Genomic DNA, 72089 nt, shown 5'->3' on the forward strand with positions numbered 1-72089 from the left:
TGCCGCATTCTGGATCATCTGTAGCGGTCTCACAGCACAGGCCGGAAGACCTGTCAGGAGGGCGTTGCAATAGTCTAGACGGGAGATTACTAACGTCTGAACGAGGAGCTGTGTTGTATGTTGAGTTAGGTATGGCCTAATCTTCCTTATGTTGAATAGGGAGAAGCGGCACGATCGAGCTACAGCGGTAACATGATCTGCGAAGGTCAGCTGGTCGTCAACCATGACACCTAGGTCACTCCAGGTGAATGTCTGTGAGGAGTGTGGTGTGTCCTCCCTGTATCTGCGTGGGTTTCCTCCGGGTGACTGTCTGTGAGGAGTGTGGTGTGTTCTCCCTGTGTCTGCGTGGGTTTCCTCCGGGTGACTGTCTGTGAGGAGTGTGGTGTGTTCTCCCTGTGTCTGCGTGGGTTTCCTCCGGGTGACTGTCTGTGAGGAGTGTGGTGTGTTCTCCTTGTGTCTGCGTGGGTTTCCTCTGGGTGACTGTCTGTGAGGAGTGTGGTGTGTTCTCCCTGTGTCTGCGTGGGTTTCCTCTGGGTGACTGTCTGTGAGGAGTGTGGTGTGTTCTCTCTGTGTCTGTGTGGGTTTCCTCCGAGTGACTGTCTGTGAGGAGTGTGGTGTGTTCTCTCTGTGTCTGCGTGGGTTTCCTCCGAGTGACTGTCTTTGAGGAGTGTGGTGTGTTCTCTCTGTGTCTGCGTGGGTTTCCTCCGAGTGACTGTCTTTGAGGAGTGTGGTGTGTTCTCTCTGTGTCTGCGTGGGTTTCCTCCGAGTGACTGTCTTTGAGGAGTGTGGTGTGTTCTCTCTGTGTCTGCGTGGGTTTCCTCCGAGTGACTGTCTTTGAGGAGTGTGGTGTGTTCTCTCTGTGTCTGCGTGGGTTTCCTCCGAGTGACTGTCTGTGAGGAGTGTGGTGTGTTCTCTCTGTGTCTGCGTGGGTTTCCTCCGAGTGACTGTCTTTGAGGAGTGTGGTGTGTTCTCCCTGTGCCTGCTTTATAACGCTCTGTGCTTCTTCTGGAGTTTTAGCTCGACACGCCCATGGGTGCTGTCATCGTTCCCACTAAAGAACCTACTATTCTTTGGTTCAAACTGGGAACTAACTTTTCTGTTTGAGGAACCAATTTATGTTGGTGGAAATGCATTGAATTGTTATAATTATGGATCACAACCTGGAACTGAATTGGTGTTCCACGCTGGTAGAAAAGGGCACGTAACAGCAGCGACCATAGCTGCTGCCCACACAGACCAGGTTCATCTCGGCTTACGGGCTTTGATACCTTAAAGTAGACACATCATGTGAAGGGTGCATATGTAAAAAAGGTTGAAAACCCCTGGGCTAGAGTATGAATGATGTAGTTTCAGAAAAACACACGCGCTACAATCAGTAACTTTTGGACTAAACACTCCAAATGTAGATTCAAGTGTTTCTAATAACTCAGTGTAAATTAAGGTTTTGTTATAACTAAGGATTCCAGTTCAACTTCTCACTAGGAACAAAACAAACCCCATCGTCAGCACTGAATATTCATATTGCCCTAGCATTTGACATCACTTAGAAATAAGCACATAGTACACTTTTTCTTCAGCTGTCTGATAGTGTATGACCTTCATGGAAATGTATTAGAAGAACAAATGTGTGACATGCACCCCTTCTGGATTTTCCTCTGGGCTGCAATTGTGTTGAGTAAAGTTGACACAGTCTGGCAGTAGATACAGTATGAGCTCAGTTCGTGTGTTTGTGTATGTGAGAGAGAGCGAGAGAGAATGTGACAGTTTGGCATATGGCTCTCTGCTTCAAAAGAAATGAGGATGGCACAACCGCCTCACTGACACCAGCCTCCGCAACACACACACACACACACACACACCTGTCCCAATGGCTGTCATCACTCGCACTCAGAGCTCTTGACACGACTATCATCAGACGGAAGTTGGTGTGTTATATAAGTCCTTCAGTGTGTGTGTGTGTCTTGTGTAAACAAGACTCTGATCCAAAATCTAAATTAGACAGTGAGGCCCAGGGATAATTTCATGATACAGAGTGCACACAAATACAGAAACAAACTGGAAGAAATTGGGAGAAGGGAACAGGAAGTGGAGAAAGTGGAGTGTAGGTGTTGGAGGACAGCAGAAGCAGGAGGATGAATCAGCTGCCTGTGTGTTGGGATTCCACACTCACACAACTTTAATTGGAATTTCATGTTATATGCCATTTGTCTTTATCAGGGCTGAGAGAGAGAGAGAGAATATGCTGTGGTCACTGGAGAGGAGTGAATTTACAGACTTTCTGGCTGACTGTCAGTCACATTTTGTATTACACCGGCACAATCAAATGTTCCCATCTGTAGTTAGAAGACCTGTGATTCTGAAATGATAAACAGTAAAAAAAAATTTAAAAATTATATAATATAATACACAAATTACTGCTGGGCGGCACGGTGGCGCAGCAGGTAGGTGTCGCAGTCACACAGCTACAGTGACCTGGAGGTTGTGGGTTCGATTCCCGCTCCAGGTGACTGTCTGTGAGGAGTGTGGTGTGTTCTCCCTGTGTCTGTGTGGGTTTCCTCCGGGTGACTGTCTGTGAGAAGTGTGGTGTGTTCTCTCTGTGTCTGTGTGGGTTTCCTCCGGGTGACTGTCTGTGAGAAGTGTGGTGTGTTCTCCCTGTGTCTGCGTGGGTTTCCTCCAGATGCTCCGGTTTCCTCCCACAGTCCAAAAACACACGTTGGTAGGTGGATTGGCGCCTCAAAAGTGTCCGTAGGTGTGAGTGTGTAAGTGAATGTGTGAGTGTGTGTTGCCCTGTGAAGGACTGGTGCCCCCTCCAGTGTGTATTCCCGCCTTGAGCCCAATGATTCCAGGTAGGCTCTGGACCCACCGCGACCCTGAACTGGATAAGGGTTACAGATAATGAATGAATGAATGAACAAATTAGTGCTGCACAATAAAACAATATTGATTTGTTTTGTGCAAAATTTTTGCCTAATATCAATGATAAGGTTTGGGTAGAGCTCAATTAACTTTCACTTTTATTCCCGGGGAGCACAGCCAGCTGCACACTCTCTGGAGCGTATACTCATGCTATTACGGTAAAAGCACAGGCAACTGTATGAACGTGAGAACATAAACAAGACTATTATAGGTTTAATTCAAGTGCTTGTGTGTATGTTTTAAATATACAGGGGTTGGACAATGAAAGTGAAACACCTGGTTTTAGACCACAGTAATGTATTAGTACGGTGTAGGGCCTCCTTTTGCGGCCGATACAGCGTCAGTTGGTCTTGGGAATGACATACACAAGTCCTGCACAGTGGTCAGAGGGATTTGAAGCCATTCTTCTTGCAGGATAGTGGCCAGGTCTCTACGTGATGCTGGTGGAGGAAAACGTCTCCTGACTCGCTCCTCCAAAACACCCCAAAGTGGCTCAATAATATTTAGATCTGGTGACTGTGCAGGCCATGGGAGATGTTCAACTTCACTTTCATGTTCATCAAACCAGTCTTTCACCAGTCTCGCTGTGTGTATTGGTGCGTTGTCGTCCTGATACACGGCACCGCCTTCAGGACACAATGTTTGAACCATTGGATGCACATGGTCTTACTGGTGCAGTGTGGAGTTAATGAAGATTGTCCACCAGGCTGCTCCAATTTAGCCCTGAAACCTCCCACACTACAATGACAGGTGTTTCACTTTCATTGTCCAACCCCTGTATATTACATATGTTCTAGTCTCCTCTTCGCCCTTTGTTTTGAGGTGTACTGTAAATTTCCCCTCACGCGAAGGGAGCACCTTCTGGGGTTGTCTTCACTCAATGTGTATTTTCCTCGCAGAAAATGTTTTCCAATTTGCAAGAGCACTGTTCATTGCCTGATGTGGTTTTCCTCACACTAAATAGTTTTCTCAGCTCAAGAATTTTTAATCGGATGCGATGCCATAGATCAGGCTGCTTCTCTTAAATACACACTCCCAAGACACAAAAAAAGTGACACACCGAAGTGCACCATCTGTCCACGGTTCAGATTTGTGTGTGGATGAAAACCAGAGAAAACGATCCCTTCTGGTAAACAAGCCCCTGAATCTGTACTGAGTGTGGACTCAATGCTTTCAGGGCAAATGTAAATGCCCTAAATCTCCAACAATGACTGAGACTTGATTCTTTTTTCAATGAAAAGATTGTGGAATCTGGCTTCTACCACAGTGAATAGAGAACGCTACATTTATTTTAAACAAAGCCCATTTCTAAACAATACAGGTGTTATCAGAGGTCATTACTGCTTATCTGACTATTGTTGTTGGAGTAAAAAGCAGCTATTTCCACTCTTTTTTTGCTCACTGTCTACTGACTACTCATAAAACTTTTTATTTTTATCAAAAACCCATCTACTACTGTATAAATCCAGCTCGCGTTTATGCATAATTTACCATTGGTTACGTAGACTTGTGTAGGATCTTTGTATCACTGCATCATATGCGGGGCTTCCGCTTGTGTTGATTGCTCTGTCATGCTTGAAAAGCCAATAGCAACCTTCCAGTGTGTGCTCAGCCATTTCAGAAGTCAATTGCAGCCACTTGGGTTGTGAAGGTCCTATTGATTATTTGATTGCTGAACTGCTTTGCTTGATTGACTGCCAATACTAGCAGGTTCATCCACTCCATAGGGTGAATAGTGTGTGTTCCCCAGAGTGTACGGGGTGGGTGCAGACTGGATTATGACCTTGGGAAACAACTCTTGGATCTTCTCTCTGCAGTGTGTAAGGTGTAATTGGATTTATAATTCTTCATTGTCTGAGGAGGGTATATGTGTATGCGATATATATATATATATACACACACACACACACACACACAGGTTGATATGGCCTTGTGTGCATGGGGAGATGCATGTACATGAGAATAAGGAGTGACAGGCAGAACTCATACTCTGTAGCTCCTACTGCGACACATGCATCCACTTTTTGCCAGAGGGGAAAACTCTAAGAACTAACAGACATCCACTTTGGTTTGGACACAAACACTAAGTTTAAACAAGATCACACATATTTCCTATATTTGTTTACACACACACACACACTAAAGGAAGGGTCTGGTACATTTTTAGTTTTGTATGTGAGCATCAGATTTTTAATCTGATGCTAGTAGCTTTGGAAAGCAGTGAACGGAACACAGCAGTAGAGTAAACGTAAACAGAAGATTACCAGGCCGCTAAATTCTGAAGCAGCTTGAGGTACCGGATCAGCGCAGATTGAGCCACTGTATTCGGTTTTGTGATGGCAAGGGACTGAAAAAGCACCTGACTAGCCTCCCAAGTGCAATTTCTCACAAGTTCTAGTGGAAAAATTGCCTGGCAGAGTTATGCTCAAATAAACAAGTAGCCAGAGAAGCTGTGAGCTGCTTCAGAATGGTCACCTTTTGAAGCCAGAGTGGCAGGAAATCCCAAAACTAGCTCTGGATGAGAAAGACAGCTGATTATACAGGGGATTATAACATTTATATGGATACACCTTAATAAAATGGGAATGGTTGGTGATATTAACTTCCTGTTTGTGGTACATTAGTATATGGGAGGGGGGAAACTTTTCAAGATGGGTGGTGACCATGGCGGCCATTTTGAAGTCGGTTATTTGGATCCAACTTTTGTTTTTTTAATGGGAAGAGGGTCATGTGACACATCAAACTTATTGGGAATTTCACAAGAAAAACAATGGTGTGCTTGCTTTTAACTTTATTCGTTCATGAGTTATTTACAAGTTTCTGACCACTTATAAAATGTGTTCAAAGTGCTGCCCATTGTGTTGGATTGTCAATGCAACTCTCTACTCCCACTCTTCACACACTGATAGCAACACCACAGGAGAAATGCTAGCACAGGCTTCCAGTATCCGTAGTTTCAGGTGCTGCACATCTCGTATCTTCACAGCATAGACAATTGCCTTCAGATGACCCCAAAGATAAAAGTCTAAGGGGGTCAGATCGGGAGCCCTTGGGGGCCATTCAACTGGCCCACGACGACCAATCCACTTTCCAGGAAACTGTTCTATCTAGGAATGCTCGGACCTGACACCCATAATGTGGTGGTGCACCGTCTTGCTGGAAAAACTCAGGGAACGTGCCAGCTTCAGTGCATACAGAGGAAAACACATCATCATGTAGCAATTTCACATCCAGTGGCCTTGAGGTTTCCATTGATGAAGAATGGCCACACTATCTTTGTACCCCATATACCTCACCATACCATCAAGACGTGCAGCAAGAATAACGTTACGTTAAAACCAATTGTTTTTCTTGTGAAATTCCAAATAAGTTTGATGTGTCACATGACCCTCTTCCCATTGAAAAAACAAAAGTTAGATCCAAAATGGCCGACTTCAAAATGGCCGCCATGGTCACCACCCATCTTGAAAAGTTTCCCCCCTCCCATTTACTAATGTGCCACAAACAGGAAGTTAATATCACCAACCATTCCCATTTTATTAAGGTGTATCCATATAAATGGCCCACCCTGTGCACTCCCCATTCAAGAATTGAAGCAAAAAAAAAGACAAACAATGTTGGTTTGTAACTGCTCATTTCAGAACTGTCGACTGGATTTATTTTTCCTGGGTACCACCCAAGTAGTCTTTAAGATGTCTACAGTATGGGATAATTAGCTTTGGAATTGTTCGGTTTTGCCTGATTCATCTTGGCAAATAAGAAAGGGCAGATCTGCTACATAAATTTATAACAGGTCTGTAGAGAGTTAGTGCTTTCTGTAGCCCTCTTAAGATAAACATTCAAATCTTCAACCAAACAATGCAGTGTATTATGGGTATCCACTAGGTAACATCAGCTGTACACTACGTATTGCAGTGCATTGTTGGGTTATTGGAGTGAGCTGAAAATTGCACAGCTTTTGGAGAGTAAAACAAAACGGCAAAACACTACAATCCTGCACTATGTAGATAATTGGGAACTGTTTCGGACAAAGAGAAATCCATGATAATTGACTGTTTTAATCTGGGTTTCCTACAAAGTCAAGGCATTTTTCCTGCACAGCCACTGATCTCTGAAGATGGATCTTTTCTCACGCTCCCTCAGCCATTCATTCATAGTGCAGCAGTGAGTGAGATGAGTCATCCTATAGAGTAAAAGAGGAAAAACAGCACTTTCGCCTACCCCTCCCACCCCCAAACACACACACACACACACACTGCAAGATGTAATTCAGTGAAGTGAATTTATGTATGTTCATGCCATGCATCTGAGACTTTCTAATTAAAAATCCGAACATGTGCCGCGTTAAATACGGCACATTAACAGTGGTTTTATTTTAAAAGCAACACAACTATCGTGCTCAGCCCATGACCAATGAACACAATTTCTTTTTCTCTCACTGTTCTGTCTCTACTTCTCTTTCCTGTGTCTGTTTCCCTCTATCCTTCTGTTCTTCCTCCTGTATTTATCTCTTTGTTGAAAGCATTTAAGAAAAACATTATGAAACAATGATACTTTTCTTTTAATCGTTAAATCAGTTGTCAATATTATTTATCATGATGACTACTGATTAAACGATTATCGTGTGGCTATGAGTGCATGCTGTGTGCTGTTTACACTAGTCTATATATATATATATATTTCTTATTTTTTCCCAATTCACCCCCTCCCCCCGCGGTCCTTGTCCTCTCTCTGTGGTTCAATGTCAGTGGAAGCAGGGACATCGGCTCTTGCTCTATGCTTTAAGGCTGTGCATGCACTGGCCACTCCATTACAAAATCTATTTTCCATTGATGCGTGCCTCATTTCAATTCCCATGTGCGAGCCCATGCCTGTGTGTTTTGAAAATGAATGTGCAGGTATAATAGTGGTGTGCCCGCGCATGCTCACAATGAGCACATTTTCATTTCTTCTCAATGACTTTCCTTTCCTTAGAATCAATTTTTCTCCAGAATGAGGGGGAGAAGGAAGCAAAGGAAAGAAAGAAAGAGAGAGAGGGATAAGCAACATCTCATCATCTCCCTGCTTTGGGAGTCTGGCATACAGAGCAACACACTGGCTCTTAAACACACTCCCATTAAACTAAGTGCCATAATAAATACAGCAGCAGCTCTGTGGAATTATTCATCTTCTTCCAGATTAGAGAGACAGCAAGAAAAGTGAGAGAAAAGTGAGAGAAGGAGAGGGGCAGGGGAGAGAATGGTAGAAAGTGAGAAAAAAGGCAGACAGACGGGAGCAAAGCATAAAGAAGAGAATGGAATATTTGGGGGAACATAGCAATTTCATGTTTCCATCAAATGATTTGCATTAGTAGAATAAATAAACGAATAAACACAAATTAATTAGTTTCTAAAAAGCAATGGTTTTGGAAGAAGCATGTTCAACTACACCCTGTCGAAGCTGGTGGCAGAGAAATAGTGGAACTGGATGTGACGAACATTCAGCAAACATACACCAACAATTATAAATTTGAATAAATAAATAAAATAAAATAAATAATATGGCGGCACGGTGCAGCAGCAGGTAGGTGTCGCAGTCACACAGCTCCAGGGACCTGGAGGTTGTGAGTTTGATTCCCGCTCCGGGTGACTGTCTGTGAGGAGTGTGGTGTGTTCTCCCTGTGTCTGCGTGGGTTTCCTCCGGGTGACTGTCTGTGAGGAGTGTGGTGTGTTCTCCCTGTGTCTGTGTGGGTTTCCTCCGGGTGACTGTCTGTGAGGAGTGTGGTGTGTTCTTCCTGTGTCTGCGTGGGTTTCCTCCGGGTGACTGTCTGTGAGGAGTGTGGTGTGTTCTCCCTGTGTCTGTGTGGGTTTCCTCCAGGTGACTGTCTGTGAGGAGTGTGGTGTGTTCTCCCTGTGTCTGTGTGGGTTTCCTCCAGGTGACTGTCTGTGAGGAGTGTGGTGTGTTCTCCCTGTGTCTGCGTGGGTTTCCTCCGGGTGACTGTCTGTGAGGAGTGTGGTGTGTTCTCCCTGTGTCTGCGTGGGTTTCCTCCGGGTGACTGTCTGTGAGGAGTGTGGTGTGTTCTTCCTGTGTCTGCGTGGGTTTCCTCCGGGTGACTGTCTGTGAGGAGTGTGGTGTGTTCTCCCTGTGTCTGTGTGGGTTTCCTCCAGGTGACTGTCTGTGAGGAGTGTGGTGTGTTCTCCCTGTGTCTGTGTGAGTTTCCTCCGGGTGACTGTCTGTGAGGAGTGTGGTGTGTTCTCCCTGTGTCTGTGTGGGTTTCCTCCGGGTGACTGTCTGTGAGGAGTGTGGTGTGTTCTCCCTGTGTCTGTGTGGGTTTCCTCCGGGTGACTGTCTGTGAGGAGTGTGGTGTGTTCTCCCTGTGTCTGCGTGGGTTTCCTCCGGGTGACTGTCTGTGAGGAGTGTGGTGTGTTCTCCCTGTGTCTGCGTGGGTTTCCTCCGGGTGACTGTCTGTGAGGAGTGTGGTGTGTTCTCCCTGTGTCTGCATGGGTTTCCTCCGGGTGCTCCGGTTTCCTCCCACAGTCCAAAAGCATACGTTGGTAGGTGGATTGGCGACTTGAAAGTGTTCATAGGTGTGAGTGTGTGAGTGATTGTGTGTGTGTCTGTGTTGCCCTGTGAAGGACTGGCACCCCCTCCAGGGTGTATTCCTGCCTTGCACCCAATGATTCCAGGTAGGCTCTGGACCCACTGCAACCCTGAACTGGATAAAGGTTACAGATAATGAATAAATGAATGAAATACAATTAGACTAAAGCAGTCGTGTCTCCCCAGTGTTGATAAATATAGCACATGGGACAAGACAAAGACTTCTGGGACAGTTTCGGGTGGACGTTTATGTGTGCGGTAAATGAGCGTCTGTTAAAGGATGTTACTTGAGTTGAAGTATTGCAATGTTAGTAGGTGGACTACATGCTTTATGCTACTCACTAATACTGCTAATATAGGTACGCTGGGAAACTGCAGCACTCACATGCTAACTACAACACTGTTTTACAGCCACATAAACAACTGAGATTAAAGCTGTAATTATTTCAATATTCAAGTCGTTATATTTCAAGAAATTGTTACGACACTTCATTCCACTTGTGCGTCTACATTGTGTTTTATGTTAGAGCATGTGTGAAGTGCAGGAAAACCTGCCTCTTACCAAAAGGCACAGATACTGAATCTGAAAAACTGGATTCTACAACTTTATTATAAATTATTTACGGAGGAATAGTCACAAAACATATCCAAGCAGTCGAAAGAAAATGTTACAAACATTTTAAAAGAACAGAAAAGTCAATAATATACAGGAAATCCAGATCTCCTGTTAATTATTAAAACCAAATTGCTATCAGAAAACCCCACTGCAGCCCAAAAAATAAACTTTCTGTTCCAAATTTTAAATCTGTTCCCTCAAAATTATTATTCTTAAATAAAATTATTTATTTTAACCACAGTTTAATTTATATAGTGCCTTTCTCACACTCAAGGCCACTTTACCACAATATAAACATAATAAACATCAATACTGGGGGTGGGGGGTGGGCGCATTCAGTTATTTACAACAGGGAGCTGATGAAAATGTAGAGAAGAGGGGTGTGTTTTCAGTTGAGATTTAGAGGAAGAGAAGGAAGAACAGAGAGAGAAGGCATGGCACTGAAACCAGGCTAAATTTGGGGATGGAAAGAAGACCTGGATCAGAGGACCCAAGTGTTTGGAAAGGGCAGTACGGGTGCAGGAGTTCTGCTAAATAAGGAGGTGCTAGACCATGCAGCGATTTGTATGTAAGCAGATAGAGTTTAAACTGATTGCATTGAGAGATACGTAGCCAGTGTAACTGCCGATTTTTTAGAACGTAAAAGAATTCTGGCAGCAGAGTTTTGGTCACACTGTAGTGAGTGGATGGTTTTATTATGTAAGCCACAGAAAAGGCAGAAGCAATAATGAAGACAGGAAGTGACAAAAGCAGGAAGTGACTAGTGACCTAGGTCTAGCATTATTCATAGCTATATTTAGCAATATAAGAGGTAACAGAAGGCATTTTTAATCAGTGGGTAATGAGGGTTTGACCATAGCACCATCATGACTGAGTCTAAAGTCAGAAAGTTTGGGAGCAACCAATAAAACTTCAGATTTGTCTAGGGTGACCAGACATCCTCTTTTACTCGGACATGTCCTCTTTTTTTAGACTTAAAAAATGTCTGGGCGGAATTTCACAAACGTCTGGGATTTTGTTTTTCTAGCGTTTACATAGAACTTCGAGAAGTTTCGTTCACAAACTAGTCCCGCCCTCCCCTACTCCGTTTGGTTCGCTTGAGTGAGAAGGAGGCGTGGTGAAGTAGCCTAAAATCTTCTGATTGGACGGTCTGACTGTAGAGCTACCGTTATTGGTCGATAACCTTCTCTGTAAACATTTAATTGGTCAGTCTGCACGTCAGTAGTCCTTGTTTACGTCAGGCAAAGCTCATGTACCCACCCTCATCTCGAGCAGCTATGCTCAGGGGCATAAAGGATCGCACAGTGTAGCATAATGAGGAGGAAAAGTCAGTTAAAATCTGTTCCCCACATTAGCATTTTTGTCATAGGATCTAATTGAAAATTTAGCATGTCAGACTCTAATGCTCTGTGCTCTTCTGTCTGAATTTGAGTGAGTTGCTCATACACAGATCATGTGCTAAGCTTCAATAACGATGTCATTATTTATGTTGTATTTAGCTTGGAGACTACAGACACAAGCCACATATTCCTTTGTCTCATAAAGATAATGTTTTTTTTTGTTTGTTTGTTTGGTTTGCGACTCTCTACCTAAATTTTGGCTTAAAGTTTAATCTTGTCTGAAATTGGGAATGATCAGCCAACGATGTTTCCAAGCTGCAGTAAAGACAAGGCCAAATGTGAAATATCTGCCAACACCCTCTGTAGGTTATAAAATAACGCTTTCTGCACTCACATGGTGCATTTTATGTAAAAAAAAAATATTTGTGAGTAATAAGGTTCATGTTTCTTTGTCTGGTGAATTATTATTAGTTTATTTTATGTGATATGCACTATGTAGAGAGAAAATACTCTACAGTGTAGAGTTGCACCCCATGGACAGCAACAAATGCCTCACCATCACATGTTGTAAACATGCATAAATATATCATATAGCAGTGTTTAAGTTTATGTTTCAGATGTAGAACTTCGTGTCAAAGCTTGCTACGTTTCTGTATTGTGGAGAGATACTGCTTCATTCCTGCATTCTTTCAGGACAGGCATTTATGACAGATCAATACTTCAGTTGAACAAATTTCTAGTAGTAATTTTAGTTCATTTTTTGGAAGCAGGAAGTGAACTGCATGGATTCATTCATCATCTGTAACCTTTATCCAGTTCAGGGTCACGGTGGGTCCAGAGTCTACCTGGAATCATTGGGCGAAAGGTGGGAATACACCCTGGAGGGGGCGCCAGTCCTTCACAGGGCAACACACACACACATTCACTCACACACTCACACCTACGGACACTTTTTGAGTCACCAATCCACCTACCAACGTGTGTTTTGGACTGTGGGAGGAAACCGGAGCACCCGGAGGAAACCCACGCAGACACTGGGAGAACACACCACACTCCTCACAGACAGTCACCCGGAGGAAACCAACGCAGACACAGGGAGAACACACCACGCTCCTCACAGACAGTCACCCGGAGGAAACCAACACAGACACAGAGAGAACACACCACACTCCTCACAGACAGTCACCCGGAGCGGGAATCGAACACACAACCTCCAGGTCCCTGGAGCTGTGTGACTGCGACACCTACCTGCTGCTCCATTGTGCTGCCGGGAGAGGTTTAAAAAAGTAAATAACAAGAAAAAAAGAAACAAACAACAAAACCTGACTGCATTTGGACAAGAACATTTAGATCTGGATCTCTTATCAACACACATACCCAAAATAAAATAAATAAATAAGCCACCCAGTCAGTCTTGTAATACATCTGGCAGGCTTTTCAGAATTGGTATGCATCCCTATCTGAGATTCTCCAATCACGGTGCTAGAACCACACTCATATGAGAATGGTTAATGGGTGTAATATATTCCCTTCACCTGTAAATTGCTATGAACAGCATCTGCTGCATTTAGGCCAAACAATTCTGTTACCCTGCCCTTTGATATGGTCTACAGCAAAGCTGACTCTATAGCAAAGTAATCAATATCAGTCTCAGACTCAGTGACTAATCTGCAATACACAAAAAATAAACAAGGCCATAGTATGGTCAATAAAAGAGCATGGGTTAATTACACAAACAGCTGGAGGCTAATGTGCCTCTTCAACAATAAGAATGATGTTAAACCTAATGTAAATTTAAACATTGCATAAACTGATGTTTAAAACGTGAGACACCACACACACTGACGTTTTTTCAGATTTTTCTGTGCTTGTTCATTATTAGTCCTCACAGTCCGCAATCCACTAGAGGTGGGCGATACCGGGAAGTTTGGTATCGATCTGATATCAAGTAAATGCAGGGCCAGTATTGCTACCGATACTTTTTAATATTTAAGCTTCATAGATCCAAAGAATCCAAAAGACCTACAATAGAATTTCACCAAACATTGTACGTGGCAACAATATACTTTATTATTATAATTAACATTTTTGTTTAGAAACAATGGAACTGTAACAAATGGTGTGTTCTCCCTGTGTCTGTGTGGGTTTCCTCCGGGTGACTGTCTGTGAGGAGTGTGGTGTGTTCTCTCTGTGTCTGCGTGGGTTTCCTCTGTGTCTGCATGGGTTTCCTCCGGGTGCTCCGGTTTCCTCCCACAGTCCAAAAACACACGTTGGTAGGTGGATTGGAGACTCAAAAGTGTCCGTAGGTGTGAGTGTGTGAGTGAATGTGTGTGTGTGTCTGTGTTGCCCTGTGAAGGACTGGAGCCCCCTCCAGGGTATATTCCTGCCTTGCGCCCAATGATTCCAGGTAGGCTCTGGACCGACCGTGACCCTGAACTGGATAAGCCCTTACAGATAATGAATGAATAAATTAATTAAATCATTTTTAAAATGATGACGATATTATTGCAATTGATATGATATGGCACAGCCCTAGTTAAAACCAAAGCAAGGAGACTTCACTTTCATGTGGATGCATTCAGACTAAAATCACAAGGAAACCGCTAATGAGTCTATTTTTCCATTTTCTTGGAAAAGAGCTTTTGAAAAACCTGATATGTGGCAGAAAGTCTTTTTTTTTAAAAAAACATGTTTAAATGGGAGCTTAATGTAACTTATGTAGGATGAATTGTTAAGACATCTGTTCCAAAGTGGTGGTCAGCATCTGCCAAAACACTTGATTCATATTCAAGACACAGCTAGGCCTTGCTGGAGTTTAGTGTGGTTTAAGTCGAGGAAATTGAATGCCTGGGAAAAATGCAGTTTGCCGGCTAATGCAGCGTGAACTCACTGTTTGTAAACACAGATTGTGTATTGTCCCCAGGGTCAGTAGTAGCATTAGCATTAGGCATGATATTGACTGGACCATGCAAGGGAGCCACTATTGAGGGCCTCCATGCCACAGATCAACTCATTGGGTCAAACAGAATTCCTGGGAGTACAATGCTTACTGAGGCAATCATGCACATACACATCCATATGTAAGTGAATTAGAGAGACGCATCCAAAAATTTTTCATATTCTCTACTATTTTATATGGACTATTACCAAAAGTTTAATTCTACAGGTTTTTATTATTTATAAATACCTTTAAGTACAAAATCAAGGTGCTTCACCTACACAAAAAAGTGCCCAGAGGCTTCTGTCAGGCTCGTGATCGACAGTTTTGCAAAGAATCTTGATTCCAGCATTAAACTGTAGACGAGAACACGTATCCCAGGTGGTTAAAATAATAGAGCTACTTTAAGACTTTATCTGCATGAGTGAGTGAGGGCACATCCTTTGAGTTTTGTGCCTGTGTTGCATGAGTCCTGGGTACAAGCTCAATGCAAAACTCAGGGATCATATGCAAAGAACCTGTGCAGATCCCAATTCAAGAACTGGAGCAGTGATTACATCGTAGACTTTAGGGCCTCTCCACTAGAATGAATGAAAGAAAGGTGCATAAAAACATGACCAAGACAGAGGCTAGCTGCCTGACCTTGTGAATTTTGCCAAGTTAAATATATATTCCTTATACATGAATGGGAAAAACAGAATAGAAAGATTTTTGTAGCAGGAGAACAGAAGAATAATTCCAAAAACTATACAAGGAGGAGTTGTGATTCCAAGACTACACAAACATTTACTCAACGTTTTATCTGTTACTTAAACAACGTTATACAGGGTGGGCCATTTATATGGATACACCTTAATAAAATGGGAATGGCTGGTGATATTAACTTCCTGTTTGTGGCACATTAGTATATAGGAGGGGGGAAACTTTTCAAGGTGGGTGGTGACCATGGCAGCCATTTTGAAATCTGCCATTTTGGATCCAACTTTGGTGAAGATGAACAGTTTCCTGGAAAGTGGATTGGTCGTCGTGGGCCAGTTGAATGGCCCCCAAGGTCTCCCGATCTGACCCCCTTAGACTTTTATCTTTGGGGTCATCTGAAGGCAACTGTCTATGCTGTGAAGATACGAGATGTGCAGCACCTGAAACTACGGATCCTGGAAGCCTGTGCATTTCTCCTGTGGTGTTGCTATCAGTGTGTGAAGAGTGGAAGAAGAGGGTTGCATTGACACTCCAACACAATAGGCAGCACTTTGAACACATTTTATAAGTGGTCAGAAACTTGTAAATAACTCATGAAATAATAAAGTTACACTAAAACAAGCACGCCATTGTTTTTCTTGTGAAATTCCCAATGAGTTTGATGTGTCACATGACCCTCTTCCCATTGAAAAAACAAAAGTTGGATCCAAAATGGCAGACTTCAAAATGGCCGCCATGGTCACCACCCATCTGGAACAGGAAGTTAATATCACCAACCATTCCCATTTTATTAAGGTGTATCCATATAAATGGCCCACCCTGTATTAAAGGCTGTCCTATCAACAACCACCACAGTTATCGCCACTCATTCAAAAATATCGTCAATTTCTTTGATCAAGTCAGAAACCATTCTTCATTTAATTAATAATCAATTAAAATTGGCAATTTTTTTTTTTTACATTTTGAATAAATTATATTCCATAAAAATATACAGAATACATGCAGTGTGTTTTTGTCTTAATTACAAGGAGCTAGTTACAATGTGACTTGACTTTCACATTCTGTACAAACCACAAAACTGAGAAACTAAAGTGCTTTCTTTACACAGAGAAACACTTCAAAACTCTGTGGTGTGTCTCCACAAGATACAGATTAGATTACAAAGTACTGGAGCACTCCTTTAAGCCAAGTCTATATTCAGTTATTTCCTGCGTTGTTGTCCTTGTCCTTATTCCCTTATCTTTCTCTCTCTGTTCTTAACCTCGCTGAAGCTTTCCACATCAAAGATTTATAGCATGACCAATTTCCACCAAAGTATCAAGCTCCCTTCTGACACAGAGCGTAATTAAAAATTTAACTCAATTAATACCAACCAAAGTAGGAAGGGAAGACGAGAGAACGGATATCTTTGAACTGTTGATCAGACAGAATTGGTTGGATTTGTACGATGCTTAAGTAAAAAATAAATAAGTAAATACATTTTAAAAAGTCTTTTCATGCTGAGGGTGCGTGTGAGGATGCTGTTCTTAGGCTCTTCCTAAATAATGTGGAGCGGAGTTTTTGTGAATGCGAGCGAGTCTCAGCAGAAGCTCTGCGGAAGTAACAGAAGGTGCAGGATGACTCTTACTTGCTGTCTCAGCAATGCAAGCTTCCTCTGGAGAATAATAAAGTTTAAAATCACTAACACAGCTGGGACCAGCAAGCTCCACATACAGCCCTCATTAATAGAGAGCAGACAGAAGCCAGCAAATCAAGCTCAGGTCCACATCTGTCTAGACATGTGTCCGTTACAGGTCTAGACCATTGATCGTGACATGATCTGCACTTATTTTTAAGGTTAGCTGAGTACCAAAATAATATATAATTGCATGCTTTACACTAGGGCTGTGCCAATATCAAATTTCACGATAATATCGTCGTAGTTTTTAAAACGTTATAAAAAAAAAATCAATATTTTGGTAATCGTGATATTCGGACTTGTTTAAGTAATGACTCTGTGTTTGTTTTGTTATTTACTGTGAAGTTTTAAGGTTACTTTTTGTATAATTATTTATGTTTGCTGTTTATATGCACACACAACACATTTTGCGCATTGGTTGTGTGGTAGATCTATATGCTACATTATTATTGTTTTATACAAAATCAGATTCTTGGTAAGTTAAAATTTACAAAATAAGCAAATGTTTACAGTTGTTTTAAATGTTTGTTAATAAATATAACCATGTAATACTATTGATATATATTAAATATATTTAATTTACTATAATTAATATTAGTATAACATTGATTTGGTTTCAATAGTGTGTTCTTGAAATTAATAAAAGTATTTTTCAGTGTTATTTTATTATTGCCAAGAATATCATTATTGTGAAAATAACCTGAAATATCATGATATTATTTTAGGGCCTTATCGCCCACCCTTACTTTACACTATATAATTTAAATTATTAATTACTTCATTATCTGTAACCCTTATTCAGCTCAGGGTCACGGTGGGTCCAGAGCCTACCTGGAATAATTGGGCGCAAGGCAGGAATACACCCTGGAGACACACATATTCACTCACACACTCACACCTACGGACACTTTTGAGTCGCCGATCCACCTACCAACGTGTGTTTTTGGACTGTGGGAGAAAACCGGAGCACCCGGAGGAAACCCATGCAGACACAGAGAGAACACACCACACTCCTCACAGACAGTCACCCGGAGGAAACCCACGCAGACACAGGGAGAACACACCACACTCCTCACAGACAGTCACCCGGAGGAAACCCACGCAGACACAGGGAGAACACACCACACTCCTCACAGACAGTCACACGGAGCGGGAATCAAACCCACAACCTCTAGGCCCCTGGAGCTGTGTGACTGCGACACCTACCTGCTGTGCCACCGTGCCGCCCTTCTCTTGAAATTTTGCATAATTTAAATATTAAAGATTATGCTATTCTCTGGTAATGATAATATATTAATACATTACACAACTGCACACTATTTCTGGACAAATCTTATATAAATTAGCTTTTAGCAACGACCAATCTGACTAAAGATGATGCTGTAACTAAGTTAATCTCAAAATCCCATCTTCATTCTGTGATTCAAAGTTTAAATGCCCACCTGTCCATGAGGATGTTATACCTCAAACAAACTTGTTTCTTGGTTCTTTCATGTCGACTTAAACCATGCTCATTGTTCAGAGGGTGGGGAGGTGGAGTATCTAATCACCTCTAAATGTGCCCTGTGTAAACAACCGACTCATGTTCAAGTGGAAATTGTAGATGATCCAGTGGCATAACATAACAAATCAATAAATGACTACATTTTAATGGGACCATCAATCAATCAAACTATCAATCAATAACTTCTGCTCGCTCACCACTAAAGGCATTTATACTTAACAGAACAGTGGCTCATTCTCATTTAAAAGAAGTAGGCATTAAATCCGTTCAACTTCTCAACCTCCCACTTTAGACAGGGGACAATGGCATTGTGTTTGATCCTTGTGGTATTCTGACCAAAGCATGTGACAGAGGTTTAACCAAGACCCCGGCGACAACATGATGAAAACTGTCTGCACAGAGTCGATGTCCTGAAAACTACTATCAAATTCTGAAGAGAGTAAACATAGGGAAGGAGATTGTGTAGAGGGTGAGATGAAAGGAGAGAAAGCAGTGCTAACCCTAGTGCTGCAGTGCATCCCAGGCCAGGAAAATAACTTCTTTAATCAATAAGCTTTAATTGCATTCAGCGCTGAAAATGATCCACATCATCACAATCACCACTTGTGTCTTATACATTACTCTTATCTTATCTGACATCACATGACCCCTGGCCTCACAATCAGGACCCTGTTGCTAAGGCATTCTTGGTAGGTTTAATTGGATAATATAAGTGCGTGCGCGCACACACACACACACACACACACACACACACATCTTAAAAGAAACAGAAAAAAAAACAAAAAAACAAATTGAGGACGGTGATTAATATCACCAGCAAACTTCTTGTAATACAAAAGTGTGTGTGTGGGGTGGGGGGGTGGGGGGGGGGTTTGTGTGTGTGTGTGTGGGGGGGGGGGGGTGAAAACAGTCGAAAGCTCCAGTCTCACAAAACATGATGACAGTTCTGAAATAATGATAGCAAAACAATGCAAGAGCAGCTGGCCCGAGACAAAAGCAAAAAGGGAAAGAGCAAGAGCGAGAGTGAGGGAGATTAACGAACCCATTTAAAGAACAATAAAACAACTACAGTGCGCTATGAGGGTGGAAAAGCTTTTCTCTGTTTGATGGTAAACAATGTAAGGAACGCACCGGTGGCTATAGCCATTCTGCCTCGGAAAATATTATAATACACATGCATCTTTAATGGGGAGAGGAAGAGAAAGGGAGAGAGCAAGGGAAGAAAGGGAGGACGGAAGGACAAGGAAACTGAATTTGATTTTCCTAGTCTTTAAGCCAGCAACTCTCTCTTTACACAATGGCATCAATAAAGAATGAGGGTACAACAGATTTTTCTTGAGACTAGAGATCAGACTAGAGTGTGGTGTGTTCTCCCTGTGTCTGCATGGGTTTCCTCCGGGTGACTGTCTGTGAGGAGTGTGGTGTGTCCTCCCTGTCTCTGTGTGGGTTTCCTCCGGGTGACTGTCTGTGAGGAGTGTGGTGTGTTCTCTCTGTCTCTGTGTGGGTTTCCTCTGGGTGACTGTCTGTGAGGAGTGTGGTGTGTTCTCTGTGTCTGTGTGGGTTTCCTCTGGGTGACTGTCTGTGAGGAGTGTGGTGTGTTCTCTGTGTCTGTGTGGGTTTCCTCTGGGTGACTGTCTGTGAGGAGTGTGGTGTGTTCTCTCTGTGTCTGCGTTGGTTTCCTCCGGGTGACTGTCTGTGAGGAGTGTGGTGTGTTCTCTCTGTGTCTGCGTGGGTTTCCTCCGAGTGACTGTCTGTGAGGAGTGTGGTGTGTTCTCTCTGTCTCTGTGTGGGTTTCCTCTGGGTGACTGTCTGTGAGGTGTGGGGTGTGTTCTCTCTGTCTCTGTGTGGGTTTCCTCTGGGTGACTGTCTGTGAAGAGTGTGGTGTGTTCTCTGTGTCTGTGTGGGTTTCCTCCGGGTGACTGTCTGTGAGGAGTGTGGTGTGTTCTCTCTGTGTCTGCGTAGGTTTCCTCCGGGTGACTGTCTGTGAGGAGTGTGGTGTGTTCTCTCTGTGTCTGCGTGGGTTTCCTCCAGGTGACTGTCTGTGAGGAGTGTGGTATGTTCTCCCTGTGTCTGCGTGGGTTTCCTCCGGGCGCTCCGGTTTCCTCCCACAGTCCAAAAACACACGTTGATAGGTGGATTGCAACTCAAAATGTGTCCATAGGTGTGAGTGAATATGTGAGTGTGTGTGTGTTGCCCTGTGAAGGACAAAACACACTGCCTTGTGCCCAATGATTCCAGGTAGGCTCTGGACCCACCGTGACCCTGAACTGGATAAGGGTTACAGATAATGAATGAATCCTGTATCTAACATATATTTTCACACAGCCATACTGCAACAAAACAACCTTAAACGGGAAAAAGGGCATTTTTGCTGGGTACATGACAAGATTAGTGGAGACTTCACCCCAGGGTGAGCTTCAATGCCCATCACATACCAATCCCAATCACACATAGCACCAAATCAGGCTGTGTGTGAGAGACTGTGGATTTCAAGACATTAGTCATCCACGCTACAGCCCAGACTTAGTCCAGTGTGAGTTTTACCACTGCTTTGAAATTTGAAGAAAACATTTGAAATTAAATAATATTTTTATAATACCCATACATTTTTATCTTTTTCAAGTAAAGATTAAAACTATTTTAAAACTTTAAACAATGTTATGTAAATTAATGTTATGTTTTAAAGCCTAAAATAAAATTGTGAAGCTAAAATATTGGTTTAAAAAGCACCTTTAACCATTGTGTTTCAGCAAAAACAAATAACTTGCTGGACTCATCTTAACCTGAATCATTTAACTTCAATGACTGACCTCAGTACGGGCCTCACAGCAATGTTCCACCATTTACTGCAGCAAAAAAAAAACAGAGAATCAAATTCCCCAATGAACTTAATTTCAGAAGAAACATCAGGAATATTAATTCTGACTGATTAAGTTTGTAAATTATGCATGTACACTCCGAGCTTTCAACTTCAATGTTTGAATTAGAATAAGCAAATACTGTGATCTGGATAATTATAAGTTCAACTAATGAGTAGCTTCTCATTTCTTAAACCAATCAGAAAATGTATCCTAAGGCTGTTGTAAAGATGTTTCTGTTTCAAAAGTTTCAAATTACCTGCCTGTATCATTCATTCATTCATTTATTATCTGTAACCTTTATCCAGTTCAGGGTCGTGGTGGGTCCAGAGCCTACCTGGAATCATTGGGCGCAAGGCGGGAATACACCCTGGAGGGGGCGCCAGTCCTTCACAGGACAACACAGACACACACACACATTCACTCACACACTCGGACACTTTTGAGTCGCTAATCCACCTACCAACGTGTGTTTTTGGACTGTGGGAGGAAACCGGAGCACCCGGAGAAAACCCACGCAGACACAGGGAGAACACACCACACTCCTCACAGACAGTCACCCGGAGGAAACCCACGCAGACACAGGGAGAACACACCACACTCCTCACAGACAGTCACCCGGAGAAAACCCACGCAGACACAGGGAGAACACACCACACTCCTCACAGACAGTCACCCGGAGGAAACCCACACAGACACAGGGAGAACACACCACACACCTCACAGACAGTCACCCGGAGGAAACCCACGCAGACACAGAGAGAACACACCACACTCCTCACAGACAGTCACCCGGAGGAAACCCACACAGACACAGGGAGAACACACCACACTCCTCACAGACAGTCACCCGGAGAAAACCCACGCAGACACAGGGAGAACACACCACACTCCTCACAGACAGTCACCCGGAGGAAACCCACACAGACACAGGGAGAACACACCACACACCTGGAGCTGTGTGACTGCGACACCTACCTGCTGCACCACCGTGCCGTTCCACTGCCTGTATCAGCTAATCAGAAAATATCTAAGGGGACCAGTTAAATTACAGTAATGGCGTTAAGAACTGTCCAGTGTATTAATAAAACCTGGGGAGATTATAGGAAAACATCCACTTCACAGAAGAAAAAAAACTTGAATGACCATGATTCACATAAAACTTTAAGTCAAATAAGAAAACAAATATACAGTAGAAGTCACAGTTCAGCAGTGCCTGTCTGCATTTATACTGCCCATTAATCCACCCTAAATCTGTTGAGCAATGAGAATATGAAGGATTACAGATGAGAGCACTATTTCCAGAAAGGGGAAAAATGTTTATGAACTGCCTTATGAACGACCACTCAAACGTGCTGTCATTGTGATCACAGTCGTAAAATCTGTTAAATATTTTCTTTGTTAGTTAATCTGGTATCGGACAATGATATTGCAATTTGGTATCGTTCTGCATTTGTACTGAAACTCACATCTGGTGCTTCATGTTGTTTCCTCTCATCTGTGAACAGTTCCTGTTAAATAGAAAAAAAAGGTTGTAATCTTTTTCTGTTACTTTAATAGAATTATTTGTTTTTAGTGACAAAAAAATAGCTCAATTGTGAGAATTTGCAGAGAAATTCAAAGGTGGAAATATGTTAGCTAACGGTAACGTAGACACAAAGCTGTATAATTTATCTAACCTGTACTCTTCAATGTAGTAATGTGGTCTTGCACATGTTTCACTGTTTCTACCGCCCTGCAGTTGACTTTGAAGAAGCGGATCAATGTCATTTAATTCTCTAGGTTCTAAAAATATCGTGTATTTATTGTATGAATTCCGTAAACCCGAATATTTTAAAACGTTTCCCGGGCTAATCGCTGATTGGTGAATCGCTGTTGTTCAAGGGTGGGTTGTAGAGTAATTACTCATTTTATTTGTTTGTTTTGTTTTGTTCTTTATTTATTTGTTTGTTTAAAAACTCCACATGTTCTCACCCTTGAAAATAATGTTACTTCTCACACAAGAGTCTGGTCGAATTCGAGAGAACTGTGGTAGATCTAATAGTGACCTAATATTATGCTTGAGTATCGATCTTTTTACACGAGTATTGATCAATACCAATACCAGCGTTGGTATCGATATTGTCGATATTTGGATCGATCCGCCCACCTCTACTAGCTAGGTAGAAAAAGATCCTGGCGTTAGCCAACAGCAGGCTATCAATCAGACTGGATTAAATATAATTCTGCACGGATTTATAAGCCACATACGTAGGAGTCTTTGAAATGGTACAATATAAGCGCACTGCAGTAATGTAATCAATCTGTAAATGCGTCCACAGAAGTATGCAGCCCCTGAACTCAACTGGCATTCCCCCCACAAACACACACACACACTTTTGAAAGAAACTATTCCATACATCTTTAAAAAGACGCATGCTGAGAGCTCTCAGAGCTGGACACTTAGACACTGGGCACCAGGCCGCACCTGCAGTGGACAATAATATACAACACAGCAGGTGGCATCTAGTTGGACAAACAAAACGTTACACTGAACAATATCTAGTACACCAGTTTTAACTGCAGGGCTCCAACGCGCAATAAAAATATCAACCAGTTTGCTATGTCTCTTCACAGGGCAGCACACACTCACACATTCACACACACACTCACACCTACAGACACTTTTGAGACGCCAATCCACCTACCAACGTGTGTTTTTGGACTGTGGGGACAGTCACTCGGAGGAAACCCACGCAGACACAGGGAGAACACACCACACTCCTCACACAGTCAGTCAGCGGGAGGAAACCCACGCAGACACAGGGAGAACACACCACACTCCTCACAGACAGTCACCCGGAGGAAACCCACACAGACACAGGGAGAACACCCCACACTCCTCACAGACAGTCACCTGGAGGAAACCCACGCAGACACAGGGAGAACACACCACATTCCTCACAGACAGTCACCTGGAGGAAACCCACGCAGACACAGGGAGAACACCCCACACTCCTCACAGACAGTCACCTGGAGGAAACCCACGCAGACACAGGGAGAACACCCCACACTCCTCACAGACAGTCACCTGGAGGAAACCCACGCAGACACAGGGAGAACACACCACACTCCTCACAGACAGTCACCCGGAGCGGGACTCGAACCCACAACCTCCAGGTCCCTGGCGCTCTGTGACTGCGACACTACCTGCTGCGTCACATAAAATTATTTAAGCTTTTATTTCAAACTGTATCCCTGTGAAGGACTGGCGCCCCTACAGGGTATGTTCCCGCCTTGCACCCTGTGATTCCAGGAAGGCTCCAGACCCAACGCGACCCTGAACTGGGTAACCGCTCACAGACAGGGAATGAATGAATTCTCATTTTAAATAATTGTTTCTTTATTCATTTAATTATATAATATTAGCACAAAATAACCCTCCATACGGGCGGTCCTGGGCCTGTTGAACTAAGGCTCATCCAGTCCGCTTTAGATAACTCCCTTTGTGCAAGTGCACGTGCATGGACACACTCACCTTTATGACCCGCCAGTCGGATTCAGAGCTTGTATTTGGACACTAAAATCCGTGTTTTATTCCGTATTTCTGAGGTAAGGCTGTTAAGTCGTTATTTTAAATGAACAGAAGCTACACTGCTCTCCCTCAGCTGAATGGAGAGGTAGATGCCCCACTGCTCCTGATTGGTCCTCACTTTTATTCAGCCAATCAGCAGCCAGATTTTACTGCCCAACATTTACTGCTGTAGCCAACGCAGTCACAGTCCCACCTTCAGGGGTTCGGTTTGCGTCCTGAGGTGAATTGAAGTGGGTGGAGGCACTGGCTGACTGGCTTTTAGAATCAAAGTTAATATTTTTGGAAGTTGGAGTGGGTTTCTTTTAGATCTCAGGAGGATCTCTGTTTGTGCAGGTAACTATTACTGTGCAGAATTATTAGGCAACTTAATAAAAAACTAATTTAGACCCATCTCACTTGTTTATTTTCACCAGGTAAACCAATATAACACCACAACATTTAGAAATAAACATTTCTGACATTCAAAAACAAACCAGTGACCAATATAGCCACCCTTCTTTACGATGACACTCAGAAGCCTTCCATCCCTAGATTCTGTCAGTTGCTTGATCTGTTTACGATCAACATTGCGTGCAGCAGCCACCACAGCCTCCCAGACACCGTTCAGAGAGGTGTACTGTTTTCCCTCTCTGTAGATCTCACATTTTATGAGGGACCACGGGTTCTCTATGGGGTTCAGATCAGGTGAACAAGAGGGCCACCTTTACTGGCCAGCCACGCTGTGGAGCATTTAGATGCATGTGATGGAGCATTGTCCTGCATGAAAATTGTGTTTTTCTTGAACGATAGCGACTTCTTCCTGTACCACTGCTTGAAGAAGGTGTCTTCCAGAAACTGGCAGTAGGTCTGGGAGTTGAGCTTCACTCCATCCTCAACCCAAAAAGGTCCCACAAGTCCATCATTGATGATACCAGCCCATACCAGTACCCCACCTCCACCTTGCTGGCATCTGAGTCGGAGTGGAGCTCTCCGCCCTTTACTGATCCAGCCTCTCGCCCATCAAGAGTCACTCTCATTTCATCAATCCACACCTTAGAAAAATCAGTCTTAACATATTTCTTGGCCCAGTCTTGACGTTTTATCTTATGGTCATTTTTCAGCCTTCCTTACCGTGGCCATGTCCCTGAGTATCACACACCTTGTGCTTCTTGATACTCCAGTAACGTTGCAGCTCTGAAATATGGCAAAGCTGGTGGCAAAGACATCTTGGCAGCTTCACGTTTGATTTTCCTCAACTCATGGGCAGTTATTTTCGCCTTTTTTTCCAACACACTCCTTGCGATCCTGTTGGCTCTTTGCCATGAAACGCTCGATTGTTCGGTGATCACGCTTCAAAACTTTGGCAGTTTCAAAACCGCTGCATCCCTCTGCAAGACATCTCACAATTTTTGACTTTCCAGAGTCCGTCAAATCTCTCTTCAGACCCATTTTGCCAAAGGAAAGAAGTTGCCTAATAATTAAGCACACCTTATATAGGGTGTTGATGTCATTAGACCACACCCCTTCTCATTACAGAGGTGCACATCACCTGATTTACTTAATTGGTAGTTGGCTTTCAAGCTCATACAGCTTGGAGTAGGACAACGTATGAAAAGGATGACGTGCTCAAAATAACTCATTTGCCTGTTTTGTAGATGTTAAAACAGTGGAGGACTAAGTCTTCTGTGTGTTTTGCTGTTGTCCTTCAGGAAGTGTGTATGACCTCAAAATAATGAGCTGAGGTTACACAGTGGTCTGTTTCTCCAGCTTTGCCTCAGGTTCAGCCCAGCCTTGGCCCACTTTTCTCTGCCTGGGACAAGTATAGAGCAGACAGATCACAAAGGGAATCACAAAGGCACACAGTGATCAGCCCTTTCCATGGAAAAAAATACACTGTGTATAATAGACAGTGTATACTGCTTCATCTGTTAATCAATAAGGCCGTATGAAGGAGCATAAATGAAAAAAAATACAGTATTTCATCAGAAAATTGGTTCTTTTCAAACTCTGAAAGACTCAGGTGCAGACATTTCCCAGATTCCCTTTCACACATGTAGTGTACAGCAAGAAGATTTGGATGTGCTCTTGCAGCATGTTTTAGGCATGGAGCACCAGGTGGGGCCTATGAGGTATAGCATGCGTTCACAGAATTCTCTGGAACATTACTGGCTGTATTCACACATGAGCTTACTAGGTTTGTGTACTAGGGGGCTATAAGGATACAGCCTGGGTAATGTCTGGTATGAATTTTATGGAAATAGGCATTTACACATAGAGCTTCACTTCTTTATTATATATTTAATATTATTTAGAGGGCGGCACGATGGAGCAGCAGGTAGGTGTTGCTGGCACACAGCTCCAGGGTCTTGCTCCGGGTGACTGTCTGTGAGGAGTGTGGTGTGTTCTCTCTATGTCTGCGTGGGTTTCCTCCGGGTGACTGTCTGTGAGGAGTGTGGTGTGTTCTCCCTGTGTCTGCGTGGGTTTCCTCCGGGTGACTGTCTGTGAGGAGTGTGGTGTGTTCTCTCTGTGTCTGCGTGGGTTTCCTCCGAGTGACTGTCTGTGAGGAGTGTTGTGTGTTCTCTCTGTGTCCGCTTGGGTTTCCTCCGGGTGACTGTCTGTGAGGAGTGTTCTCTCTGTGTCCGCGTGGGTTTCCTCCGGGTGACTGTCTGTGAGGAGTGTGGTGTGTTCTCCCTGTGTCTGTGAGGAGTGTTGTGTGTTCTCTCTGTGTCCGTGTGGGTTTCCTCCGGGTGACTGTCTGTGAGGAGTGTTCTCTCTGTGTCCGCGTGGGTTTCCTCCGGGTGACTGTCTGTGAGGAGTGTTGTGTGTTCTCTCTGTGTCCGCGTGGGTTTCCTCCGGGTGACTGTCTGTGAGGAGTGTGGTGTGTTCTCTCTGTGTCCGTGTGGGTTTCCTCCGGGTGACTGTCTGTGAGGAGTGTGGTGTGTTCTCCCTGTGTCTGTGAGGAGTGTTGTGTGTTCTCTCTGTGTCCGCGTGGGTTTCCTCCGGGTGACTGTCTGTGAGGAGTGTGGTGTGTTCTCTCTGTGTCCAGGGCTCCATCCACACACACATTATTATAGATGTTATTGAATAGCCGGTTCATGTACCAACATGTGTGTTCCGCGTGGGTTTCCTCCGGGTGACTGTCTGTGAGGAGTGTTGTGTGTTCTCTCTGTGTCCGCGTGGGTTTCCTCCGGGTGACTGTCTGTGAGGAGTGTGGTGTGTTCTCTCTGTGTCCGTGTGGGTTTCCTCCGGGTGACTGTCTGTGAGGAGTGTGGTGTGTTCTCCCTGTGTCTGTGAGGAGTGTTGTGTGTTCTCTCTGTGTCCGCGTGGGTTTCCTCCGGGTGACTGTCTGTGAGGAGTGTGGTGTGTTCTCTCTGTGTCCAGGGCTCCATCCACACACACATTATTATAGATGTTATTGAATAGCCGGTTCATGTACCAACATGTGTGTTTGGACTGTGAGTGGAAACCCATGCAGACACAAGGAGAACACACCAAACTGCTCACCCAGGTAGTGACCCGAAGCAGGGTTTTAACCTAAAACTCTGACAGCAACACTACGTTACACCACTGTGCTGCCTCAGGTTTATCATCAATACTTTTTATACAGCATGGTTTCTTACAAAATATATATATATAAAAAATCATTTTTGGACATTACAAAGTAATATTTAGTGTAGCCCAGTCCAGGGTGTGTTCCTGCCTTGCACCCCGTGATTCTGGGTAGGCCCCGGACCCACCGCGACCCTGACCTGTATAAGCGGTTACAGTTACATACAATTAATGGATGAAAGAATATTTAGTGTAAATATGTTTATTCTCTCACTGGGTGAAAGAGTACGCTACAGTGGGTAAAGTGAAAAGGCTCACAGACCACATTTTACACAGCTCTGAGTTTGAGATCAGGTAGAAAAATCCTGGAGCTTCCGTTCAAAACCCACAGCTCGGGGCAGAGAAAAAACTGCGTTCACTGTGCTGTCCTCAGAAGTTCAAATACCCAGTGACCCCTGTTTAGCCTCAAGGGGTATGAGTCAGTATAACATTATGTAATGTCCAGCACGGGCGGGGTTGCCATAGCGATGCCTGACCAGGCAGAGGCACACTGTGTATAGGTGCGACTGTGAGTGATCTCATGTGCTGCATGTGTAACGCTCTTAATGAGAAAAGACAGACTGCCATAGCCCTGTGTGTGTGTGTGTGTGTGTGTGTAGTAGTAGGAGGAGTGAATGAGTGAAACAGATATTTCAGCTCCTAATCTCATTTCTCACATGCTTTGGCAGCCTCGACTGTGAGAGCCCCTCTGTCCATTTAATTTCAAGTGCATCTCTGTGGTTAGGTGCATGAAGCAGCTTCTTTGGACATGAGGGACACTTTCTGGAGAGAAAGTCAGAGATCACACCATCAAAGAGCTATTATTTATTATCCAATGACAGGAAAATCTATTTGTATTTTTGCATTTTCTGGTTGAATTGGGTCTAGAGCCAACTCTGAATCATTGGAAACAAAATAGGGACTCACCCAGGACATAGCTTCCATGCATCACAGGAATTTACACTCAGTCAAACACGTGTATGGTCGCTGTCCAATAAAAAAAAGTGGAAAGAAATGTAAAAAAAAAAAAAAAAAAAAAAAAAAAGATTTAAACCCATTTTGGAACATTTCTATTTGTATAATACGATGTAGTAAATTAAAAATGAGCAAAAATGTAGATACAGCTTTTTATTGGACAGTGACGATGTGGTAACGCTGGAACAGCCAATCCACCTACCTGTGTGTGCTTTGGGAGTAAACCCATGCAGACACAGGGAGAACACACAAAGCTCCTCAGTTAGTTACCCAAGATTGGGTTTTAACAAACAACCGTAAGGACCCCAGCTGTGTTACTCTCCAGTCCCAGAAATGACACGCTAAACCCATTTAACTGTTACACAAAGGCCGTTAAATATATTCCAACATCTCAAGGGTTTAAATAAATATACAGTGTATTTCAGTTTATATGGTAGATATAGAAAAGCATACAAAACAAGAGAGTGGCGTGAGACCAGATATAAACAGCAATGTTTGAAATAAAACATTCCTCCTTCTGGTTCCTCTCTAACCTCTGTCTGTGCTTTTTAGCACCACCGTGACTATCTCGGAAGAGCAGGCTGCAGTAGAGGCAGCAGTGTGCTGTGCTACAGCACCCTCTGTTGGACTGTTATTGCACTGCAGCAAAAAAAAATATTTTAAATTGGTACCAGTAATTCATTAAACATTATTTATATACACACACACACACAATATAAACAAATAAGATGATCACTCTTCATGACAGAACATTTTATTTCATTCCACAACCAACAGCATCGCACATGATCCGAAAGATAAATAACAAAAAATCAGCCAGAATGCCTGTGGAAGGCCATAAGAGCAAAAATGCACCAAGTAGTACTGTATCAGGTATGGGAATAATACACAATATCAATTCCTTTTTGTGTGACCATTTAACGTAGCTTGTTTCAGATCTGGGTTCATTCATATATGCTTAAATTTAGAGGTAAAACATGTTTACATTCATCATTACACAGCAACTACAATTCTATACTGTCACTTACAAACTGCCTAGGGGCCTGCCTGTGTAACGGCGATAGCACTGCTATCTTGCAATGGAATAATATAGCTTAAAAAACACTGGAACACACTGTCAGGAGAGTTACGTCTGTGCTTTGGTTTTTATAAAGTTATCAAATCTAAAAATGCGACCATTATCCCCTGAGGCAGAAACATAGATTTTTGCCACTAAAATAATTTTCCTCTATATGAAATGCTCTCGATAATTACCTTAGACAGGGCAGGGGCTAATATCTCACTGAAACAGATCTCCTGACAGATATGGTGAAATTGCATAGGACAATCGTTAATATAACAATAGGCATTGTGCGGTAGAATGATCATAATCAACGACTAGAACACATTACTGTACTGTTCAAAAGCTATAAATTTTAACAGTTTGATTCAAGCCTATTTAAAAACAGGCTGTTTAAGGTACCCAGTGTCACGCCAGTGTGCGTTCCTCCCTCCATTGCGCTCTGTAGTTTAAATCCTAGAGGTTACTCAGACATTTAATCTAAACTCACTCTTTGGTTTCAATTTCTAGTGTAAGTTCTATGTTGTGATGGTACCACACAATAATGGCCAAGTGTTGTACCCCAAGTACGCCATCTTTCAAGTGCACGACACGGATCTAACAAATCTATCGCACATACAGCAATTTACAGCCATTTTGAAAAGAGGAATAGGAACAGAACTGAACAGAACAGGCCGTTTTCTGACACTTTTCCTTCAGCCAAAACCCACATCTGAGACTGAAAGCTCTGCTTACAGCATACATCTACAGAGAAAATAATTGTTCTGGGTTAGGTAGAGTGTAGAGCTCACACTAAGGGAAATGCACTATAGTTTATTCCCTGAAGTGGAAAAAGAGGGAGAGATGGATAAAAGAGCGGGGGAAAAAAAGGATAAATGAGAGAGAGAGAGACAGAGAGAGAGAGAGAAGCTGCCTGGGCTCTCAGGAGCTCCATCCATTCTGGCTAATCTGCCAATGGAGACTGCTGCTGTTGGCTCTCTCACTACATCCATCCCTCAGCTACCAGTGCACATCTGTGAGAGCAAGATAGGAACCAACACACACAAACACACAATTTCTCTGAAGATGCTTCATGTGACATCACTGTTGGTTCTGATTTATTCTCTATCCATTTTTTTCTTTCTCTCTGTGCATCTCAACTCATCTTTACGGTCACTCCATGGTCCTCCCCTTCCCCTCAACAGAGCTTCTCAAAACAGACTAGCTGTGGAAGTGTACAGTTGATTACATAAAGTATATTAACAGGAGTTGCTGTATTGCACACTCTCCTTCTTACGCACAAACATGGAAGAAAAAAAAATCAAGTGTCTTGTTGACCACATCTACAAATGTAGAGATTACTGTAGAATCAAGCACCGAACTGACAGCAGGTAAATAACCCTTCAGTCCAAAACATTTCCAGTACGATACACAATCATATGATACACATCCAAATTTTTGATATAAGGTAGCATTGTAGAAATAATCTTTTGCACAGCAAACATCGCAGCCAGACACACTGACACTGTACCATTTTTTTCACCAAAATAAGTAACGCACCAGGTCCTAATCCTGATATAAGATTTGGACCTGAGGTTTTGTTCAGCTGTGCAACGATTCGGCACCTGCTGGAGCAGTGCACTGGAGTACCTCACATATTTAATACGCAATCATAATCTAGCCCTCTTATCTTCTAAACCAAACCCTTGTCTGTTAATTGACAAAAAATTTAAATAGTGGGAGGCACACAGGCAATCACACACACACTGGAAATGCCTTTGTCTTTGTGTAGCATTTAAGAAAACCTTCACGCAAAAGAAAAGAAAAAGAAAAATACCTGAGAAAGAGAAGAGATAAGAGATAGTTTGAGTACAGGACAAATATATTCAGTGTTTGACAAAAAAAAAAAAAATACATTCATTTAGTTTATATGTACCTTAATTCAGATTCATTCTGATAGTTTGTCATGGCCTTGCTAACCAGGAATATAAGTTTAAAACAAACAAACAAAAACATCTTTTCAGTTGTAAATAGTATGACTATACGCTAAAGCCTCTTTAAATGCAGTACTGTTTCACTGAGCAAGTCATGTATATGTAAAGCAGTTTGCAAAGATTTCTTTGATCTTTTAATAAAGATCCAAGGCCCCACTGAAACAAATATTGTTGGAGTCCACTGACAGCTACCGTTGTCCCTTCCACCATTTGGTGATGTATATTTCTTTCTTTTGGTAGCAGAGCCATGTAGCTGAGAAAGGAGTTGAGGGAGGAGTCAAATGGTCTCTGTAACAGCAGCTTAATCTTATTTTGTTCAGCTGACTTACAGATCGTAGCCAAAAAAGACAAAAAACATCACTGATTCACTCAACTTGTGCAGGGCCTTTTCATTTTGATATAGTTCAATGCAACGCATCGTATACCATATCACAGAAGTGTGTGCTCTTTGCTGGATCAACTAGTGTTAGCATTAGCTGTGGGGCTCTTTTTTCAGCCTCCGCATCTCAGTAAAACTTATCATCAATACGGAAGTGTGGTCTGGTGACATCATCTGGGTTGAGGAAGACCGAAATAGACTTGCCAGGGTTTTCTGTAACTAGCTGCTGTAGCCTCTGAGCTAGTCGATCATCTTGCGGTGACCCTGCAGTGGATGGCCCGCGGGTGGGTGATGAAATCCCATGCCCGTTACTTGTCCCGGCAGCTTCTCGTTTCAGTTGGCAGGCCTGCCTTGCTTGCTCAAGTGCTGCCCGCAAATGTTCAGCTGGATCTGAGCGTAAATGAGCTAGCTTCCGAGCCACCAGCAGGGCTGCAGTGTCAGTAAGATGTTCTAGCATGTTGTACTGAGGGAGGAAGTAGTTGGGGCAGTTTTTACCCAACACACAGTGGGCAAGATCATCCAGGAGACCTAGAAGCAGGCGAGCAGGAGTCTCATGGTCTGGGCAGCTCAGGTAAGTTGCAGGTAAGCGGTCGCAAGCCCAGAAGAGCTGAGTGCGGAGGTGGTAGAGGCTAAGGCCGGTGCGAGGACGTGCTAGCAATCTGGACAAAATGGCCTTTGCTGCCTGAAAGGCTGCTGCCATAGGATAGGGCACACACTTCTTTAGCTGTACTTCACTCCTGGAGAAGGCTAATCTCCACTCACGGTCTGGTCTAGAGGCTGATCCAGCAACTGGTGAACAGCAAGGCAGCAGATAAAACCCACTTATGGCCTCTTCCTCTGTGATCTTTCCATCCCAAAAGTGATTAGTGGTCAGCCAGCTCTGTGCAACTGCTGGCCAACCACGAAAGGACACAACAGGCAGAAGATCGTAGAGCACACGACTTGTACCTGCTTTGAGGATTAAAGTGGTCAATGGTCCATTCCTTTCAATGCGATCTGGAACCGGTATACCTCTCTGAGGGTTCCGTCGAAGTTCTTCCACTGCTGTCCCCACCACGTTCCAGAACCAATCGGTGACCAGCAATGGTGAAAAGTAGCATCCATCCAAAGACTGTGGAGACTGCAGAGATGGTATTGACCCCAGTATGGAACCGCCTTCTTCATCTCCGTCATCCTCGTGCTGTCCATTAGCCTCATCTTCACAGCAGATACCCCAACGTGCTAGCATAGCAGGGTCACAAAGTCGTAAACTGAGCCAAGAGTGGCATGGTGGAGACTGGCGCATGTCAAGGGTTACAGGCTGGTTGCGGTCATGCAATTTGAGGGCAGGTACAAGCAGGGTAAAGTCTAGGTCAAAGTCCACACCTCGGGCATAGTCTCCCAGGTCCTCTGGGTTTAAGTCCAGAACACCCTCCCTGGCACCACCAGACAACAGCAGATACTCATTTGCCACCGGAAGCCTCTTGTCCACCTTCTGTACAAGGCCTAGGAGAAAAAAATAATAACAGTCAATACATTTTGTATCGCAAATCTGGAAAATACTGCCCAAATTTGACTGGAGCTCGGGACACAATGTTCAACAACATTATCACCAAGTATGAATCTGACTTGGACTTCGTTTTAAATGTCAGCTTTTCAAACCCTAAGGCAATGTTTTGTTGATTTTATATACAGTGTTTCTGCTACGTGTATTTTGTGGAGGCGGCCAACCACTGCTTAATTATTGCTGTCACTCCATCAGAGTTTAAATAATTACATGAAACCGCAATTACAAAAGGGCTATGATTTTGGAGTGAGGAAAGTAGAAAAATTATGCCTAACGCGCTGTTTCTCTACACACCTGACAAGAGAGAGAGAGAGGAAAGAGAAAGAAAGGTAGATTAACCTAGCTAACTTTGAATGTTTTCAACTGTAAAACATATCTAATTTAGTGTTATTGTTGGGTTTGGCACATACTGCCTAATGAATGAAGCCTGTTTAGATTTTACATTAGTTTTAAAATAGTGCTGTCAAGGCTAATGTGTTCATTTTAAAGGCTAAGCACCAGTTCTATGAAAGTGAGCCCCAACGGTGTTCGGAAACTCTAACAGGCGTCTTGCCTGTGACGTAGATGGTGGACAATAACTCTAGAAGTTGCACTTAATTTAATGCAAAATGACAAAAAGGTGGCTGAAATCATTCAACGTACAGTGGGACATCTGTGCACAAATGGCCCAAAGATCCCAAAATATCCAGAAAATGGACTAAATTTGTCCACTTTAAACGGGCACTTTGGAAAGGACCATCCGCTCACTCCGTTATCTGTAGCTCATTTCACTGGCGCTTTTCCAACAATATGGGCATGTAAGGACACCAACGAAAGGTGTTCAAGAGCCTCTGTAACATGGAGGTAAACAGGGTAAGGACACTCACTTCGCCTGTTTTAGTTGGTGTTAGTTAACGTTAGCTTGACTTGCTAAACTCGGTGGCTCAGATTATACTCGGCTACGTAGCTGCATTACGGAGGTTTATAGTGTCGGATGAATTCGAGTTCGACTTCGATCACGTTTACAAGAATAACGGTACCTCTAAATCTGAGTTTAGCTTATTGCTAGGCTATTGTCATGAATAATGTTGGTTATTTAGCTAGATACTGTCATAACAGTCAGTCATAACGGTTTTTTACTGCGGCGTTGTTCAGATGTTGTCCACCAGTGACGTCACGGTCGCGTTCAAGAATTTCCGTAGCAAGCTCTGGTTTTTCCGTCAATTTAATAAAGTCAGTTTAATCAGTTTTAAAGCAAATTAAGCAGGTATTTTCATTTTAATTCATACTTATAGATGTCAGTAACTACAATAATGTGAAATATTCATGGAGGTCCATTAAGTGGTGCTTAGCCTTTAACACGGATTAACCATATGACCAAGTTTGAGTGCAACATTTATTTAGTAAATTAAGAGATTTAAATTCAGAAACAATCAAAACTAAACTGAGAGAGTTATAATAAAGAAAAAATATCCCTCTCTCCAGTTTGTCATGTTTACTACACTTTCACATGTACTTGTTTTATTACTCCCCATACAAAGAATAACTGTTACTTTACTTGTAATTTATCGCAGAATATTGTTGCTATTAAAAGAAGTATTGAATATGAATATAACTTGTTTTGTGTTGATTGTGTTTTTCGTAAATTGATTTATTTATTTTAAATTTAACTTTAAGACTTTAAGCTTTTTTCTTTAGGGGAATATTACCCTTGTTAATCACAAACATTTTGATTTTCTCACCAAGTGTAACAGATTACAATCACCTGTATTTTATATTTATTTAATCACATAACTGTTACATGAAAGCAGTTACTCCCCAACCTGCTGAATATATTTGAGACTGTAGCGTCTGTGTTCACTGCTTATAGACTGAGCTACAGTCTACAATTAAAATCGTGAAACATAATTGCACTCATCCAATTATCTGCAAGCCACCACCTGCCCCACCTCAATACTGCAGACGTGGGTGTATCTCTCTTGCTGCAAGTGTGAATGAGCGTGAAACAGACAGCTTTAAAGGGAAAAGGGAGAAAGTGAGACAGAGGGACGGACTGTGAAAAGCGAGAGGACCTGCTGAGAAGAACATAACACATTAGAAAGGATAAGCAAAAGATAGCAAGCACTTAATGTTCTTGTTCTCTGCACCATGTTATACAAACAGTTCTGGAAAGAATTTGAAGCTTTTATGTGCATTTCTTACAGTTCCTAATTGAGTGTCTGTACAATGTGAGAGCAATTTTCACTCTGCCATGCAACTAGGGATGAGAAAATTTCACCATGGACTAGTCACTGTGGACTGCGGAGCTTATACAAACGCACCATGGATGTTAAGATTATTTTTGAATGGTCTTTTACAGTGTTGTCACAGGAAATGTTATTTTGAGGAATTAAAGTCACTCTCTTTATAATATTTTACTCATCTCTCTGTCCATGAAATAAACCGTCCAACCATTAAGAGACAGAGAAGGCAGCCTTGCCATTTAGCCAATCAGAAAACAGCAATCCCTTACAAGCCTGAAACGTACTAATAATTCAAAGACGTAAAACGTACACGGACCGATATAGCATATAAAAAGCCAGAGGAAATAAAAACGTGAATGCCTTCTTTTGTTGTTACCCGCCTGCCAGAAATAGGCAGAGCATCCTCAAACATTTCAGAAACTTGAAATACAAAAGATTAAAGGCGTGGAGAAAGAAGTAACTAAGGGGAAAAAAGAAGCGCGAGAGAGGAATGTGCAGAAGAACCAGTGGAAGGCCTGGATTCGGGTTTTGTTTTATTTTATCTGAAAAGAATAAATTGCGTCAAATGGGGAGCAGAGTAAAAAAAAAATTCTTATCTCGGTGCGATGGCTTCACACAGAGAGAAAGTAGTCAGTCCATTAGAGCAGCCTCACAGCCTCAACCCTCCATACTCCACTTCAGAGCCTATCTCCCAGGCAAAGAGGGGAAAAGCAATGCTGAAAAACTTTTTAATTCAACTCCTGTCAGTGCTTAGTTTATACTGTGGAGAGAGTGTTGTATGTCATCTCACACACCCACATACACCAGCGCAGATCTCCCATGCCTACAAGTGAAACAAACTCAACACAAATTTTCTCAGAAAATACTAGGAGAGCGTACAAAGCAGCCTTGGGGGTGATTCGGAGTTGAAAGCTTCATTTATGAATGAATAGCTTCAGTTATGTTTACATTGAGGTAATAATTAAAAAGGTGGCCGATATTAATAATGTGATCATATGCAGAAAAAGAGTGAGGGAGTAGTTATTACATTCTGTCTGAAGGTGTGATTGCTATAGTCAAACAGATTTCAGGCCAAATGAGCTGCAGAAAGATATCTAACAAAGCCCTAATGTCTCACTCAACTGAAGTGATTCCTCAAGAACTCGACCCTTAATATTAATAACAGACCCCCCCCCCCCTCCCCAAAATTTGAATAACAAGAAAGCAATCAGCGAGAGAGAGTGAGCAAGACAGACCCGAGTAGATAAAGATAAATCCATGACCTATGACAGGGCTCTCGGTTTCTTTTTTCTAAGAGAAAATTACCTCTATCTGTCTTTAAAAAAAGGCAGATTAGTCTCAGAATATGTAAATGAACAGCCTTGATAAGTTTTATATTTATAGAGTCAGGCCACGTGTGTGTACCAGCTTTCATTCTGTAGTTAAAATTAGCTGAGCATCTGATCCTTCACACAGAGCTGTTTTTTTATTGAATAAGGAAAAGCAGTGCGGCTGAGATTAATCTTAATGTAAGAAGGTGAGTGGAGTCTTTGGTGCGAGAGCTAAACGCGTGATCTTTCAAATCCAAAGCACATTTGGGCAACTGTTCTTCAAGCCATATGTTAGGGCCTATGCTGTTCAGATAAACGATACCCAGAGCAGGATGTTACTCGTGCAAATGCAACTCCCAGCTTTACATCCATTCATCAACTGGGGTTCATCCACCTTAATTATTTTGAGTAATATGAGTTACTACATTTTGAGAAGTTAAAGTACCTGTGATATGCATGGGATGCTTTGCTGTGATATGTGTAGCAGGTAGAGTCGCAGTCACACAGGGGTCCGCTCCGGGTGTTCTCCGTGTCTGCGTGGGTTTCCTCCGGGTGACTGTGAAGAGTGTGGTGTGTTCTCCCTGTGTCTGCGTGGGTTTCCTCCGGGTGCTCCGGTTTCCTCCCACAGTCCAAAAACACACGTTGGTAGGTGGATTGGCGACTCAAAAGTGTCCGTAGGTGTGAGTGTGTCAGTGAATGTGTGTGTGTTGCCCTGTAAAGGTCCACGGAGGCTCTGGACCCACCGTGACCCTGAACTGGATAAGGGTTACAGATAATGAATGAATGTATGAAAAGTGTAGAGCCACCTTAGTGCCTAGAATACTTCACTAGGGTAAAGAGTTGGTTTGGATTACAACTAGACCATGCTGCATAAGCACTGTCCAATGGGACACTATAAAGCTAACATGCTCCTCGAGGTCTTCGTTTGCTGGATAAGGTGTGTTATATTAGGGTCGGAGCTTGATTACTTAGGGCAACGTAGTCTCAGGACAGGGCAGATATATTATTCAGCGATGATAAGTGACAGATCGGTGTTATTCAAATACATTTCGAACCACAGCCTGTTACTAAAGTACTCTACTGGCACGTGGTGTTAGATATGGATGTAATTATATTACTGACTGACATACAGCAGACCCAGTTTGGGATTCGCTTATTAAAACTGCAGGTAAGAACATGGAAATGAGCCAGACCAGTGTCAGACAGCCAGTCTCTCAGCAGTTGGCCATCTGAGTACAAGATTTCTTTGCCAGAGGCATTTCACATGTCAGCATTAAACACGCACTGATTACCTCATTAAATGCCACTTAATTAAATGTGTTTCCTTAAAGGTTATGATGGGATTCTATTCATAAATATGGAGGCTATGCACAGTATTAATCATTGCAAAGCACCACACTAGTAACGTCTTCTACAAGGTTTTAATTCAGCACCAAGCAGGGTATTAAATTCTGTTTTAACCCTTAATTGGACACGACACAGCTACAGGAGTCTGAACTCACTGGTCTTTTTTTTTTTTTAAACTAAATACTATATATTACACACACATCTGCTATAATTACCACAATCATCTATGTAAGACAGCGTGTCAGATTGATATGCATTCACACACTGTAGGTGATGAATACTAAGTTCCTGTTTTACATACAGGATAAAAACGTGATTAGGCCATAAATGTACACAAGCCACTAAAGCAATGAGAAGATGTTTCACTTAAGATGCAAATACAATTACCCTTTGACCACGAGAACAAACAACCACATTATGCGAAACTAATGATCACTCCTACAGCTTAATTAGAGAATTAGCTGCCACTCAAAAATGTCTGTCAAGCAGCTTTTTGAAATGCATCTTGTTGCAGGTTTGAGCCCTGGTTCACCTCCAGCGGTGCTGTTAGGAACAGGGGGCGCACAGGAGGAACGGGGAAAAAAGTGACAAAAATGCTAATGCTGCTAACAATGACTGAAAGCCAAAAGCTAAGAAAGAGCAGTAAAAAAAAATGTATATCCGCTAATGTCATTTTGTATTCATTGCTAATTATGTTAGCATATTTGGTTAAGCTACTCGTTTTGATTATTCTTACGGACTATTTCCATCTGATGAAGGAACAAACTGGAAAAAACACACCGTGCAGGATTAGTTTTACCAGAGGAGGTAAATACTAATCAGTGTTTATACTGAGTGTGACAATTGAGGGGAATAATGTGAGATTAAAGTCAGAATATTTGGAGAAACACTGTTTGGATTATTATCTATTATAATATTTACACAAACAGACTCTCAGTCTGTGGGCAACTATGTGCGCTGTGAAAGAAGCAGTCAAACCGTCAGTGCAGCCACTGATCGCAATGCATACAGCTTTAGTTTATCGTACGAGTCCACAAGCCTTAACACGATGGAGCCTGATGGACATGCTGGAGTTCCACTCCCTCTGGATCGATAATTTCCATGATCATCATATATACCTACATTATATTTTAAGCTAACTATTCTCATTTTATTCTCAGAATTATTCTAACTTTTACTCAAACTATTTCCAATTTTAATATCAGAAATATTTCATTGTTCTTCATTCTCTGATTATTATTATTATTTTCTTTTTGCAATGCCACGGCCCTAAAAATCTGTCATAGAATTCTGACCTTGTAGATTCATACTTCATGAATAAATTATGCATCACATTAGTACTCATTCACGCTACAGCACGTTTCCAAGGTAAAAAATCCTCCTCAAACAGAGCTCTGGAAAAATTTGCAATTTCTCAGAAAAGAAATAATTACAGTCGCATGCATTATTTAACTAAGACCCTATGACCTTTCAAACAGGATAGGAGGGCAATTGCATTTTTGTGAATGAACACTGATTCCTAGTGTTTTCCTACACAACACAGATGTTACAATTGCTGCTTCAGTATAATGAGCTCTTCTGGGGGATTAGGGTGGAGGGACAGGCTCAGGAACAAGAATAACTTGCTGAAAGTAAAATAATGTTTTCTGGGTCCCAAGTGAAAGTGTAAAAGTGATGGTGAGCACTGCTAGTGATATGCTATATTTCATAAGAAGAATGATTTCTTGCTTTCATCATCTGTTTTATAACAAGTTTCCATTGATGAAGAATGGCCCCACTATCTTTGTACCCCGTATACCACACCATACCATCAAGACGTGCAGCACCTGAAAGTACGGATACTGGAAGCCTGTGCTAGCATTTCTCCTGCAGTGTTGCTATCAGTGTGTGAAGAGTGGGAGAAGAGGGTTGCATTGACAATCCAACACAGTGGCAGCACTTTGAACACATTTTATAAGTGGTCAGAAACTTGTAAATAACTCATGAAATACTAAAGTTACGTTAAAACCATTAGCACACCATTGTTTTTCTTGTGAAATTCCCAATAAGTTTGATGTGTCACATGACCCTCTTCCCATTAAAAAAACAAAAGTTGGAAAAATGGCCGACTTCAAAATGGCCGCCATGGTCACCACCCATCTTGAAAATTTTCCCCCCTCCCATATACTAATGTGCCACAAACAGGAAGTTAATATCACCAACCATTCCCATTTTATTAAGGTGTATCCATATAAATGGCCCACCCTGGAGATTTGGTTCATTTTTACAACATATACTACTTATTTGTGTCTCAGATCAAGTTTACATCTTATGCAAGACACAAACCAATGCTTTACTTACACTAGCCGACTTATTTCACCAGCTCCTAATTGATGATGTGTCTTAACCCACACCTGCTTGCACTATACCTTCTACGCTACTGTCTCTCTGATAACGATGCCCTACGTATGGTGCTGGTGTGTTGTTTGGTATAAAGAAGTAACATAGTGGGAGTTACAGTTGTGTATGAAGGAGGGGAATTAGAAAGACATGAACTGAGCGATGCAATATACACTAAAAATGTGTTTGCCCTCTAAGGATTGGTAGTAGATAAAGACAAACCAGGAATGTACCAAAGAAATCCCTCCAGCTGGCAGTGAATACAGGACAGAAAACACCAGGTAGACACAGTATTGTGAGCTATATTACAGACACTGACAAAACAAGCTAGAGGCTAAACATTTGAGGAAAGAGAGGAAAAGGTTGAAACGGAAAAAAAACTACAACAAAAGAGCCCAGAGACAGCGTGAATGTGAGACAGAAACATGTAAGCTGTCTGTAAACTAATCCAGTTTTTGACAAGATTATGTGAAGTGGCTGTTAGGATATTTCAGGAGAAGAATGAAAGCTCAGGCAAATCTCTCTCTCCCTTTCTCAGCTATTGTCACAGAGACTAGCAGACACAGACAGAATGACAGCTACTCTGTGTGCATGTGGTGTGTGTGGTTGTCTTGATGGGAGAGGAAACAACGAGTGAGGAATATGGGATATTTGGAAGGGAGAGACAGAAAAGAATAAAAAGAAACGTAGGGCCTGAATCGTGCTGGTGATGCCGCGGAATAGAAATAAACAGGGCATGGAAACAGTGCCACCTATTGGTCAGACACTCACCTTTAAAAAAACAAATGCTGAACTCTCCTTAATGAATGTGAAATCAGCAAAAAAAAAACTCTGCACTGAGGAACTGCACTGGGGGGGGGGTTAATTATATATATATATGAATTTCAGTAATGACAGGGTTTTAAAAGCGCTTCGGACTGTAAAGACACAGAGCACACACATGAACCGAGCACAGTCCAACCTACAGAGAGGACTGACCACGGAAGAGCAGTGTAAAATGGAGGGAACGATGTATGCAAAGCAACGCTGAACTACAGTCTGTAACTGTGGAATTTAAAAGTGCACTTACGTATTAAAACAAAAAAAAAGAGCTTTAAGGTTAAGATGATTCATATTTTCTTTAAAATAAAACAAAAAACAACCCTCACAAATGTCTTACAAACAGCATCGACTGTGTTTAGTATTACACATACATCTTCTTACCAAGCATGTTGAAAATGAAGTCCTTGGCAGTGTGCACCTCAAGCGCCGTCTGGTCCCCAAACTCTCCCTGTTCCAGCTGTACAAGCTCCTGCACCTGCGCCGCCAGCTGCTCCAGCGTGGTGCCTGAGCGGAAGTCCACTTCTGCCATGCGCTTCACCGCAGTGGCCGGCCGATTGGTCACTGCACTCATCAGTGTCTCCATCAGCACAACCTGCAAGAGGAGCATCTGATCACCATTAGATTTGACAAGCAATCTATTTACCGACAAGCTGTTCAGCCTCTGATTAAAATAAAAATGTGAGCAAAAATATTTAACGTTCTTAACACAAGATGTAGGGTAAAACTAAAGATATAGTACTTTTTTTTGGGGGGGTGGGGCTTTACTTAAATACCCCTCAAGAAAGCTCTTTGTAGGCTGGACATTTAGAGCGGCTGTTTTGCATTAAATTAAATGGCATTGTAAAGATTTAACCACTTAAACTTCAGCTGATGGTGACCACATTTTAAAAGTAATTTAACATCCCACCTGTTACAAACTGTACTTTGAGCAACGCCATAGACAAACTGGATTTGAAGATCCGTATTTTTTAATTAAATGTGAATGAGAGGAACCTATTAAATATTTAGAGATCATTTACAAAACGTAAACCTCATTTTAAAAGGTTTAATTAATTAATTCTGATTTCCTAAGTGTTCTACAATTGAATATGATTCTAACGCTTCTATAATTGTCATTAAAAGGAACACAACATAAAATTTAACCTTAAAATTATAGCTTTAAACTAATCGTGATGCGTCACTGACTTCCATTAGTTATATAATCACTTAAACTATACAATTACAATCATAGAAAGATCAGAACTGATTTATTGGAATTATAGAACAATTAAAATGGCGTCTTTACAGTTATATTCTTATTAGAACTATTTAAATGTACACTAGGTACGATTTGGGGTTTTGCTCATGGGGCCCTAATGCGATTAATTTTTACAGAACCAACTGAAAATGCGGGGTTGGGTATTTCCCTACCCTCCTCAAAAAGTTACACAGTGCAATTTCTGCAGTGCTGAGCCCAGAGAAGCACTGACAAGAGGCTCAAATCCCCCTAATACATTTAATTCCAATGAATTTCTAAAGGTCCTCTAATCACAAAAACGTGTTTGTATATGAACAGAGCTTTAAGTGTTGGTTCTTTCGATAAACTGTGTCCGTCTGTGGCCCACGGCCCGTCGCGGCATAAAATTGATCTGCTCCTGTTCTAACGGCACTAACGCCCCGAGTGAGACTCGGGGATGGAGAGACAGCTCGGGAGAACTCGGAATTGTTCGAGTTTGTGGTCAGGAATGCCGAGTCCAGCAGTGACCGGGGGTGAATGGGGCAGTGGGCAGATTACACAGCAGCGTAGCTACTTAATTAGCCAGCTAATGTCCAGCTAACTAGCTAACCAAGACTGTTTTGTTTTCAGAAACCATGAAGAATATACTTTAGCGTATTCACTGAACATAAAGCCGCCAGCGCGGAGGTTTATCCGCTCGTACTTGGGGAGGGACACGGCGGACCGTGTCAGCTCGTATCTGTGGGTACAGCACCGCTGAGTCTGTGTCTGCGGTAAAGCCCACATTCCTCAGCTCTGCTCGGATTAGCCGGCTCGCTAACGGCTCAGGGACAAGTGCATGAAGCTAACGAAAACGGTGAGCTAATGTTATACTGGTTTAAACAGTCGGTGTCTTCGCCATTTCCTCCCCCCACCCCCGCACAAACACACCCCGGTTCGCTGGTCTGAAGCTCTGAGTCTTATGCCCCGCAGTTTCTGTCGTGAAGAGTGGCTTCGAGTCCAGTTTCAGCTCCCGTCATTTCAGCTCCGCTCCAGACACATGCCTTCTTCCTCTGGAAAGGGAGGGAGGGAGGGAGGGAGAGAGAGAGAGACCCAGTGCGCAAAGGTCAGTTGAAAAGACGTTGAGACGACGTCTTTTTTTTTTTGAGACGACGTCCATGTTTTCTTTAAAAACTGATTTTTAAATAATTATCTTCAGCATAAATACAAAAATACACAGTGTGAGATAAAGCAGAATGTTACTGCATTTACTTAATGCTACAAGGAAACATTTACAAACATATTTCATATCATTTTGTTACAAAGTAAAACAAAAAATCCATTATATCAAAAATCACCTTTAAATATAAATACGTTACTATAACTTTTAAGATGATTTATTTTACATTTTAATCAAGTTATATAATATATAGTCCCCCCATAACATTAAAACCAGTTTGCAAATAGATAGGGGTGGAGAGTCCTGGAGGGCCGTACTCAATGGGACCCTGTCTCTAATGGGAACCACAACAGCGTGGGAATTGATGTCAGGCACTGTTTACTTCATTCATTCATTCATTGTCTCTAACCCTTATCCAGTTCAGGGTCGCGGTGGGTCCAGAGCCTACCTGGAATCATTGGGCGCAAGGCAGGAATACACCCTGGAGGGGGCGCCAGTCCTTCACAGGGCAACACACACACACACATTCACTCACAACTACGAGCCAATCCACCTACCAACGCGTGCCGCCCCTAGCACTGTTTACTTGTTGTAAAATTAATATTGGACTGATTTTACACAGTAGAGTGAGCTGAAACAGACCTGATGACATGAGTTGGAGCAGAAAGTAACTTGCATTGTAACTTCCTCCATGTGCTGCTGTGTTAGTTTTGTTTATGAAAGTGTTATAATAAGGTTTTTGAGAGTTACTGAGCAGTCAGCCAGGGTTTCTAGCTGCTAATTTTATCTGTATTAGCGCATTTTTTAGCCATGACATTGAGTCTGGCAATAAATGCTTTGCTCTGGTTGCTGTGTGGATGAAATGGCTACAGTTACATGGAGCCGTGGGTCCAGAGCCTACCTGGAATCATTGGGCGCAAGGCGGGAATACACCCTGGAGGGGGCGCCAGTCCTTCACAGGGCAACACACACTCACACACTCACACCTACGGACACTTTTGAGTCGCCAATCCACCTACCAACGTGTGTTTTTGGACTGTGGGAGGAAACCGGAGCACCCGGAGGAAACCCACACAGACACAGGGAGAACACACCACACTCCTCACAGACAGTCACCCGGAGGAAACCCACGCAGACACAGGGAGAACACACCACACTCCTCACAGACAGCCACCCGGAGGAAACCCACGCAGACGCAGGGAGAACACACCACATTCCTCACAGACAGTCACCCGGAGGAAACCCACGCAGACGCAGGGAGAACACACCACACTCCTCACAGACAGTCACCTGGAGGAAACCCACGCAGACACAGGGAGAACACACCACACTCTTCACAGAAAGTCACCCGGAGGAAACCCACGCAGACACAGGGAGAACACACCACACTCCTCACAGACAGTCACATGGAGTGGGGCGCAAACCCACAACCGCAGGTCCCTGCAGCTGTGTCTAATTGATTCAATGCTTGAAAATGCATTGTACAATAAAATTAGTGTTGGCAGTATATGCCATGGGTAAGTGCCTAGCTGTTTTCAGTTTTTGATGAGTTGAGCTGGTATTTCTGATGCAGAAAAATATCTTCAAATCTAAGTATAGCTGATATTACTAATATTCTCATAAAATATTCAAACATCTAGTGTAAAGCCTTCTTGTAATTAGGAACAGTGCTGAATCCAGTTCCCTAGCTTAACAAATTCCATGACTCTCACACTCAGCAACCATTGGCTTCTCTAAGTAACTGTCTAAAGAGAAACTGCACTTGTAGCATTCTACAAGACATCTAAACAAGCCAGACGAGTTCTCAAAACAGTTACTGGGGCTGTTGAGGTGAAAACACTGGCCACAATTAGAAATGAGAAGAAAATAATAATAATTTTCGCCCAATGTGAGTCATGCTTTAGTGGCATGGGCCTATTACATGGTGGATAAAAGAATGGAAGCAAATGTCCAATCATCTATTAAGAGGCGGAACTGCAAAGAGCAACCATGCATTAGGATTTCTCAAAATATTGTGTTTTAAGTGCGATTAGCCATTTTAAAAATGAAAAAAGGTGTAAACAACTGTACTTTTATTATGAGCGCTAACAATGATATGCTAAGATATATTCCTTTTACAAATACAATCATTCGTGCATCCCTGGTCAAATTTGTTGGTTTTCTAAGTGAAAATAAGGGTGTGAAGGGAAATTTATAATAAATGTAGGTGTTTCTTTACAAACATGTGCTCATTGAATCACTAGTATTTAGTAGTAATCACTGATGATTAGTGAAGGTCTTTGTTTTATATAAAGATGAGCTGTTTTATAAAATATATGTGGCATTATTCTGTGGTCTCAAAGTATTTTACTAAATGAGTCTTTTGTAGAAAAAGGAATGTGATGGGAGGATATGGGAGTGCAGCTTGAAAGAGTTACACTCCTGCATCCAAGGTATCAAGGATGTTTTTCCTGTTTTTGACTGTCTGTGAGGAGTGTGGTGTGTTCTCCCTGTGTCTGCATGGGTTTCCTCCGGGTGACTGTCTGTGAGGAGTGTGGTGTGTTCTCTCTGTGTCTGCGTGGGTTTCCTCCGGGTGACTGTCTGTGAGGAGTGTGGTGTGTTCTCCCTGTGTCTGCGTGGGTTTCCTCCGGGTGACTGTCTGTGAGGAGTGTGGTGTGTTCTCCCTGTGTCTGCGTGGGTTTCCTCCGGGTGACTGTCTGTGAGGAGTGTGGTGTGTTCTCTCTGTGTCTGTGTGGGTTTCCTCCGGGTGACTGTCTGTGAAGAGTGTGGTGTGTTCTCCCTGTGTCTGCGTGGGTTTCCTCCCAAAGTCCAAAAACACACATTGGTAGGTGGATTGGTGACTCAGAAGTGTCGGGAGGTATAAGTGTGAATGAACGTGTGAACGTATGTTGCCCTGAGAAGGACGGGTGGGCTCCTGACCCACCGCGATAAGCAGTTACAGACAATGAATGATTAAGATTTTAAGAGTTATGCATGAAGGAACATTAACAACTTCAGATTGTTCAGACATTCATACACAGCCTGTAATATGTCAGGTATGTTACAGCCAGCCTTTGAGCAGAAAGAAAGCACAATGGAAGGTCAATATTGGGATTGATGATGCAGAAAGCTTAAATGACCATTTCAAATGCCATTTACTTTAAAGGAAGGTTACTGCCAACAATAAAAGCCTCTGACCATAATGTGCATCTTTGGAAGGATGAAAGTAAGATGCACTGTGGAAGTGACCTGCTAAGAGAACACAATCCATTATGGCTCCAAGTGTTATGATTATTGCTTTAGAGGAAATGAGCACTTACACTGTGCTCTTAACACATTATACAGTGTGTGTAAGGGCTTTAGGTAATCGCATCAATGTGTGGGCAAAACATTTTCATTTCATTTTCTAAGAAGGACGAGCATATCCTCCCACAAACTCAGAGTCTGGAGAATCTGTCTAAACCCTTCCTACTGACGGGGTACATGTATATTCTCTATACATTCTCTCTTTGACCGGAACTGGAAGATCAACTGGACTCCAAACAGAGCTAGTGTCCAGAGGAAGTAGGGAGGTGAGGTAATTACGGATTGGTTGGGTGTGCAGTGGGAGAGTCCTAGGAAAATGTATTTTGTGAAGCATAATGGAAAAGAAGAGAGACAATGTAGTATGTATATAAACCCTAGAGGACCATAGATGTATTTTCAACTATTTCAACCATTCCGGGTAGGCTCCGGACCCAACGTGACCCTGAACTGGATAAGCGGTTTCAGACAACGAATGAATGAATGAAAATCGTTATGCTTCAAGGACTTGTAATAGGAAGAATAGAACGTCTGTCATTGTAGCTCCTGGCTCAGCCCCGCAGAAACTGCACTATGTAACTTTCGGAGGAGGGTAGGAAAACACGCCCATCCTTCCCCATCCCGAGCTTTATTCATACCAGTACAGTGCTGTAAAAATATATTACCCTAGGGGGAGACCCAGGACTAAAAAAAAAAATCCAACTCTTCCTTTAACTTAGCTTTAAGTGGTTTTTTATTTCGTTTATTTTTCCTCAATTATTTGTCATCACCATTATATGAAAGTTTTCCTCAGATAACAAATTTGTCTCAAGAGAATGGTAAGAGCTTTTCTAAAGATAATGATGTGATTCATTTCTTTATCATATTCTAAGATGATGCATTAGTGTGTGTGGCTGTAAGGTCAAGAGAACATTAATTAATTAATTAACACACCACATTCCTCACAGACAGTCACCCGGAGGAAACCCACGCAGACACAGGGAGAACACACTACTCACAGACAGTCACCCGGAGGAAACCCACGCAGACACAGGGAGAACACACTACTCACAGACAGTCACCCGGAGGAAACCCACGCAGACACAGGGAGAACACACTACTCACAGACAGTCACCCGGAGGAAACCCATGCAGACACAGGGAGAACACACCACACTCCTCACAGACAGTCACCCGGAGCGGGAATCAAACCCACAACTTCTAGGTCCCTGGAGCTGTGTGACTGCGACACCTACCTGCTGCGCCACAGTACCGCCCGTTGAACTTCATTCATTACAAAAAAAGTAATGTGTAAAAGAGTCATTCCCCCTGTGGTATTTTCCCTAGGAAGGCAAAAATGTACTGTAAGAATATGTCAGGCCTTGACTGATGATCCATGCGACATATTCATCAACATACTTATGCTTTTCTTTCAGCTATGATTTAAGGCTTTTACCTTGTTCTTTTGGAAAAGTGTTGCGTGAGTTCATTAATATTTAATTAGTAATGTAATCAAAAAGCTTTCATGTCGGCACGGTGGCTTGGTGGTTAGCACGTTCGCCTCCCAGCGCTGGGATCTTGGGTTCAAGTCCCATCTGGGTGGAGTTTCCATGTTCTCCCCGTGTCTGCGTGGGTTTCCTCCGGGGGCTCCGGTTTCCTCCCACAGTCCAAAAACATGGAGGGTAGGTGAACTGGCTTCTGTCTAATAACTGTCCTGGTGTGTGAATGAATGTCTGTATGTGTGAGCCCAGATATGGATTGGCGCTCTGTCCTGGGTTAAACCCTAGTGCCCGATGCAGTCCTCCAGGTGGACGGTCGTTTCTGGTTGAGAGTACGCTGTGCGCGTTTGGCTGCCGCTTCTCGCCAGTGTGTGTGTGTGTGTGAATTGAGCGTTCTGAGCAGTGTAGATTGTAAAGCGTCCTTGGGTGTCTAGAAAGGCGCTATATAAGTGTAACGATAATAATGATAATAATGTTGGACTTTTTTTTAAATGACAAATTATCAGAGGCCTCAAGAAATCAAATTAACCTGTTATGAATAAATAGATGTGTATATGTAACGTGCAATTAAGTTATAATTCAGTATTTAAAAACATTTTGGCCGTAGACAGTGGTGTGGCTGCAAGCTGATCGTACCCCAGTGTAATTGCCCATGATGCTGTGGTCCACCTCTCAGCTCCAGCGCCCACAGATATCACTGGCATGACAAGAAGTTAACAACAGAGTGACCACAAGGATTTTATGATGGGTTGGGCACTTAAACATTGATTTCCACAGCGTGATCCTCACCAAACGGTGACCGGGGGGAGGTGGAGAAGAGATACTGGACATGGTTTTCTGGAGCAGAGCAGCATGCTACACCCTTATGGGTTTTAACGAGGTGACGCTGATCTGACTCTGATAATGAGCGGCTGGTGGAATTCCCAGCACTGCTAAAATGTCAGTACAGAGGGAAGAAAAACAGAAAGAGGAAACAAACTGGAAATCACTACAGCCACCTCACACAAGTTCTGGAACCTTCTAGCAGCCTTCAGAGGGCCTTGACTCTAAATTAGTCCCAATTATATGTGGCAGTGATATTTAAAGGCACAATAAAATATATTTATTAGCTGTTTAGCCCTTCATTTTCAGGATGCATGTCCTATTTGTGTTCACCCCTGGGTTCCATGCAGGGAAGACTGAAGTCATTTTGATTGCTTGACCCTGATTTACAGAGCAGCACTAATAGTCTTGGTTAATGAGGGTGTTACGAGGGCCGATCAGAGTTTACGGGGACACGCAGGGTCTACAGGAGTGTCTCCTCTCCGTGAAGCTGGCTTATGAGCCCCCCCTCGCAAACTGACCTGAAGATTTATTAACCAATTTTCAAAAAGGTCCCCAAACCCAGGGCTCTGCCAACTTTCAGAAGCCCAGAGCTTAATGCCTCAGAGTCCCCTCTTTTTCATTTGAATATAAATACTCTGTAAAAAATTTCTTGTAAATTTTACAGTGAAATACTGGCAGCACAGTTCCCAGCCATTTACCGTATTTTTACAGGAACACTACTGTATTCCAAATTTACAGCATATTACTGTAATTGAAAAATACAATAATTTACTGTAAATACTGTGATTTACAGTAAATACTGGCAGCAGAGTTCCCAGCCATTTACTGTATTTTTACAGGAACACTACTGTATTTCAAATTTACAGCATATTACTGTAATTGAAAAATACAATAATTTACTGTAAATACTGTGATTTACAGTAAATACTGGCAGCACAGTTCCCAGCCATTTACCGTATTTTTACAGGAACACTACTGTATTCCAAATTTACAGCATATTACTGTAATTGAGTAATACAATAATTTACTGTAAATACTGTGATTTACAGTAATACTGGCAGCAGAGTTCCCCGCCATTTACTGTATTTTTACAGGAACACTACTGTATTCCAAATTTACAGCATATTACTGTAATTGATTAATACAATAATTTACTGTAAATACTGTGATTTACAGTAAAATACTGGCAGCAGAGTTCCCAGCCATTTACCGTATTTTTACAGGAACACTACTGTATTTCAAATTTACAGCATATTACTGTAATTGATTAATACAATAATTTACTGTAAATACTGTGATTTACAGTAAAATACTGGCAGCACAGTTCCCAGCCATTTACCGTATTTTTACAGGAACACTACTGTATTCCAAATTTACAGCATATTACTGTAATTGATTAATACAATAATTTACTGTAAATACTGTGATTTACAGTAAAATACTGGCAGCACAGTTCCCAGCCATTTACCGTATTTTTACAGGAACACTACTGTATTCCAAATTTACAGCATATTACTGTAATTAATACAATAATTTACTGTAAATACTGTGATTTACAGTAAAATACTGGCAGCAGAGTTCCCAGCCATTTACTGTATTTTTACAGGAACACTACTGTATTTCAAATTTACAGCATATTACTGTAATTGAATAATACAATAATTTACTGTAAATACTGTGATTTACAGTAAAATACTGGCAGTTTACCATATTTTTATAGTAACACTACTGTATTTCAAATTTACAGCATATTACTGTAATTGAGTAATACACTAATTTACTGTAAATACTGCGATTTACAGTAAATTAGTGTAGCAGACTTGCTGTAAATTTACAGCAATTTTTTACAGTGTAGATTTGAACTCAAAAGAGAGGCCGCTAGTAATGAACGGCGTCTTTAATTCACACTGCTAGGATCAAAACTGGAAGGGTTATTGAGATGTCTCACCACTGACCTGCAAGAATTTTTCACAAAAGACCAACACAATATCAGAAGGTCAACCTGGCAATCAACACCTCAGACAGCTTTATTTTTTGTTTCCACCTCAAGAAATCAAGTGCAAAATTACACAATTTTAAGACAGCGACTGACTCATGTTTAATCACAAACTCACCATGTGTTTTTACACTTCTGTAAAAAGAGAAATCAAATACCTAACACCACATCGTCTTCTGCCCTTTTACACCATCTCTTCAGTACACTTGTCTTCCTTCCAAGATCTTCACAAGTTACTCTCCTCGCCAGAGTGCGATGAACATACAGTCAGTGTCTATGTAACAGGGAGATGAAAGGCCAGAGTTCAAAGGGCCATGGCCAGCCAGCCCACAATGAAGAGTACACCTCCAACTGGAGCCAGCTTTCCAAAGGAGGGGTCACCTGTTAGGGCCTGGTGGTACAGAGGACCACAGAAGCAGCCCATGCCAGCCAGGAGAATAGTACCAGCCTAAAGGCATAAAAGAGACATTACGGTAAAATCAAGATGTGCTTCATGAGTAAATTAAATATTGAAAAATGCACCAAACACCAGATGAAGTACAGAATTTTTACTGCAGTGTAAGAGCTAGTGATACAGTGGGTGGTTTGGGTGCTCATGGGCTGGGCTCAGTGAGTAACCGTAGTTGTTAAGGAGAGCCTGTTGCTGATCGGATAATAAATGACCACAGCAACCTTAGTGTTGAGATGTTGGACTGAACAGGAATTGTGGTGGGCCCTATGTGAAGCTCTAATGGATTAGCACAGTCATTCTGACTTGAGCTGTAGTGTTGCTAGCACTTGCAAGCAGTGTATGCCTCAGAAGAGTTCAAAAAGCAATTCAAGTAGTTAGTAGAATTCAAGAGGGATTCATTTGAGGGTTCCTGGAAGCGGGGTGTTCTTATCTAGGTATTGCCTGCCAAACCAGTCGTGTGAATATTACTATAGCACTCTGTTGGCAGCAGTGGATAGAAGGTGGCATGCACCATCGACATGTAAGATCTAGGAGACCTACAAGAACCACGCAGAAGGAGAATCGACAAATTGTCAGACACATGCAGTGTGACCCAAAACATTCAGCGGTGATGCCCTCCATAAGTCTTTTTTTATTCTTATTGTATCATGGACTACGTGCAAACAGGCCATTACGACTCAGTCACTCAGTTCTGCTTGTTCTTGACTAAGGAACCCGTCTGTGGAGGTTGAGTGATCAGAGCTAACATGAACAGTGTGTTGTGAGGCATCATATGGCCTGAGGGCCTGGTGTAGTGGTGTGGGGTGGAACAGCGCCAAATCACCTGCATGGGACAAATCAAGCATGGGTCGGATTATCGCAGAACACCATATAGGAACCTCTACAACTCCAAGCCGAGATATCTGGCATATTGCGTTATAAATAATAACAGCCTGCCATACTGACAGAAACTACTACTTAATGTGTAGCTCAATAAACAGTGCCCAATAGCAGACCAATTTTTCAGGTTGCATACTTTTTCCGGTACAGTGATCCCTCGTTTTTGGCGGGGGATGCGTTTCAAGACCACCCGTGAAAAACGAATTTCCGCGAAGTAGAGGAAAGATATTTTGTTATGTATTTAACGAGTATTTGGACTTTTAAACCCCTCCCTGTTACTGTTAACAACCTACACTTTGCATTAAACAGTCGTTCTATAATGTTTTTCAGCTGGAACTACATGTGATATCCCACCAGTTTCTTTAATAGAGTCATTCCTCAGCTGTGATTTAGCGTCAGTAAATTTCACTCGGATGTGGACGTGAACAACACATGTACTGTACGTAAGAAACACTTGTAAATGATATATTTTGTCACGTACAGGCCTAGTCTAACACATGTAAATAATAATGAAATATTTTGGCTGTTCATCTTTCACGGTTTTCCTAGATTTTCCCTCAATATCCGCGACATAGCGGTCATAAGCGCCCTTGAAAAAACCCGCGAAGTAGCGAGGGATTACTGTACATTAATGGTTTAATTCTGAACAATATTTTCACATATAATCCCCTCTGTATTTTCCATCCCAATAAATTGTATTTATTCAGCATGTATATGTCCTGTGTTATTCTGCTGCTGTTGCATTCACGTTTCCTTCGAATCTTGTGGATCTATTAGTTTAATGGAAATAGTTTTCTGTCAGAACTGATGAATATGATTTGTCATGTATCCAATTAAAAAAGTCTACGTTCAGCTCTCAAAAAATAAAGACAGGTTTTACTGGTCCTTTTCTGCGTATTTTTTCCATTTGCAGCTTTTTAACTTACCAGGGCAGGCTTCCTGCACCGAGAGGCTCCTAACAGGGCCAGACTGTGGTAGAAATGGTAGGTATTAGCTGTGCTGTACAGCTGAAAGTTAGGGGAAAAAATGATATTATTATTTATTTATTTTTTAAGTCATTAACATAGAATTATTCATTCATTCATTATCTGTAACCCTTATCCAGTTCAGGGTCGCGGTGGGTCCAGAGCCTACCTGGAATCATTGGGCGCAAGGCAGGAATACACCCTGGAGGGGGCGCCAGTCCTTCACAGGGTAACACACACTCAAACACTCCCACCTACGGACACTTTTGAGTCGCCAATCCACCTACCAACGTGTGTTTTTGGACTGTGGGAGGAAACCGGCGCTAACATAGAATTAGTACACATTTCCACTCATTTAAAAAATAATTTATACAAACAAAATATTAATACACCACAAATGTATTTCCAGATCTAGTTATTTCACATACACACACACACACACACACACACACACACACACACATACCTCTCTCTGATAATCATCTCTGTTGCTCAGCCTGAAGCCTGAGACAGAAACCAAATGTGCATTAGTGGTGGAAAATATTGCAGTATTAATGGTAACTGCTACATTATGTTTCAGAATTGTTTCTCAATATCCGTTGTGTTATGTAAGTATTTAAAAAGCACAGATACTTCACATGACCCAGAGGAAGCATGCACTAGAATTTACCCTCTCTAACATTTATTATTTTGTAATTGCTGGAAATTTTGCATATATATCTAAACTATCAATAACATCTATAACTAAAAACTGGGGTGAAATCTGGTTTGGAAAGTGGAGAGCAAACATTAACACTATCACATGCTTTTCTCATTTAAAAGGGAAATGTTCAATAGAAACACAGTTGATACACTACACTAGTCCTAGTCGTCATACACTAGTCCTAGTCGTCATACACTAGTCCTAGTCGTCATACACTCGTCCTAGTCGTCATACACTCGTCCTAGTCGTCATACACTCGTCCTAGTCCGCATACACCAGGCCTAGTCCGCATACACCAGGCCTAGTCCGCATACACCAGTCCTAGTCCACATACACTAGTCATCATACACTAGTCCTCATACACTAGTCCTAGTCCGCATACACTAGTCCTAGTCCGCATACACTAGTCCTAGTCCGCATACACCAGTCCTAGTCCGCATACACCAGTCCTAGTCCGCATACACTAGTCCTAGCCCTCATACACTAGTCCTAGTCCTCATACCCTAGTCCGCATACACTAGTCCTAGTCCGCATACACCAGTCCTAGTCCGCATACACCAGTCCTAGCCCTCATACACCAGTCCTAGCCCTCATACACTAGTCCTAGTCCTCATACCCTAGTCATCATACACTAGTCCTAGCCCTCATACACTAGTCCTAGTCCTCATATACTAGTCCTAGTCATCATACTCTAGTCCTCATACACTAGTCCTAGTCCGCATACACTAGTCCTATTCCTCAAACACCAGTCCTAGCCCTCATACACTAGTCCTAGCCCTCATACACTAGTCCTAGCCCTCATACACTAGTCCTAGCCCTCATACACTAGTCCTAGTCCGCATACACCAGTCCTAGTCCGCATACACCAGTCCTAGTCCGCATACACCAGTCCTAGTCCGCATACACCAGTCCTAGCCCTCATACACTAGTCCTAGCCCTCATACACTAGTCCTAGTCCTCATACCCTAGTCATCATACACTAGTCCTAGCCCTCATACACTAGTCCTAGTCCTCATATACTAGTCCTAGTCATCATACTCTAGTCCTCATACACTAGTCCTAGTCCGCATACACTAGTCCTATTCCTCATACACCAGTCCTAGTCCTCATACACTAGTCCTAGCCCTCATACACTAGTCCTAGTCCTCATACACTAGTCCCCATACACTAGTCCTAGCCCTCATACACTAGTCCCCATAAACTAGTCCTAGCCCTCATACACTAGTCCCCATAAACTAGTCCTAGCCCTCATACACTAGTCCTAGTCCTCATACACTAGTCCCCATAAACTAGTCCTAGCCCTCATACACTAGTCCTAGTCCTCATACACTAGTCCTAGTCCTCATACACTAGTCCTAGTCCTCATATACTAGTCCTAGTCATCATACTCTAGTCCTCATACACTAGTCCTAGTCCGCATACACTAGTCTTAGTCGACATACACTAGTCCTAGTCCGCATACACTAGTCCTATTCCTCATACACCAGTCCTAGTCCGCATACACTAGTCTTAGTCGACATACACTAGTCCTAGTCCGCATACACCAGTCCTAGTCCGCATACACCAGTCCTAGTCCGCATACACTAGTCTTAGCCCTCATACACTAGTCCTAATCCTCATACACTAGTCCTAGCCCTCATACACTAGTCCTCATACACTAGTCCTAGTCCTCATACACTAGTCCTAGTCATCATACTCTAGTCCTCATACACTAGTCCTAGCCCTCATACACTAGCCTGGTGTGCACGGTGTGGTTGTGTGTGGTTTTAGACGCTTTAGAAGTTAAGGAAAATTCCCCTGCGCTTGTGCAATTTGGACTTGTATCAGGAATGAACAGGCTCAGATAAGGAGTACTCCCTACAACTCAGACACAAACAACACAACACACACTGCACGGACACGGGGCGATTCACAAACTAACGCTGAGGTTTCGTCTAAAAATAAATGATATTCAGAGTTTTGCCTCTTTAAGTCCTGGTCTCCGTCCAAAGTGAGGTTTGTTCAACTAACGACCTGTAACTCTCCCTCTTCTCGAAAAACTGCCCCGTGTCTTCGTCTGCGTTATTAAATCCTCTTTAGAGAAACGGCTGAATATAAAACCGTAAACAAAGCAAATCTCACCGTGAGCTCCGTATGCGCCGGCGGTGACCGCCAGAGCTCCGCTTAAAGCCGCTAACCTCTGCACAGCCAAAGACGAGCTCATACCTCCTCGGTGCGACAGACTCGGAGCAGAGAAACTGAAACAACCTCGGTTTCAAAACAAATCCCCCACCGCTTCCTACATCCGCTCACAGCGCGCGGAGCCACAATGGCGCCTCACGTCCAGTTTCTGCTCTGCTCTCCAGGCCGAACTGCAAATGTAGGTCAGTTCGCCCCTGCTTTCACTGGGATGTGTTTGACACGTACTTTGAATAATGAATAAATAAATTCTGATTAAAATTAAAGTCTTTCTGAATGTGTGGTGGGGGCCATAATGCCTGGGCAAGTCCATTCATATTTACAAACCTAGAACTGTATTCTGGGTGTGACTTCAGCAGGGATGTCAATTTAAGCAGAAAACCTCAGCTGTAAGGTTAGGAATACTTCTCTGGAAGGTTTGTTTGCGACGTATCAAAACTACACTATGGTCACTGAGGAAAGCTTAGACACAAATGCAAGAGGGGGAGGTGTTAGATGAGTGCGTATTTAACAGAAAGATGTGACTGTCCACTGTTATTTTAAATTCTGTGAGAAAATTATAAAGAAAAATAAATTCTACAGGCTGCAAAAGTGTTTGTGTGAATGTGTGGGCAGATGAAATATAAACTGATTTATCTCAGTAGGGGCGGAACGGTGGCACAGCAGGTAGGTGTCGCAGTCACACAGCTCCAGGGACCCGCTCCGTGTGACTGTCTGTGAGGAGTGTGGTGTGTTCTCTCTGTGTCTGCGTGGGTTTCCTCCAAGTGACTGTCTGTGAGGAGTGCGGTGTGTTCTCCCTGTGTCTGCGTGGGTTTCCTCCGGGTGACTGTCTGTGAGGAGTGAGGTGTGTTCTCCCTGTGTCTGTGTGGGTTTCCTCCGGGTGACTGTCTGTGAGGAGTGTGGTGTGTTCTCCCTGTGTCTGCGTGGGTTTCCTCCGGGTGACTGTCTGTGAGGAGTGTGGTGTGTTCTCCCTGTGTCTGCGTGGGTTTCCTCCGGGTGACTGTCTGTGAGGAGTGTGGTGTGTTCTCCCTGTGTCTGTGTGGGTTTCCTCCTGGTGACTGTCTGTGAGGAGTGTGGTGTGTTCTCTCTGTGTCTGCGTGGGTTTCCTCCGGGTGACTGTCTGTGAGGAGTGTGGTGTGTTCTCCCTGTGTCTGCATGGGTTTCCTCCGGGTGACTGTCTGTGAGGAGTGTGGTGTGTTCTCTCTGTGTCCGCGTGGGTTTCCTCCGGGTGACTGTCTGTGAGGAGTGTGGTGTGTTCTCCGTGTGTAACGAAGGTTTCCTCCGGAGTGTCCGTAAGGGTGAGTGTGAGTGAATGTGTGAGTGTGTGTGTTGCCCTGTGAAGGACTGGCGCCCCCTCCAGGGTGTATTCCCGCCTTGCGCCCAAAGATTCCAGGTAGGCTCTGAACCCACCGTGACCATGAACTGGGTTACAGACAATGAATGAATGAACATTAGACGATTTTTCTGACATGCTCTGTAACTATCTACACAGAATATCAGAGCAATATAATGGATCAATGTGAAAAAATGTAACATCACAATATTGATGAGATTTTAATGATGCATTATTATGACCTTTATTTTTTTGTACAGTGTAATGGAAAGGACTGACAAATGCACTGAAAACGAAGCAGGGGTAAATAAATTAACATAAAGTGCAAATCTTAGTGCCTTTCCCTTCCATACCATGACATGTTTCCAAATGAAGCACGGTATACAAGACTCTCTCGAATGAGTTAAAGATTTCATAAAATATGATGATGGCACAAGCCATTTAATAACTGCAGCTAGGTACGTAGCTCTGTCTTTCAAAGACTCCTCCTTAGGAGTCAAAAAGTCACAACAGTTTAGTGGTAATGTCTCTGGAATGGTTTTCTCTCAATGTGCAAAGTAAGAGTGCAAAATTTCCATTTGTTTATTGAAACATTTCAGTTGTCTATCAATTAAATTGATACAAGACTGCATTTGTAGACTTTAAACCTCAATCTGTTTTTCAGCTGTTTAATTAATTAATTAATTTAATTCATTGTCTGTAACCCTTATCCAGTTCAGGGTCGCGGTGGGTCCAGAGTCTACCTGGAATCATTGGGCGCAAGGCGGGACACAGCCTGCAGGGGGCGCCAGTCCTTCACAGGGCAACACACACACACTCACACATTCACCCACACCTACGGACATTTTTGAGTCGCCAAACCGGAGGAAACCCACACAGACACAGAGAGAACACACCACACTCCTCACAGACAGTCACCCGGAGGAAACCCACGCAGACACAGGGAGAACACACCACACTCCTCACAGACAGTCACCCGGAGGAAACCCACGCAGACACAGAGAGAACACACCACACTCCTCACAGACAGTCACCAGGAGGAAACCCACACAGACACAGGGAGAACACACCACACTCCTCACAGACAGTCACCCGGAGGAAACCCACGCAGACACAGGGAGAACACACCACACATACACTACAAGTTTACGCTGCAGCTGTGTATGACTTACAAAGAAAGCACTTATTTAAAAACAGGCTGTAAATTTTAAAAACAATCTGAGTTCCCCAGACCTCAACCAACAGGTAACAGATTCCTCCCAGCTTTATTTTGACCTGACAACCCCAATTCAGTGTTAAAAAAAATCAAACAGTCCTTTTTACCTCAGCTGTTCAAAGACCAAGCACTAAAATACATAATTCATTCAGCGGACTAAATTATATGAATGTGATTTTTATGAATTATTAATAATCTGCCATTTCACTCCAAAAGTTATTATCTAAGTCCCCGGTTTATGGGAGGCATGTACGGCTCTGCAGTCTTAGCCCAAAATAGCCGAGGATAGTCTGCAGATCCTACTGTCGTGTTAGACTCCATAAAACCAATTATACTCGCATAATAAAGTGCAGAGAATACGCGCAGTGGTTTTATTTCCCTCTGCACTTGTTTGGGGGTGGGGTGGGGTGGGGTGGAGGCTTCATGTTTATTTAATTCCGTCCCTTGGCAGTGGAGTCCAGAGGAGAGCTGATAGATCACTTCTCAGACATTCCGGCGGGAGGCACTGTTTTACTAAACCCACAAATAAGAAACATGTTAACGGTCCACACGCCTAGGAAGAAAGACCAAAGAAAGAAAGTAAGAAAAACAGACAGACAGATAGATAGATTGATTTATAGATAGATAGATAGATAGATAGACATTTATAGATAGATAGATATAGACATATTTATAGATAGATAGATAGATAGATAGATAGATAGATGGATAGATAGATAGATGGATAGACATATTTATAGATAGATAAATAGATAGATAGACATATTTATAGATAGATAGATAGATGGATAGACATATAGATAGATAGATAGATAGATAGACATTTATAGATAGATAGATAGATAGATATACATATTTATAGATAGATAGATAGATAGATAGATAGATGGATAGATAGATAGATAGATAGATGGATAGATAGATAGATGGATAGACATATTTATAGATAGATAAATAGATAGATAGACATATTTATAGATAGATAGATAGATGGATAGACATATAGATAGATAGATAGATAGATAGACATTTATAGATAGATAGATAGATAGATATACATATTTATAGGTAGATAGATAGATCGATGCTACTCTTCATGTATTTAAAAAATGTTTAAAAAAAAACAGTGAAAAAAAAGGTGACAAAACTTGATATTTATGTAAAATAAATAACAAGAGCCCAGACCTCAACATTAGTGAATGAGTTAGGGTTACTTCTGAGTATTTCACTTACCTCTGTTATTTATATATTTATTTTTTATAGAATACATTTATTTCAATTATTAAAATTAAAGCACAAGAGTAAGTATTGCCAGTATCCTGGGGTTGTGTGTTGGTGTGACCTACATATGTCACTGTATGTGAGGAAAATGGTAGGGTTTAACCCATTTCTACATGTTTTACGTGTGAGTGTGTGGTGCCGTGTGATGGACTGGGGCCCTCCTCAGGGTGTGTTTCTGCCTCATGCCCACTGATTCTGGGTAGGCTCCTGGCCCACAGCGAACCTGAACTTTATAAGCAGTCCATTCATTATCTGTAACCCTTATCCAGTTCAGGGTCGTGGTGGGTTTTTGGACTGTGGGAGGAAACCGGAGCACCTGGAGGAAACCCACACAGACACAGGGAGAACACACCACACTCCTCACAGACAGTCACCCGGAGGAAACCCACACAGACACAGGGAGAACACACCACACTCCTCACAGACAGTCACCCGGAGGAAACCCACGCAGACACAGGGAGAACACACCACACTCCTCACAGACAGTCACCCGGAGGAAACCCACGCAGACACAGGGAGAACACACCACACTCCTCACAGACAGTCACCCGGAGGAAACCCACGCAGACACAGGGAGAACACACCACACTCCTCACGGACAGTCACCCGGAGGAAACCCACGCAGACACAGGGAGAACACACCACACTCCTCACAGACAGTCACCCGAAGGAAACCCACTCAGACACAGGGAGAACACACCACACTCCTCACGGACAGTCACCCGGAGGAAACCCACACAGACACAAGGAGAACACACCACACTCCTCACAGACAGTCACCCGGAGCGGGACTCAAACCCACAACCTCAAGGTCCATGAAGCTGTGACAGAGACACTACCTGCTGCTTCACCATGACACCCTTTGAGTTATAGACAATAAATGAATATAATAATATATCAACTTAAATTAACCATCCAAGAGCAGTGACTCACCTCAATAAGGATCTTGTGGCTGAATGCAATCAAAACCTCAAAATTAGGTTCCAACATCTAAAATAAAGAAATATTTGATTGAATGGCTATTTCTCTCCTGCTGGCAACTATAATAGAGACAGTATAGCCCACTTCCCACAATGCAATGCAATGTTACTGCACAGCAGGGCAATTTAAGTGCTTTACCATACTTATTCCAAGTGAGTAGTGTATACAGTTCTGCCATACATAGCTGAACCGGACCTGACCTTCAGATTGGGATGAACTGTGTCACTTAATGTGATTCCTGTGTCGCCATGTTTCTAGAACGACTGTCAGCAAGCGACGCCTCTGATGTCTGACGACTGTGTAACACGGCAGTGTGTTGGAAAATAATTATTGTACATCCTTTTTTAAATATATCTAACTGCTGAGTGATTATAGCTGACTATAACAGCTCACTATTCAAAGTTGCTTTCATTTGATCCTACTTTTATATATTTAATGCGCATAATTTGTTCCCTTTACACTTTCTAAATGTCAATATGAATGGACCAACGCTAATGCTCCATAATGATGCACATTACGTTCCTTTCTATTCCGTAACGGTTGCAGTGGTTCTGGAGCTTGTCTGGAAACAATGGATATCTCACACACACTTATACACTCACACTTACAGACATGTTTTGCATAACTATTTCACATACCGGCACCCTCCAAACGTCTTAAAGACAGTGACCCGAGGTGGGGATTGAACCCACAACCTCAGAAACCTGGAGCATTTTTTACAGCGGCGCTACCTGTTGATGGAGTTTATACACAGGTGTACAGGTAAATATGTAAACAATAACCTAACGTTAATATACCAAGGCTAGTATTTAGCGAAAGTGCTATAAAGACTTCCCTGTTTTATTTCCTGTGCTGCCATTTTTAGAGCAAGGGTGAGTCAGCAGGTGGGACCGCTAATATCTGAGAACTGTGTAATGTGTCACAGTGTTTATGCGGGGGTAATTTCAAAATCCTTCTTTTTTTATCTGTGTGCTGACAGCAATATCAAACAATGACACGCTATGCCAAACAAGACAATAGAGCAGTTATGAAACATACCCTTAGCCAAAGCATATATTCACAGGGTTTCACACAAATCTTTCACAAGGTTTTTCAAGCATCTGCAAATGAGCATGTGATTTTCTGAAGCTCTGGATATATTTTATATTTCTTTAAATCACATTTGCAGTCAGTCATGTCATTGTTTCATTCATTATCTGTAACCTTTATCCAGTTCAGGGTCGCGGTGGGTCCAGAGTCTACCTGGAATCATTGGGCGCAAGGCGGGAATACACCCTGGAGGGGGCGCCAGTCCTTCACAGGGCAACACACACACTCACATTCACTCACACACTTACACCTACGGACACTTGAGTCGCCAATCCACCTACCAACGTGTGTTTTTGGACCATGGGAGGAGACCGGAGCATCCGGGGGAAACCCACGGAGACACAGGGGGAACACACCACACTCCTCACAGACAGTCACCTGGAGAAAAGCCACGCAGACACAGGGAGAACACACCACACTCCTCACAGTCACCTGGAGAAAAGCCACGCAGACACAGGGAGAACACACCACACTCCTCACAGTCACCCGGAGGAAACCCACGCAGACACAGAGAGAACACACTACACTCCTCACAGACAGTCACCCGGAGGAAACCCATGCAGACACAGGGAGAACACACCACACTCCTCACAGACAGTCACCCGGAGGAAACCCACGCAGACACAGAGAGAACACACTACACTCCTCACAGACAGTCACCCGGAGGAAACCCACACAGACACAGAGAGAACACACTACACTCCTCACAGACAGTCACCCGGAGCGGGAATTGAACCCCTGAAACAGCAACATATTATAATCCAAGCACCTTTTTCACATTGCAGACCTTGAGAAATGGCTGATTCTCCTACTGACCGTGTTCCAGGAGCTGAATCTGGTTCACTGTGTCCTTGTAGTCCTTCTAGGTGAAGTACTGAGGCTGCAGGGGCTAAGTGAGGATTCTTTTGACACTTGGAGAGGATTTAAAAGAATATGGATTTCAGAAATGAGCTTCTCACTCTATTATTATTATTCTACATCTTTACTGTTCAAAAGGTGACATTCCATTTTAAAGAAACCTATTCATTATCAGCCCACAAACGTTTTCTTTGTAACAGCAACACCACTTCAAAATGAACAAGCAAAAAATATAAATAAATAAATAAAAATAAAATCCTGTTTGGTATGGGGTGATTTCTTTGTTTGTTCGTCCATAACATAAGAAAAACAATTCCAGAAAAGGAATTGTGCACGTTTTCCACACAATTGTAGAGTAATAAGTTTTAGTATAACATTAATACTTGGTCAATGTCATCGAGGGCCTTGGCATGTGGTGTTCTTTGTCATGCTCAGTGTATGTGTGGGCCAGGAATGGTCAGATATCTGGAATAGCTGGTTATGATATATGTCATCCTATGTGTCTTAACCTGAGTGTTGCAAGTGCGCCTCCTAGGGGTCTCATTGTGGTCTTAGGGGTCTTATCACGCTACAAGAAATGAAGATAAGCAGCCCTCCTGGAGCAGATATAGAAGTGTTGTGTGATGCCACAATCATCAAACCTTCTTTACTAAACACTCTATTTATAATGTGATTACAGACAGAAAATTCAACATGAAACTATCCCAGTAAACATTTAGCCGTTGATTCAACGTTGAAATAACGTAATGACTGCCGTCTAATCAACGTTCTCTTAAGGTTGAAAATGAAAGTTGAAAAGACGTCCAAACACAGACATTGAAAAGACGACTATTAGACGTATTTTGGACGTCCATTGACGTTATTAATTGGTCCCGAAATAAATTACTTGTATAAAACGCGTTTTGGACGTCCACTGACGTTATCGATTGGTCACCACTTAACTAACTTATTAAGATGGATTTTGGACATCCATTGACGTTTAAAATATGTCCTTGACGGACAGACTACTTTTAGACCTATTTTGAACGTCCGGGGACGTTTCTTGTTTACTGGGATAGTGTCCCCACACTGTCAGTTCCCACTACTACACCTGCTGTATTCGATTAACACAAAAGGTTTTGTGCATTACTCTGTATTGACTGCATTATAAAGATAGCTGTATAGTATGGAAGGATAAAACAGTAGACATTTACTAAAATGCTACACAGATTTGTTGTAAATGTTTCTCTTCTGCAGACACTTTCCTGAAAGTGTGGCCCATTTGGACAGTTCTACTTCATTTGTTCCTGCTGCATCAAACCAATTTTGACTAAATCACGCTTTTTATATGTAAAAGGTGGGTTTTTAGATGTGATTTTTGAAATGGCTTGTAACTGACTTGTTTATAAAGATGCATTCACATTTAAGAACTGCTCCACAAGAAGTGAGTTAGGGGCGTCATGAAATATTTGTGCCACAAAAAGAGGTCACACTACAAATAAAGGGTTAGAACGTCTACTCTATTTTACTCTGTTATATTCCGTTTTTCTTCAAGTCCATTTTAACAATGGTGGACACACAATTAACTTATACAGGAGCAAGCAACTGAGCTCTACACTGTTGAAATCATATTTTGAAGAATGCCCTGTTACAGCATTGTATTGCTTTCGACTCATTCTCTGCACTGTGCTGAAACACGAGGTTTCAATAAAACATCACAAGTAGCCCTGCCTTTCTGTGTGCCGCCGTTTCATTTTCGGGAACCAGTACCTGGGTATTCTCATTACAGGGGAGCTTCAGAGAGCGCAGGGGGCAAACCCAGTCTCAAATAAGACGCAAGACTTAGCACTGACTGAGATTCACAAAAGGAAACGTAGGCATTTACAATTTATTTCTGTTTTCCTGGAAGTGTGTTGAAATATATGACACGTTATTACGTTCCCAGGGCACATCCATTGATTTTTTTCAAATTTTCAGCAGTAATTGCTTATTAAGAAGTAATCCAGTGCAGACAGAGAGCTCTAAAGAAACAATTCATTCCACAGCAATTAACCAACTCAGTGTACTGTCAGTGACAGGAACACACAGTTTATAGTGCAAAGATGTTTGTCTTTTTTAGTTATCCACAAGATTACCTGTGAGGGAATGTGTCTGGAGTTTTTAGAAGTAGTATTGGATGCTAACACTAAAATAGTAATAAATCCATAGATGTGTCTGTATCACTGGAATAAATATATACACCCTGGTTCCAGAAAAGTATATTGCCCGCCCCCAGAAAAATACATGTATTAAATGCAGTTAAAACAAGAGTGTGTTTTTAACTGATAAATACGTTATTATTAAATTTTCAATGTTTTAACCGACTGTGATGACTGGAGCAGACACAAACACTATAACACATCCGAATTTATTATAACAAAACATAATCAAAGATACTTGGGCTCAGACAGAAGATACTCAAGACACAAGTATACACCTAAACAGGGATACTAACACAGACAGACCTAGAATGACAATGGAGGGCAATGGAACCAACAGACTAAATCAACAACAATAGATACAGACAGACAAGCACAAGGAGAAAACTTAAAAAAGGAGGAACAAACAGAGCACACAAAGGGAAAACGTCCAATCACCAAACGCTAACACAAGGGAAATTAAATACTCACCACAGACAAGGAACACCTGGGACAGATAATGAGGGGGCAGGACCACAAAGGAGGCACAACGAGAGGGTGGAGCTAAGGCAGGACTAGGGCGGGGACAAGAGCAACAACAAACAGAGCCATTTGCTACATGAGCACATGGTGGGGAAAACAGACACAGGACAGGTGCAGGGCATGACAAACTGAATATACAGATTTTTTTGTAAACATTTCAAACAAATTTCTTGAATTTGATACATTTGACCAAAATTTTAAATAGTTTTCCCTTTAAAATCACCATGTACGTTTATTACGTTAAAATTTTAAATCATTGTGATGTTCCATTGACCTGTAACAAGCAAAATAGAGCCTGAGTCTTTGCTAGTCTGGGTTCTGCATTACAGAAACAACACTATGTAACATTTGGAGGAGGGCAGGAGTGTGGTGTGTTCTCCCCGTGTCTGTGTGGGTTTCCTCCGGGTGACTGTCTGTGAGGAGTGTTGTGTGTTCTCCCTGTGTCTGTGTGGGTTTCCTCCAGGTGACTGTCTGTGAGGAGTGTGGTGTGTTCTCCCTGTGTCTGCGTGGGCTTCCTCCGGGTGACTGTCTGTGAGGAGTGTGGTGTGTTCTCTCTGTGTCTGTGTGGGTTTCCTCCGGGTGACTGTCTGTGAGGAGTGTGGTGTGTTCTCTATGTTATTATTATTATCGTTACACTTATATAGCGCCTTTCTAGGCACCCAAGGACGCTTTACAATCTACACTGCTCAGAACGCTCAATTCACACACACTGGCGAGAAGCGGCAGCCAAACGCGCACAGCGTACTCTCAACCAGAAACGACCGTCCACCTGGAGGACTGCATCGGGCACTAGGGTTTAACCCAGGACAGAGCGCCAATCCATATCTGGGCTCACACATGCAGACATTCATTCACACACCAGGACAGTTATTAGAGAAGCCAATTCACCTACCCTCCATGTTTTTGGACTGTGGGAGGAAACCGGAGCCCCCGGAGGAAACCCACGCAGACACGGGGAGAACATGGAAACTCCACCCAGATGGGACTTGAACCCAAGATCCCAGCGCTGGGAGGCGAACGTGCTAACCACCAAGCCACCGTGCCGCCTGGTGTCTGCGTGGGTTTCCTCCGGGTGACTGTCTGTGAGGAGTGTGGTGTGTTCTCCCTGTGTCTGTGTGGGTTTCCTCCGGGTGACTGTCTGTGAGGAGTGTGGTGTGTTCTCTCTGTGTCTGCGTGGGTTTCCTCCGGGTGACTGTCTGTGAGGAGTGTGGTGTGTTCTCCCTGTGTCTGCGTGGGTTTCCTCCGGGTGACTGTCTGTGAGGAGTGTGGTGTGTTCTCCCTTTGTCTGTGTGGGCTTCCTCCGGTTAACTGTCTGTGAGGAGTGTTGTGTGTTCTCCCTGTGTCTGTGTGGGTTTCCTCCGGTTGACTGTCTGTGAGGAGTGTGGTGTGTTCTCCCTGTGTCTGCGTGGGTTTCCTCCAGGTGACTGTCTGTGAGGAGTGTGGTGTGTTCTCTCTGTGTCTGCGTGGGTTTCCTCCGGGTGACTGTCTGTGAGGAGTGTGGTGTGTTCTCTCTGTGTCTGCGTGGGTTTCCTCCGGGTGACTGTCTGTGAGGAGTGTGGTGTGTTCTCCCTTTGTCTGTGTGGGCTTCCTCTGGTTAACTGTCTGTGAGGAGTGTTGTGTTCTCTCCCTGTGTCTGTGTGGGTTTCCTCCGGTTGACTGTCTGTGAGGAGTGTGGTGTGTTCTCCCTGTGTCTGCGTGGGTTTCCTCCGGGTGACTGTCTGTGAGGAGTGTGGTGTGTTCTCTCTGTGTCTGCGTGGGTTTCCTCTGGGTGACTGTGTGTGAGGAGTGTCGTGCGTTCTCCCTGTGTCTGCGTGGGTTTCCTCCAGGTGACTGTCTGTGAGGAGTGTGGTGTGTTCTTCCTGTGTCTGCGTGGGTTTCCTCCAGGTGACTATCTGTGAAGGACTGGCGCCCCCTCCAGTGTGTGATCCTTGCACCCAATGATTCCAGGTAGGCTCTGGAACCACCGTGACCCTGAACTGGATAAGCGCTTACAGATAATGAATGAATGAATTAATTTAGACATCAATTTCAAGATTTGTATATATTCTTGTAAAATACAATCAAGTGGATAAGTGAAAATCTGGAACTCTTTTGTTTGTGCTGTTTTCCAGGTAAACAAATTTTTAAGAGAATTAACACACCACAGGTGATTGTTTTTATTGCAGGGAAAAGGGACTTTTACACTATATATCATACTTCTTACACATGGAATGGGGCATAATTGCAGACATAATCAATAATACCTGGAATAGGTGGTAGGGAGCATAAATCTTACTTATAGGCAGTGGTTTTGTAGAAGGGTTGGAGTTAGGTGCACAGACGCAATCAGACGTGAAACCACACAGTTAGATTAAAGATTCTAACCATGACCTTATGTTTCCCAGTGACCCATGAGTTTAAATGCCGGGTCCCATGCTGGTCAGCCGGTTAACCCTCCACTGTTGTCCCAATCCCTGTCTGCACCAGTGGAGAGAGAGAGAGAGTGAGAGCAAGTGGCATAGTTGTAATTAGCAGAGCTCATTAAGCCCATCTGCATCCTTCTTCAAAGGCGATCAATGCAAATTGACAGGGTTTAGCCACCGGCTCCTGTTTGAAAAGCTCTGCGCCGCATATCCCTGCCTGCCCCATTCACTGCCTCTGAATGATGTTTGGGAAAAATAGATACATTTCATTCAGTGTTCTCCTCCCACTCTAACCATAGTCTATTGAGCACTGGGTCCCTGCTCTTGCTCGTTAGGAAACCAGACTGGGAATTCTTTCCTGCGTTCTTTTACTCGGTCCTTGTCTGGAGAGGTTATTGCCAAGGCTGTGATTGGGGGCAACCTTCAGTTAGCTTTGATACGGTGCGGGGGGATTTAGGTGGTGAGACAAAATGCCAGAGCTGTAATTGTGTTTCATCGACAGAGCTCCAAAGAGAATGTTCCAGGTCTGTTGCTACGGCAATGTATGTTCGCAATCTGTTGCACAGGGTCTCTGTGGTGATGACGCTGTATCACTTAGCAGCTCTTTCTGAGGTTCAGAGAATATTTGGGTGGTTGCTAGGTGATGTTCTGTGTTCGTCGTGATCCGGCTGTCTCCGAGAACTGCTCTCAGACAGTCACGTCTTGTCTTTTTTTCCCCTCCACATCTCTTTTTTCCACTCTCTCCTTGTCTCTCTCTCTGAGGGTCCGTTTCTTGGAGGTCATCGGCATCATCTAACAAGCCCAGATTCACAGTTTTTCCAATACCACTCTCATGACTAATGACTTCCCAATGGAGGCTTTCCTTTCTTTATCATAACATCTGGATCAATCTGCATGGATTTTTGCAGAGGTGCTGCGCTATGGTGGGAGCATCATAAGAAGTGCCCGTGAAATTCAATGGCATCCTCTCAAGCAAGTTGTTACCATTAATTTGCAAACTAATATTGAAAAGAAAGTTCTTAGTTGCTCTTAGCCAATGAGTGACTCCTATTAGCAAGGTTAATTGAAAGAGGATCAGGACTGTACCGGCCTCAAGGGCTGCAAGCTTCTCTTCATTTAGGAAGATGGCTTTCTATCTGTGCTGCAGCTACACCCTTTAAAATGCACACATACATACGCCCAACATGTGTAGAATGTACACAGTGGAATATGTACGTGATCTACACTCTCAAAAGTCTTACACAAATGTGTTTTCTTGTGCACGGCGCACACTTCACTGGCACACAAATGCATGCACACACCCTGAAGTGGCACTTAGTAATTTTGAGGCAGATTTCAGCTACACTCCAAGGCAGCAATCACCAACTTGTTTACCGCAGATGAAGAAGGGGGAAAAAAAAGCCAGAGAAACAAGATGAAACTTGTTTTAAGATGAGCCTCCTTCAGGCCAAGTTAGGAGCATATTTCATCCTTCTGCGGTAAGACAGGGGTACGAGAGCAAGGGCAGGATGCTGAGGGGAACCAAAGCAGCTAATTCTCCATCCAGAAACCAAAACATATTTTTATACTCACAAAACCTGCAGGCTGTTTTTAACACATCACTGACAGCACGCAAAACATTCGAAAGCTCAGTTTGTTTCTGTTATAACCAGATGTTAGTTACATTTCTTATGCTAGCTGTTATCAGCTTTGTGTTTCTGCTTGTGATGCTATCTGCTAATTTGCAAACCAATCAAAACCAAGTTTTTTCCTCTACCCAGATAGCAATGAACGTTTGGCCCAAATGTGGCACATCTGCAGTTCTCTTATGGCTCACATTTGGCCCGAAACTACGGCATTATCTCGGAGTGATTTTGGCTGCCTCAACTCAGCCACAGGTCCACCGTATTTGGGCCAGATGTCAGGTGCGTTATGGAACAAATCTGGCCCAAATCATCATTTGGCCCGATGTCTGGCCCAAACAAAACATGCCAGTTCTGTCGCTGAGCTGCAAGTGCCAAAAAGTGGCAAAGATTAGGCTCAAACGTGTCTAATATCTGGTGGCAGAATATGCACAATATCCTGAATCCCAAAGAACTTGTCCCACCTCCAAAACGATGAACCACAAAAAAGAAGCGAATCGTAAAATCACGATGGGAATACACTGACCACTTGTTTTCCCTGGTAAATATACAGTTAAGAAAACTAGAGTCACACATTTATCTGAGGATCATTTGTTTAGAAAAACAATCAGAAAACTAATTTAGACTGGAGCTTCTGAAATAAAACGGTGCCTGTAAATCATCACGCGCTCTATAGGTGTGTAGAAAGGCGCGAGTCCTCAGACTCCTGCCCCAGGTTTGGCGGTATAGTGTAGTAAAGATGTTAAATAGCATATATGGTGTTTTAACATGGGGCCAGCCAGGCAGATATCCTGGATTAAACCCAGTACGACATCTCGCTTCATTGCATTCATTACCTCTTGTAGCTGGAGCTTGATTAATGGCTGAACAAAAACAGAGGACGCCACTTACAAAGCCAGAGACACTTCCTTATGATATATTGACATATGAGGATAGAGCTCAGCTTAGACAATGGAATGTACAAATAGGCTTTGATGTGAGAGCTGGCCATGCAAGAGCTGCCCACTACAGGCCATTATTCTACGGCAAACGATGCTCCCTCACAGGAAATTATACTGCACACAATTTCCTGCTACTGAAATGAGTGCCACAATTCATCATTCAGTATGTCTTTTATTTCTCTCAGTCTATATATGTTTCTATCTAATATCTATATAATAATAATAATAATAATAATATATAAAAGTAAAATCCT

General features: G+C 42.8%; 2 protein-coding genes across 3 annotated transcripts; both read right to left on the reverse strand.

Moving 5' to 3' along the window:
• Positions 1-29991: 29991 nt before the first annotated feature.
• On the reverse strand, positions 29992-44562 carry tmem102 (transmembrane protein 102). 2 transcript variants are annotated; one of them, XM_066681449.1, is made up of 3 exons: positions 44429-44562; positions 42664-42874; positions 29992-34141 (listed from the first exon to the last, which is right to left on the reverse strand). In XM_066681449.1, the coding sequence occupies exons 2-3, from the start codon at positions 42863-42865 to the stop codon at positions 32784-32786; spliced, it is 1560 nt and encodes a 519-aa protein (XP_066537546.1). In that variant the 5' UTR covers positions 42866-42874; positions 44429-44562; the 3' UTR covers positions 29992-32783. The 2 variants fall into 2 exon arrangements, with proteins under 2 accessions (XP_066537546.1, XP_066537545.1); XM_066681448.1 differs by lacking the exon at positions 44429-44562 and having other exon boundaries at positions 42664-43183.
• Positions 44563-52242: 7680 nt separating this feature from the next.
• On the reverse strand, positions 52243-57525 carry tmem256 (transmembrane protein 256). Its single transcript, XM_066681685.1, has 4 exons — positions 57357-57525; positions 54999-55036; positions 54494-54574; positions 52243-52685 (listed from the first exon to the last, which is right to left on the reverse strand). The coding sequence occupies exons 1-4, from the start codon at positions 57436-57438 to the stop codon at positions 52542-52544; spliced, it is 345 nt and encodes a 114-aa protein (XP_066537782.1). The 5' UTR covers positions 57439-57525; the 3' UTR covers positions 52243-52541.
• Between the last annotated feature and the right edge of the window lie 14564 nt (positions 57526-72089).

The sequence above is a fragment of the Hoplias malabaricus genome, chromosome 9 (assembly GCF_029633855.1).
Source record: "Hoplias malabaricus isolate fHopMal1 chromosome 9, fHopMal1.hap1, whole genome shotgun sequence".
Classification (NCBI taxonomy): Eukaryota; Metazoa; Chordata; class Actinopteri; order Characiformes; family Erythrinidae; genus Hoplias; species Hoplias malabaricus.

Excerpts from the sequence above, each read along its gene's own strand:
- tmem102 (XM_066681448.1), bottom strand. The coding sequence starts at position 42,889 with ATGCTCCTCTTGCAGGTTGTGCTGATGGAGACACTGATGAGTGCAGTG. Across the intron at positions 34,142-42,663 it reads CTTCATTTTCAACATGCTTG|GCCTTGTACAGAAGGTGGAC; the intron begins GTAAGAAGATGT and ends TTTTTCTCCTAG.
- tmem256 (XM_066681685.1), bottom strand. The coding sequence starts at position 57,438 with ATGAGCTCGTCTTTGGCTGTGCAGAGGTTAGCGGCTTTAAGCGGAGCT. Across the intron at positions 55,037-57,356 it reads CGGCGCATACGGAGCTCACG|GCTTCAGGCTGAGCAACAGA; the intron begins GTGAGATTTGCT and ends TTTCTGTCTCAG. Across the intron at positions 52,686-54,493 it reads GGTGCAGGAAGCCTGCCCTG|GCTGGTACTATTCTCCTGGC; the intron begins GTAAGTTAAAAA and ends TTATGCCTTTAG.